Source organism: Rutidosis leptorrhynchoides, chromosome 3 (genome assembly GCF_046630445.1).
Source record: "Rutidosis leptorrhynchoides isolate AG116_Rl617_1_P2 chromosome 3, CSIRO_AGI_Rlap_v1, whole genome shotgun sequence".
Lineage (NCBI taxonomy): Eukaryota > Viridiplantae > Streptophyta > Magnoliopsida > Asterales > Asteraceae > Rutidosis > Rutidosis leptorrhynchoides.
This window is the reverse complement of record NC_092335.1, coordinates 584,010,973-584,083,061: the sequence shown is the minus strand read 5'-3', so window position 1 is coordinate 584,083,061 and position 72,089 is coordinate 584,010,973. Positions and strand designations below refer to the sequence as shown.

Below are 72,089 nucleotides of genomic sequence, written 5' to 3'. Positions count from 1 at the left end.
TTGTGCAACAAATGAACAAAAATCGTCGAAATTTATAGATGTTTGCTGGGATCTGTCACCATGCGATCGCATGGCTCCCATGACCAATTCCCATGCGATTGCATGGATTGGTTTTACAGCTCACAATATTTTATCGTGTACCTCGTCGACATATTTATTAATTATATTTATAATATATTTAATTTATATAATTAATTATATATTATATTAAATTCACGTGCATAGTTGACTTGTAATTTTCGTTCCGATAAGTCGTACGTCGTCACTCGACTTATGTCCCGGTTCCGGTTTTTTGAACGTCCTTTCGTACACTGAGAAAACTAGTACTTTTCGTTACGCGACGTGTACCTTTATCAAAAATTAAACTTAATCATTGATAAACTATGTCACTCGAAGTGTAACTTTAATCAATTAAGTGTTTTGGTTATTTGCTTCTATAAATCATCGTCTCGTAGTATATACATATACATATATACATTTTCATTTTGAAATAGTGTTTTACTGTAGCAAAGTTACTGCAGCAAATAGTGATTTTCGAAAACACTGTAGCTTTTCGGGTACTGTAGCAATTCGAAAATACTGTAGCAATTTAGTGTTTTACTGGTTCATCTTAAACGTTCTAGTTAACTTATCTAATTATATCAAGCAGATAATCAAACCAATAAGTTTAATGCACAATATCATATACACAACACTTTGTTACGTTTTCAAGTTATAGTATATATATATATGTATCTATTTACATATAATTGTTCGCGAATCGTCGAGAACAATCGAAGGGTAATTGAGTAGTTCAAGAATTTTGAGATTCAACTTTACAGACTTTGCTTATTGAAATGTCCCGTTCTTATTGATTAAAAACGTTCCATATTAATTGATTTCGTTGCGAGGTTTTGACCTCTATATGAGACATTTTTCAAAGACTGCATTCATTTTAAAACAAACCATAACCTTTATTTCATCAATAAAGGTTTAAAAAGCTTTACGTAGATTATCAAATAATGATAATCTAAAATATCCTGTTTACACACGACCATTACATAATGGTTTACAATACAAATATGTTACAACAAAATAAGTTTCTTGAATGCAGTTTTTACACAATATCATACAAGCATGGACTCCAAATCTCGTCCTTATTTAAGTATGCGACAGCGGAAGCTCTTAATAATCACCTGAGAATAAACATGCTTAAAACGTCAACAAAAATGTTGGTGAGTTATAGGTTTAACCTATATATATCAAATCATAATAATAGACCACAAGATTTCATATTTCAATACACATCCCATACATAGAGATAAAAATCATTCATATGGTGAACACCTGGTAACCGACATTAACAAGATGCATATATAAGAATATCCCCATCATTCCGGGACACCCTTCGGATATGATATAAATTTTGAAGTACTAAAGCATCCGGTACTTTGGATGGGGTTTGTTAGGCCCAATAGATCTATCTTTAGGATTCGCGTCAATTAGGGTGTCTGTTCCCTAATTCTTAGATTACCAGACTTAATAAAAAGGGGCATATTCGATTTCGATAATTCAACCATAGAATGTAGTTTCACGTACTTGTGTCTATTTTGTAAATCATTTATAAAACCTGCATGTATTCTCATCCCAAAAATATTAGATTTTAAAAGTGGGACTATAACTCACTTTCACAGATTTTTACTTCGTCGAGAAGTAAGACTTGGCCACTGGTTGATTCACGAACCTATAACAATATATACATATATATCAAAGTATGTTCAAAATATATTTACAACACTTTTAATATATTTTGATGTTTTAAGTTTATTAAGTCAGCTGTCCTCGTTAGTAACCTACAACTAGTTGTCCACAGTTAGATGTACAGAAATAAATCGATAAATATTATCTTGAATCAATCCACGACCCAGTGTATACGTATCTCAGTATTGATCACAACTCAAACTATATATATTTTGGAATCAACCTCAACCCTGTATAGCTAACTCCAACATTCACATATAGAGTGTCTATGGTTGTTCCGAAATATATATAGATGTGTCGACATGATAGGTCAAAACATTGTATACGTGTCTATGGTATCTCAAGATTACATAATATACAATACAAGTTGATTAAGTTTTGGTTGGAATAGATTTGTTACCAATTTTCACGTAGCTAAAATGAGAAAAATTATCCAATCTTGTTTTACCCATAACTCCTTCATTTTAAATCCGTTTTGAGTGAATCAAATTGATATGGTTTCATATTTAACTCTATTTTATGAATCTAAATAGAAAAAGTATAGGTTTATAGTCGGAAAAATAAGTTACAAGTCGTTTTTGTAAAGGTAGTCATTTCAGTCGAAAGAACGACGTCTAGATGACCATTTTAGAAAACATACTTCCACTTTGAGTTTAACCATAATTTTTGGATATAGTTTCATGTTCATAATAAAAATCATTTTCTCAGAATAGCAATTTTTAAATCAAAGTTTATCATAGTTTTTAATTAACTAACCCAAAACAGCCCGCGGTGTTACTACGACGGCGTAAATCCGGTTTTACGGTGTTTTTCGTGTTTCCAGGTTTTAAATCATTAAGTTAGCATATCATATAGATATAGAACATGTGTTTAGTTGATTTTAAATGTTAAGTTAGAAGGATTAACTTTAGTTTGCGAACAAGTTTAGAATTAACTAAACTATGTTCTAGTGATTACAAGTTTAAACTTTCGAATAAGATAGCTTTATATGTATGAATCGAATGATGTTATGAACATCATTACTACCTTAAGTTCCTTGGATAAACCTACTGGAAAAGAGAAAAATGGATCTAGCTTCAACGGATCCTTGGATGGCTCGAAGTTCTTGAAGCAGAATCATGACACGAAAACAAGTTCAAGTAAGATCATCACTTGAAATAAGATTGTTATAGTTATAGAAATTGAACCAAAGTTTGAATATGATTATTACCTTGTATTAGAATGATAACCTACTGTAAGAAACAAAGATTTCTTGAGGTTGGATGATCACCTTACAAGATTGGAAGTGAGCTAGCAAACTTGAAAGTATTCTTGATTTTATGAAACTAGAACTTTTGAAATTTATGAAGAACACTTAGAACTTGAAGATAGAACTTGAGAGAGATCAATTAGATGAAGAAAATTGAAGAATGAAAGTGTTTGTAGGTGGTTTTGGTCGTTGGTGTATGGATTAGATATAAAGGATATGTAATTTTGTTTTCATGTAAATAAGTCATGAATGATTACTCATATTTTTGTAATTTTATGAGATATTTCATGCTAGTTGCCAAATGATGGTTCCCACATGTGTTAGGTGACTCAAATGGGCTGCTAAGAGCTGATCATTGGAGTGTATATACCAATAGTACATACATCTAAAAGCTGTGTATTGTACGAGTACGAATACGGGTGCATACGAGTAGAATTGTTGATGAAACTGAACGAGGATGTAATTGTAAGCATTTTTGTTAAGTAGAAGTATTTTGATAAGTGTCTTGAAGTCTTTCAAAAGTGTATGAATACATATTAAAACACTACATGTATATACATTTTAACTGAGTCGTTAAGTCATCGTTAGTCGTTACATGTAAATGTTGTTTTGAAACCTTTAGGTTAACGATCTTGTTGAATGTTGTTAACCCATTGTTTATTATAACAAATGAGATGTTAAATTATTATATTATCATGATATTATGATATATAATATATCTTAGTATGATGTATATACAGTTAAATGTCGTTACAACGATAATCGTTACATATATGTCTCGTTTCGAAATCATTAAGTTAGTAGCCTTATTTTTACATATGTATTTCATTGTTAATACACTTAATAATATATTTACTTATCATTTAACATAATTAACCAAGTGTATCAATATCTTAATATGATTCATATGTACCTAGTAAGACGTTGTTATAACGATAATCGTTATATATATCGTTTTCGAGTTTCTTAAATTAATAGTCTCATTTTTATGTATATAACTCATTGTTAAAATACCTAATGAGATACATACTTATAATAAAAACATGTTAACTATATATATAACCATATATATGTCATCATATAGTTTTTATAAGTTTTAACGTTCGTGAATCACCGGTCAACTTGGGTGGTCAATTGTCTATATGAAACATATTTCAATTAATCAAGTATTAACAAGTTTGATTTCTTAACATGTTGGAAACATTTAATCATGTAAATATCAATCTTAATTAATTTATATAAACATGGAAAAGTTCGGGTCACTACAGTACCTACCCGTTAAATAAATTTCGTCCCGAAATTTTAAGCTGTTGAAGGTGTTGACGAATCTTCTGGAAATAGATGCGGGTATTTCTTCTTCATCTGATCTTCACGCTCCCAGGTGAACTCGGGTCCTCTACGAGCATTCCATCGAACCTTAACAATTGGTATCTTGTTTTGCTTAAGTCTTTTAACCTCACGATCCATTATTTCGACGGGTTCTTCGATGAATTGAAGTTTTTTGTTGATTTGGATTTCATCTAACGGAATAGTGAGATCTTCTTTAGCAAAACATTTCTTCAAATTCGAGACGTGGAAAGTGTTATGTACAGCCGCGAGTTGTTGAGGTAACTCAAGTCGGTAAGCTACTGGTCCGACACGATCAATAATCTTGAATGGTCCAATATACCTTGGATTTAATTTCCCTCGTTTACCAAATCGAACAACGCCTTTCCAAGGTGCAACTTTAAGCATGACCATCTCTCCAATTTCAAATTCTATATCTTTTCTTTTAATGTCAGCGTAGCTCTTTTGTCGACTTTGGGCGGTTTTCAACCGTTGTTGAATTTGGATGATCTTCTCGGTAGTTTCTTGTATAATCTCTGGACCCGTAATCTGTCTATCCCCCACTTCACTCCAACAAATCGGAGACCTGCACTTTCTACCATAAAGTGCTTCAAACGGCGCCATCTCAATGCTTGAATGGTAGCTGTTGTTGTAGGAAAATTCTGCTAACGGTAGATGTCGATCCCAACTGTTTCCGAAATCAATAACACATGCTCGTAGCATGTCTTCAAGCGTTTGTATCGTCCTTTCGCTCTGCCCATCAGTTTGTGGATGATAGGCAGTACTCATGTCTAGACGAGTTCCTAATGCTTGCTGTAATGTCTGCCAGAATCTTGAAATAAATCTGCCATCCCTATCAGAGATAATAGAGATTGGTATTCCATGTCTGGAGACGACTTCCTTCAAATACAGTCTTGCTAACTTCTCCATCTTGTCATCTTCTCTTATTGGTAGGAAGTGTGCTGATTTGGTGAGACGATCAACTATTACCCAAATAGTATCAAAACCACTTGCAGTCCTTGGCAATTTAGTGATGAAATCCATTGTAATGTTTTCCCATTTCCATTCCGGGATTTCGGGTTGTTGAAGTAGACCTGATGGTTTCTGATGCTCAGCTTTGACCTTAGAACACGTCAAACATTCTCCTACGTATTTAGCAACATCGGCTTTCATACCCGGCCACCAAAAATGTTTCTTGAGATCCTTGTACATCTTCCCCGTTCCAGGATGTATTGAGTATCTGGTTTTATGAGCTTCTCTAAGTACCATTTCTCTCATATCTCCAAATTTTGGTACCCAAATCCTTTCAGCCCTATACCGGGTTCCGTCTTCCCGAATATTAAGATGCTTCTCCGATCCTTTGGGTATTTCATCCTTTAAATTTCCCTCTTTTAAAACTCCTTGTTGCGCCTCCTTTATTTGAGTAGTAAGGTTATTATGAATCATTATATTCATAGATTTTACTCGAATGGGTTCTCTGTCCTTCCTGCTCAAGGCATCGGCTACCACATTTGCCTTCCCCGGGTGGTAACGAATCTCAAAGTCGTAATCATTCAACAATTCAATCCACCTACGCTGCCTCATATTCAGTTGTTTCTGATTAAATATGTGTTGAAGACTTTTGTGGTCAGTATATATAATACTTTTGACCCCATATAAGTAGTGCCTCCAAGTCTTTAATGCAAAAACAACCGCGCCTAATTCCAAATCATGCGTCGTATAATTTTGCTCGTGAATCTTCAATTGTCTAGATGCATAAGCAATCACCTTCGTTCGTTGCATTAATACACAACCGAGACCTTGCTTTGATGCGTCACAATAAATCACAAAATCATCATTACCTTCAGGCAATGACAATATAGGTGCCGTAGTTAGCTTTTTCTTCAATAACTGAAACGCTTTCTCTTGTTCATCCTTCCATTCAAATTTCTTCCCTTTTTGCGTTAATGCAGTCAAGGGTTTTGCCATTCTGGAAAAGTCTTGGATGAACCTTCTGTAGTAACCAGCTAGTCCTAAAAACTGGCGTATGTGTTTCGGAGTTTTCGGGGTTTCCCACTTTTCAACAGTTTCTATCTTTGCCGGATCCACCTTAATACCTTCTTTGTTCACTATGTGACCGAGGAATTGAACTTCTTCCAACCAAAATGCACACTTTGAAAACTTAGCGTACAATTCTTCCTTCCTCAATACTTCTAACACCTTTCTCAAATGTTCACCGTGTTCTTGGTCATTCTTTGAGTAAATAAGTATGTCATCAATGAAAACAATGACAAACTTGTCAAGGTATGGTCCACACACTCGGTTCATAAGGTCCATGAACACAGCTGGTGCATTAGTTAAACCAAACGGCATGACCATAAACTCGTAATGACCGTAACGTGTTCTGAAAGCAGTCTTTGGAATATCATCTTCTTTCACCCGCATTTGATGATACCCGGAACGTAAGTCAATCTTTGAATAAACAGACGAGCCTTGTAGTTGATCAAATAAGTCATCGATTCTCGGTAGTGGGTAGCGGTTCTTGATGGTAAGTTTGTTCAACTCTCGGTAGTCGATACACAACCTGAATGTACCATCTTTCTTCTTGACAAACAAAACAGGAGCTCCCCACGGTGATGTGCTTGGTCGAATGAAACCACGCTCTAAAAGTTCTTGTAATTGGCTTTGTAGTTCTTTCATCTCGCTGGGTGCGAGTCTGTAAGGAGCACGAGCTATTGGTGCAGCTCCTGGTACAAGATCTATTTGAAATTCAACGGTTCGATGTGGGGGTAATCCCGGTAATTCTTTCGGAAATACATCGGGAAATTCTTTTGCAATGGGAACATCATTGATGCTCTTTTCTTCAGTTTGTACTTTTTCGACGTGTGCAAGAACAGCATATCAACCTTTTCTTATTAGTTTTTGTGCCTTCAAATTACTAATAAGATGTAGCTTCGTGTTGCCCTTTTCTCCGTACACCATTAAGGGTTTTCCTTTTTCTCGTATAATGCGAATTGCATTTTTGTAACAAACGATCTCTGCTTTCACTTCTTTCAACCAGTCCATACCGATTATCACATCAAAACTCCCTAACTCTACTGGTATCAAATCAATCTTAAATGTTTCGCTAACCAGTTTAATTTCTCGATTCCGACATATATTATCTGCTGAAATTAATTTACCATTTGCTAATTCGAGTAAAAATTTACTATCCAAAGGCGTCAATGGACAACTTAATTTAGCACAAAAATCTCTACTCATATAGCTTCTATCCGCACCCGAATCAAATAAAACGTAAGCAGATTTATTGTCAATAAGAAACGTACCCGTAACAAGCTCCGGGTCTTCCTGTGCCTCTGCCGCGTTAATATTGAAAACTCTTCCGCGGCCTTGTCCATTCGTGTTCTCCTGGTTCGGGCAATTTCTAATAATGTGGCCCGGTTTTCCACATTTATAACAAACTACATTGGCATAACTTGCTCCGACACTACTTGCTCCGCCATTACTCGTTCCGGCACCATTTGTTCCTTTCGTTCTGTTAACCCCTGGTCCGTAGACATCACACTTCGCCGCGCTATGACCATTTCTTTTACACTTGTTGCAAAATTTGGTGCAGAACCCCGAGTGATACTTTTCACACCTTTGGCATAGCTGCTTCTGATTGTTGTTGTTGTTGCGGTTATTATTGTTGTTGGGATGATTGTTGTAGCTGCTGTTGTTGTTGTTGTTGTTGTTGTTGTTGTTGGGCCGTTTGTTGTAGTTGCGATTGATGTTGCGATTGTTGGGATAATTTTTGCGATTATTGTTGTAATTACTGTTGTTGTTGTATTGGTGATTCTTATCACCGTTTTCCTCCCACTTTCTTTTGACTTGCTTCACATTGGCCTCTTCAGCAGTCTGTTCTTTAATTCTATCTTCAATCTGGTTCACTAGTTTGTGAGCCATTCTACATGCCTGTTGTATGGAGGCGGGCTCGTGTGAACTTATATCTTCTTGGATTCTTTCCGGTAATCCTTTCACAAACGCGTCGATCTTCTCTTCCTCATCTTCGAATGCTCCCGGACACAATAGGCACAATTCTGTGAATTGTCTTTCGTACGTGGTAATATCAAATCCTTGGGTTCGTAACCCTCTAAGTTCTGTCTTGAGCTTATTGACCTCGGTTCTGGGACGGTACTTCTCGTTCATCAAGTGCTTGAATGCTGACCACGGTAGTGCGTACGCATCGTCTTGTCCCACTTGCTCTAGATAGGTATTCCACCATGTTAACGCAGAACCTGTGAAGGTATGCGTAGCGTACTTCACTTTGTCTTCTTCAGTACACTTACTTATGGCAAACACCGATTCAACCTTCTCGGTCCACCGTTTCAATCCGATCGGTCCTTCGGTTCCATCAAATTCCAAAGGTTTGCAGGCAGTGAATTCTTTGTAGGTGCATCCTACACGATTTCCTGTACTGCTAGATCCAAGGTTATTGTTGGTATGTAGCGCAGCCTGTACTGCGGCTATGTTTGAAGCTAGAAAAGTACGGAATTCCTCTTCATTCATATTCACGGTGTGTCGAGTAGTCGGTGCCATTTCCTTCAAAATAGTTAAATGGAACAAGTTAATCATACAGAATATTAAGAGTAGTTAATAGTATTTCGTAGCATAATATGAACTCATTTATAAAAGCTTTTTCTTCATATTAGCGTTTTATAAGTTTAAATTCGGGTAGTACCTACCCGTTAAGTTCATACTTAGTAGCTAATATACAATTCAACTACTACAATTCTATATGAAAAACTGATTATAATAATATTTCGCGTTCAAACTTTTATACAATATTTTACAAACTTACAATACCGCTTATTTTACATAAAGCATGAAATATAGCACACAATAACTTTGATACAAGATAGTTGTGAAGATAATTCTAGCTAGTATACAAGTCGTTCAGCAAAGGCAATAAAGACACGTAATTCATACGTCCAGAAACAAGTCATGCATTCTGGTTTTACTAGGACTACTTCCCATCCTTGGTCTTGTGGAACATAACCGTTATGGCCGTTGATAAGACAGCGTGTTGTAACGTCGTCAAAGGGACGAGGGTTACGTAATGTCCAACAGTCCCGTAACAATCTAAAAACCTCATTTCTTACCCCAATTACCGACTCCGTCACTTGTGGAAACGTTTTGTTTAATAGTTGTAGCCCGATGTTCTTGTTCTCACTTTGGTGAGAAGCGAACATTACTAATCCGTAAGCATAACATGCTTCTTTATGTTGCATGTTAGCCGCTTTTTCTAAATCACGAAGTCCAATATTCGGATATATTGAGTCAAAATAATTTCTTAACCCGTTGCGTAAAATAGCATTTGGGTTCTCCGCAATATATGCGTCAAAGTAAACACATCGTAACTTATGGGTTTCCCAATGTGATATCCCCCATCTTTCAAATGAAAGTCTCTTATAAACCAAGACATTCTTGGAACGTTCTTCGAATGTCTTACAAACTGATCTCGCCTTAAATAGTTATGCCGAAGAATTCTGACCGACTTTAGACAAGATTTCATCAATCATGTCTCCGGGTAGGTCTCTTAAAATATTGGGTTGTCTATCCATTTTGTGTTTTTATACTGTAAAATAGACAAGAGTTAGATTCATAAAAAAAAAAATACTTATTAATACAAGCAATTTTTACATATATCATAAAGCATAAGCACACTATATTACATATATTACACCACACGAATACAACTATCTTATTCCGACTTGCTTGTTTCTTCTTCTTCGGTTTTGGTTCGTTTTGCCAAGTTTCTAGGGATATATGATGTTCCCCTAATACGAGCCGTCGTTATCCATATTGGTTTAGAAAAACCTGGTGGTTTAGAGGTTCCCGGGTCATTGTTACAACTTAAGGACTTCGGGGGTTGACGATACATATAAAGTTCATCGGGGTTGGAATTAGATTTCTCTATTTTTATGCCCTTTCCCTTATTATTTTCTTTTGCCTTTTTAAATTCAGTTGGGGTAATTTCTATAACATCATCGGAATTCTCGTCAGAATCCGATTCATCGGAGAATTGGTAATCCTCCCAATATTTTGCTTCCTTGGCGGAAACACCATTGACCATAATTAACCTTGGTCGGTTGGTTGAGTATTTTCTTTTACTTAACCGTTTTATTATTTCCCCCACCGGTTCTACTTCTTCATCCGGTTCCGATTCTTCTTCCGGTTCCGATTCTTCTTCCGGTTCCGACTCTTCTTCCGGTTCCGATTCGGGAACTTGTGAATCAGTCCACGAATCATTCCAATTTACATTTGACTCTTCATTATTATTAGGTGAGTCAATGGGACTTGTTCTAGAGGTAGACATCTATCACATAATATCAAACGCGTTAAGAGATTAATATATCACATAATATTCACATGTTAAAAATATATAGTTTCCAACAAAATTTGTTAAGCAATCATTTTTCAAGTAAACACGGTCGAAGTCCAGACTTACTAATGCATCCTAACAAACTCGATAAGACACACTAATGCAAAATTCTGGTTCTCTAAGACCAACGCTCGGATACCAACTGAAATGTCCCGTTCTTATTGATTAAAAACGTTCCATATTAATTGATTTCGTTGCGAGGTTTTGACCTCTATATGAGACATTTTTCAAAGACTGCATTCATTTTAAAACAAACCATAACCTTTATTTCATCAATAAAGGTTTAAAAAGCTTTACGTAGATTATCAAATAATGATAATCTAAAATATCCTGTTTACACACGACCATTACATAATGGTTTACAATACAAATATGTTACAACAAAATAAGTTTCTTGAATGCAGTTTTTACACAATATCATACAAGCATGGACTCCAAATCTCGTCCTTATTTAAGTATGCGACAGCGGAAGCTCTTAATAATCACCTGAGAATAAACATGCTTAAAACGTCAACAAAAATGTTGGTGAGTTATAGGTTTAACCTATATATATCAAATCATAATAATAGACCACAAGATTTCATATTTCAATACACATCCCATACATAGAGATAAAAATCATTCATATGGTGAACACCTGGTAACCGACATTAACAAGATGCATATATAAGAATATCCCCATCATTCCGGGACACCCTTCGGATATGATATAATTTTCGAAGTACTAAAGCATCCGGTACTTTGGATGGGGTTTGTTAGGCCCAATAGATCTATCTTTAGGATTCGCGTCAATTAGGGTGTCTGTTCCCTAATTCTTAGATTACCAGACTTAATAAAAAGGGGCATATTCGATTTCGATAATTCAACCATAGAATGTAGTTTCACGTACTTGTGTCTATTTTGTAAATCATTTATAAAACCTGCATGTATTCTCATCCCAAAAATATTAGATTTTAAAAGTGGGACTATAACTCACTTTCACAGATTTTTACTTCGTCGAGAAGTAAGACTTGGCCACTGGTTGATTCACGAACCTATAACAATATATACATATATATCAAAGTATGTTCAAAATATATTTACAACACTTTTAATATATTTTGATGTTTTAAGTTTATTAAGTCAGCTGTCCTCGTTAGTAACCTACAACTAGTTGTCCACAGTTAGATGTACAGAAATAAATCGATAAATATTATCTTGAATCAATCCACGACCCAGTGTATACGTATCTCAGTATTGATCACAACTCAAACTATATATATTTTGGAATCAACCTCAACCCTGTATAGCTAACTCCAACATTCACATATAGAGTGTCTATGGTTGTTCCGAAATATATATAGATGTGTCGACATGATAGGTCAAAACATTGTATACGTGTCTATGGTATCTCAAGATTACATAATATACAATACAAGTTGATTAAGTTTTGGTTGGAATAGATTTGTTACCAATTTTCACGTAGCTAAAATGAGAAAAATTATCCAATCTTGTTTTACCCATAACTCCTTCATTTTAAATCCGTTTTGAGTGAATCAAATGGCTATGGTTTCATATTGAACTCTATTTTATGAATCTAAACAGAAAAAGTATAGGTTTATAGTCAGAAAAATAAGTTACAAGTCGTTTTTGTAAAGGTAGTCATTTCAGTCGAAAGAACGACGTCTAGATGACCATTTTAGAAAACATACTTCCACTTTGAGTTTAACCATAATTTTTGGATATAGTTTCATGTTCATAATAAAAATCATTTTCTCAGAATAGCAACTTTTAAATCAAAGTTTATCATAGTTTTTAATTAACTAACCCAAAACAGCCCGCGGTGTTATTACGACGGCGTAAATCCGGTTTTACGGTGTTTTTCGTGTTTCCAGGTTTTAAATCATTAAGTTAGCATATCATATAGATATATAACATGTGTTTAGTTGATTTTAAATGTCAAGTTAGAAGGATTAACTTTTGTTTGCGAACAAGTTTAGAATTAACTAAACTATGTTCTAGTGATTACAAGTTTAAACCTTCGAATAAGATAGCTTTATATGTATGAATCGAATGATGTTATGAACATCATTACTACCTTAAGTTCCTTGGATAAACCTACTGGAAAAGAGAAAAATGGATCTAGCTTCAACGGATCCTTGGATGGCTCGAAGTTCTTGAAGCAGAATCATGACACGAAAACAAGTTCAAGTAAGATCATCACTTGAAATAAGATTGTTATAGTTATAGAAATTGAACCAAAGTTTGAATATGATTATTACCTTGTATTATAATGATAACCTACTATAAGAAACAAAGATTTCTTGAGGTTGGATGATCACCTTACAAGATTGGAAGTGAGCTAGCAAACTTGAAAGTATTCTTGATTTTATGAAACTAGAACTTTTGAAATTTATGAAGAACACTTAGAACTTGAAGATAGAACTTGAGAGAGATCAATTAGATGAAGAAAATTGAAGAATGAAAGTGTTTGTAGGTGGTTTTGGTCATTGGTGTATGGATTAGATATAAAGGATATGTAATTTTGTTTTCATGTAAATAAGTCATGAATGATTACTCATATTTTTGTAATTTTATGAGATATTTCATGCTAGTTGCCAAATGATGGTTCCAACATGTGTTAGGTGACTCACATGGGCTGCTAATAGCTGATCATTGGAGTGTATATACCAATAGTACATACATCTAAAAGCTGTGTATTGTATGAGTACGAATACGTGTGCATACGAGTAGAATTGTTGATGAAACTGAACGAGGATGTAATTGTAAGCATTTTTGTTAAGTAGAAGTATTTTGATAAGTGTCTTGAAGTCTTTCAAAAGTGTATGAATACATATTAAAACACTACATGTATATACATTTTAACTGAGTCGTTAAGTCATCGTTAGTCGTTACATGTAAATGTTGTTTTGAAACCTTTAGGTTAACGATCTTGTTGAATGTTGTTAACCCATTGTTTATTATAACAAATGAGATATTAAATTATTATATTATCATGATATTATGATATATAATATATCTTAGTATGATGTATATACAGTTAAATGTCGTTACAACGATAATCGTTACATATATGTCTTGTTTCGAAATCATTAAGTTAGTAGCCTTATTTTTACATATGTATTTCATTGTTAATACACTTAATAATATATTTACTTATCATTTAACATAATTAACCAAGTGTATCAATATCTTAATATGATTCATATGTACCTAGTAAGACGTTGTTATAACGATAATCGTTATATATATCGTTTTCGAGTTTCTTAAATTAATAGTCTCATTTTTATGTATATAACTCATTGTTAAAATACCTAATGAGATACATACTTATAATAAAAACATGTTAACTATATATATAACCATATATATGTCATCGTATAGTTTTTATAAGTTTTAACGTTCGTGAATCACCGGTCAACTTGGGTGGTCAATTGTCTATATGAAACATATTTCAATTAATCAAGTCTTAACAAGTTTGATTGCTTAACATGTTGGAAACATTTAATCATGTAAATATCAATCTTAATTAATTTATATAAACATGGAAAAGTTCGGGTCACTACACTTATCGTGTCGAAAACGTTAAATCATTTAAAGATAAAGTTTAAATTTGGTCAGAAATTTCCGGGTCATCACACAAGTCCAACATCCCTCCATCACGCCACACAGGGACGCGATGGAGGCACCGTCGAGCTCATCACCTCCTGGTAACGCTGCTTTGCAAATGGTCTTAGAAAGTGATGTAAATCAAGTTTTAGGTTTTAGATTTTTTGGTTAGTAAAGAAGTTGATTTTATGATTCTTGTTATAATTTGTGGAAAAAGTTGGAAAGAAAAGATGAAAATGAAAGAAGGTGAAGAGGGATAAAAGATGAAAGAAGGTGAGGAAAGGTGAAGAAGGATCAACGATTTAAATTTGTCTAGAAAAAACAAATTATGTAATATTTAACAAACATGAGGGACCAATAATGTAATTTTGAAAGTAAGGTGACCTGAAAGTTACCTATTATAATAGGTTAAATGCATACAATAGAACAATTTAAATAGTTGAATACATACAATAGGATATCTGAAAGTTAGATTCATAGAATAGGAATTTGATGAAAATTTAATGCATTTTCAAATAATTTTCCCAGAGAAAAACCCTTATGTACAGTACCATTTACCTACCACGATTTTTGTTTCCATTTTTCTTCCCGCCGCTGCTACTGTTTTGCGATGTGGTGTAAAGAACCGTCGGTGATGCCAAAATTGATCGAAAAATTGAGGTCCCTGTTATCTGCCATTATAATGGATATGACAAGATGCTTAAACAATTAGGGAAAGTATGGACATTTGGTGAGCAGTAAGAATGGATGTGGGATAAGTAACAAAGATAGAAAAGGGTGAAGAAGATGAAGTAAATAAGGTATGTCTAAAATTGTTAGACAAAACCGTAGAAGAAAAAATAGATGACTTAATTATAGTTAGTTTATCTCTCGGTTATGATATGAAAGGCAGTCAAAATGATTTGAAGAGTATGCTTAACAGAATGGTGTTAATAACACTGTCTGATGCATATTCTTACGATTAATATTGGTGGAGGAGCGAGTTTTAAACAAAAGCAATCTTGGATTCGTAATTTGTGTAACGAATATAAAATTAGGGTTCTCGGTATACAAGAAACTAAGTTAACATAGCTGGATCTTTTTATTGTGAGGTCTTTTTGGGGTAACAATCAGTTCGACGTTGCTTACTCTAGTGCTAGAGGACGATCCGGTGGTCTGTTAACAGTGTGGGATCCTTCTTGTTTTCATAAAAATCGTATTATATCATTTGATAATGTCCTTATTGTTGAAGGATATCGGTCCAACATTTCTAATCGTTGTTTTCTCATAAACGTTTATGCTCCCCAAGAGAGACTTAATAAGATCCGGTTATGGTCTCTCTTGACTCGATTTATGTCTAATAATCCTGGCGATTTCATTCTCTTCGGAGACTTTAACGCAGTTCGGGCTGCTCATGAAAGGCAAGGGTCTTCTTTTTGTCCTCTGATATCTAATGATTTTAATAGTTTTATTTCTGCTTCTGGTTTGATTGACCTTCGTTTAGGGGCTAGAGTGTTTACTCGGTCTAGTAAATCGTATGATAGCCGAGCTAAATTCGATCGTTTCCTCCTCTCCACGAGTTTCCTTGACTCTTGCCCGGATCTAATTGGTCGTGTTCTTCCTAATTTGTGGTCCGATCATTGCCCGATTGTTATCTTTATGGAACACTTGAACTATGGTCCCCCTCCATTTAAATTATTTGCTTCTTGGTTTCTAATTAACGGATTTAATGATGTTGTCCGAGGAGCTTGGTTAGATCCCGCTGTCTCTCTGAAATGCGTTGCTTTAAATCCCTTTGTTGCTTTTAAGAATAAAATCAAGTTTGTCAAGTCTCGGCTTAAAGATTGGTATAAGCGGCATTCGACATCATGTAACGAAGAGAAAAAACGTCTTCTAGCTGCCATCGATTTTATTGATGACGATTTATCTAAGGGGGGTAACAACATATGTATTTCTCGGCAACGTACTTCTATTCTTAAAGACCTCTCAGTGATCAACAAATTAGAGAGCATGAACTTGGCGCAAAAACAGAAAAAGCTTTGGTGTTTATATGGAGATGAAAACTCGTCCTATTTTCACTCTTCTATTAATCGTAAAAGGAATATATTGGCGGTTACGGGTGTTATGTCTAACGGGCTGTGGATTTCTTCCCCTGATCAAGTTAAACATTCTTTCCTTGAATTCTTCAAAGATAAATTCAAGAGATTGGGCACCGTTAACATTAAACATCCTAGCCCTCATCTTAAACCCTTGCTTGCTGATGTGGCTTGTTCGATTGAGGATCCCTTTATCGAAAGTGAGATTAAAAATGCGGTATGGGGTTGTGGTGATGACAAAGTCCCTGGTCCTGATGGCTTTTCATTTAGATTCATCAAACACTTTTGGGACTTGATTAAAGAAGATATTTTTGCATTTGTTCACAACTTCCACTCATCCGGTTTCATTCCTACAGGTTGCAACTCTTCGTTCTTTTCCTTGATTCCGAAGATTGATCATCCCATGTTTATAAAAGACTTTCGGCCTATTAGTCTTATTGGGATTCAATATAAAATTATTGCAAAACTTCTTGCTAATCGGCTTTCAAGTGTTATTGATCATGTTATTAGCCGTGAACAATCTGCTTTTATTAAAGGCCGCCAAATCCTAGATGGCCCGTTAATTATTAATGAAACCTTAGCAAGGTGCAAAAGGAAGAAGAAAAAAGCCATGTTGTTGAAGGTAGATTTCGAGAAAGCGTTTGACTCTATTAGTTGGGATTATCTCATATCGATGCTTACTCACCTCGGTTTCGGCCGTAGATGGATTCATTGGATAAAAGGTTGTCTTAATTCCTCTCTTGCTTCGGTAATGGTGAATGGAAGTCCTTCGGAATAATTTAAAATAGGTCGTGATCTTCGACAAGGTGACCCTTTGTCTCCTTTTTTGTTTATTATTTGTATGGAAGGTCTTCACGTTGCTATATTGGATGCAACTGATTGTGGTTTATTTATGGGTCTTTCAGTTGGCGATAATAATCGAGCTGTTCTTTTGTCTCATTGCTTTTTCGCTGACGATGCATTATTCATTAGAGAATGGAATGATGTCAATATTCGAAACCTAATTAATGTTTTGAGTTGCTTTTTCTTAGTGTCGGGGCTTCAGTTGAATGTTCGTAAATCAAACCTCCTTGGAATTGGTATTCCATCAGTTGAGCTTAATAGGGTGGCAAATGTTTTGGGTTGCATTCCGGCATGTTTTCCTTTTACCTACTTAGGCATTCCTATTGGTGCCAATATGAGCCTTGTTAACAACTGGAGACCCATCTTAAGTAAGGTCGAGAAGCATTTAGCTAGTTGAAAGATGAATCTTCTTTCTTTTGGTGGTCGTCTTACATTGATTAAATCTGTTTTGGGATCTCTTGGAACTTACTTTCTCTCAATTTTCAAGGTGCCTAAAGGCGTTAGCAACCTCCTTGAATCCTTTCGATCTAATTTTCTTTGGGGAGATACTAGAGATGATCGTAAAATCCATTGGGTTAAATGGGAAGATTTTCTTAAATCTAAAGATAAAGGTGGTCTCGGTGTTGTTAGCTACGATTCTCTCAATAAAGCCCTCCTCTATAAATGGCGATGGAGATATCTCTCTTGTAACGATTGGATTTTGGTTGCGGTTATTAAAGCTATTCATGGAAACCAACCGGATGGCATTTACCCTCTGGTTCATCGTACATCTTCTGGGTCTTGGGCTGTTATTAACAGTTTGATAGCAGACATTCATGCTCAACAGCCTACTTTTAATGATCTGATGTCCATTAAGGTTGGTGTAACGACCCGGATTTTTCCGCTAATATATATAAGATTAATATTTACATAATTAAATGTTTCCAACATGTTAAGCAATCAAACTCATTAAGACTTGGTTATTTGGAATGAATTTTATACAAACGTTTGGACACCCAGTCTGTCTGACGATTCACGAACGTCATATATCGTAATAATTAATTAAAGGAATATATATTTGGATATATATATTGATGATTTGATTAAATGATATTTAAGTATCTCATTAAGTATAATAAAAATGAGTTATATATAAGATGAGACTACTAACTTAAAGACTTCGAAACAATATACATATATGTAACGATTATCGTTGTAATAGTATTTCACACACACATATATGTATATATATATATATGTATATATATATATATATATATATATATATATATATATATATATATATATATATATATATATGATATTAGATATGATAATACACCATGTTAACATGTTAACATAACAATTTAACATCTCATTTAAGTGTAATAACAATGGGTCAATTATATTTAACAAGATCGTTAACCTAAAGGTTTCAAAACAACACTTACATGTAACGACTAACGATGACTTAACGACTCAGTTAAATATATATACATGTAATGTATTATGATGTATTTATACACTTTTGAAAGACTTCAAGACACATATCAAAGTACTTCTAGTTAACAAAAATGCTTACAATTACATTCTCATTCATTTTCATCAAAAATTCTACTCGTACATGTATGGTATTGTACTCGTATAATACGCAGCTTCTAGATGTATTTACTATTCATCTATACTAATAAAAATATGCTCCTTACCAGCCTTAAATGATTAAGGATCATGTGGGAACCATCATTTGTCAACTTGCATGAATTATTTAGCAAGAAAACAAACTTAAGTATCTTTTTTTCTTTATAAAATGTAAAAAACGTATTCATGAATGCACACCATTTCTTCACTCCATTTTCTCATACTTACACTCCAATTTATCTCTCAAAATACTCCTAACATCATACTTGATCATATCCAAGCATTTTCACCATCTTTTAGCTTCAATTACAAGCTTTAATCATCATAAAAACAACCATCTTTCAAGAACACTTCAAGAATCATATCAAGTCTTCATGACTACTTCCAAGCTTTCTAATCCATTCCAACTCATCATCTAAGATCAAGAAACTTTTGTTATTTACAGTAGGTTATCTTTCTTATTCAAGGTAATATTCATATTCAAACTTTGATTCAATTTCTATAACTATAACAATCTTATTTCAAGTGGAAATCTTACTTGAACTTGTTTTCGTGTCATGATTCTACTTCAAGAACTTTCAAGCCATCCAAGGATCCTTTGAAGCTAGATCTATTTTTCTCATTTCCAGTAGGTTTATCCAGAAAACTTGAGGTAGTAATGATGTTCATAGCATCATTCGATTCATCCATATAAAACTATCTTATTCGAAGAGCTAAACTTGTAATCACTAGAACATAGTTTAGTTAATTCTAAACTTGTTTGCAAACAAAGTTAATCCTTCTAACTTAACTTTTAAAATCAATTAAACACATGTTCTATATCTATATGATATGCTAACTTAATGATTTAAAACCTGTAAACACGAAGAACACCGTAAAACCGGATATACGCCGTCGTAGTACAACAGGGGGCTGTTTTGGTTTGGATAATTAAAAACTATGAAAACTTTGATTTAAAAGCTATACTTCTGGGAAAATGATTTTTCTTATGAATATGAAACTATATCCAAAAATCATGGTTAAACTCAAAGTGAAAGTATGTTTTTCAAAATAGTCATCAAGATGTTGTTCTTTCGACGGAAATGACTACCTCTTTCAAAAATGACTTGTAACTTATATTTCCTACTATAAACCTATACTTTTTCTGTTTAGTTTCATAAATTTACATTCAATATGAAACCTTAGCCGCTTAAATCACTCAAAACGGATTTGAAACGAAGAAATGACGGGTAAAACAAAATTGGTAAAAACTACTCATTTTAGCTACGTGAAAATTTGTAAGAAATCTATTCCAACCATAACTTAATCAACTTATATTGTATATTATGTAATCTTGAGATACCATAGACACGTATACAATGTTTCGACCTATCATGTCGACCCATCTATATATATATTGCGGAACAACCATAGACACTCTATATGCAAATGTTGGAGTTAGCTATACAGGGTTGAGGTTGATTCCAAAATATAAATATAGTTTGAGTAGTGATCAATACTGAGATATGTATACACTGGGTCGTGGATTGATTCAAGATATATATTAAGTTATTCATGTACGACAAATTATGGACTACTAACATTGGACTGCTAACTGGACAACTAAAAATCGTCAACACGTAATAAAGAAAATATTGTGAATATATTTTGATCATATTTTAATATATGTATATATTGTTATAGGTTCATAAATCAACCCGTGGCCAAGTCTAATTCTCGACGAATTAGTAATCTGTGAAAGTGAGTTATAGTCCCATTTTTACTATCTAAATTATTTTGGGATGAGAATACATGCAAATTTATAAATGTTTTACAAAATAAGCACAAGTTCATGAAACTACATTCTACGACTGTTTTGTTATACCGGATATCTGTACTTATTATTATTATGCTTGGTAACCTAAGAATTAGTGAAAAACACTAATTGACGCGAATCCTAAAGGTAGATCTACGGGCACCAACCACCCCCATTTTCGAATAGTGGAAATGCTTTAGTACTTCGAAGGGTTCTTGTCATACATTTAAATAGTGGAATGTATGATGCCAGATATCTTAAGCGCTCTATGTTAAGGTCGGTTACCAGGCGACTCATCGTATAAATGATTTTTACAGTTGTAATGATCCTGCGCATTTGATTAAATGAAATCTTGTGGCTTATTAAATGTTATGATTATTATATAGAAATTAAACCAATGACTCACTAACATTTTTGTTGACGTTTTAAGCATGTTTATTCTCAGGTGAATATTAAAAACGCTTCCGCTGTCGTATGCAAACCCAAGGTCAAGATTTGGAGTCGACATAATTGTTTATATTGTTTAAACTTACATTCGGAGTATTTGTTGTAATATATTTGATCATATTGTAATGGGTTGTGTAAAAACTTATTTATTTCAGGAGATTGTCTTTGATAGACAATCTAAATTATGTCATTAAGACCTTTATTCAATAATAAAGGTTATGGTTGTTTTTAAAAACGAATGCAAGATTTGAAAAACGTCTCATATAGAGGTCAAAACCTCGCAAAGAAACCAATTAATATGAAACGTTTATAATTTATATGAACGGGGCATTTCAGTTGGTATCAGAGCGTTGGTCTTAGAGAATCAGAAATTTTTTTGTTAGTGTGTCTAACTGATTTTTGATGCATTAGTGAGTCTGGACTTCGACCGTAATTATTTTAAAAATGATTGCTTAATATAATTGTTGGAAACATAAGATTATTAACATATAAATATTATAAGATATATCATTCTCTTAACGTGCCTGCTATTATGTGATAGATGACTTCATCCGATCATATAAGCATCTCTAGTGATTCAGATTTCATTTACTTATCAAGTGATTCGGAGGCTGAGTCAAAGCGTACGACTTATGAACCAACGGAAAAGTTAACTTTTGGTGCTACTATTAAAGTGGAAAATTGTTGGGAAAATTGGGAAGATTCACAATTGCCAGTAGAGGTTCCAGAAGAGGATCCAGAAGAAGATCCTGAAGAGGAACCCGAAGAAGAGGATCCTGAAAAAGTTGTGGAAATTATCGAACCACAACGTGATTTGGGAAAATCTTTGGCTGTTATACCCGATCCCAAACCCGATGAACCTATTATGACCCAAAATGTTTGTGATCATCCACCTGAACCACCTAAGAGACCAGTTTATAAAATGACCGCTCGTATAATGACTGTTGGTTTTGCCCCCAAACAATTAGCCGAAAGAACCAATTGGGAGGAATTGGAAAAAGAACTATCCAAATGAAAATCCAAACGTTTGGCCGAGAAAGAAACAACGTCAACATCTAAGAAATCTCGCCGTTCTTGAACCATCGCCAGCTATCCTGTATTCCATGCATTGTATAATATGTATTATATTGTGTGTTTAAGTTTGTAAGAAAATCCGCAATGTAATTTTCCTTATGATTGTATAATAATAAGAATAAGCATGGAAGGTTTATTATTATTATTACAACTAATTATTACGTAGTAACGTAATAATTTACCATAGTTTTTCATATTAGAATTTTAGTAATTAATTTGTGTGTTAGCTGCTAAGTATGAACATTATTATAGTTATAAAACGCTAATATGAAGAAAAAGCTTTTATAATAATAAGTTCATATTAAGCTACAAAATACTTTTTGGCTACTTCTAAAATTCTATATGATTAACTCAGTCGGCTATTTTTGAAGGAAATGGCTCCTCCAGCTACTAGACAACAACAATTGAACACAGAAGAACTTCAAGCTTTCGCTGCAAATATGGCTGCAGTGGTGAATGCAATGAACAACAATAACCAATCGGGTTCCAGCAGTGGAGGAAACAATGGCAACCGGGTAGGATGTTCCTATAAAGCTTTTATGGTCTGCAAACCCAATGAGTTTGAAGGAACTGAAGGACCCGTTGGACTAAAGCAGTGGACAGAGAAGGTTGAAGCCGTGTTCGGAATCAGCAACTGCGCAGAAGAGGATAAAGTTAAATATGCCACACATACTTTCAGGGGTATCGCTTTGACATGGTGGAATACCTACATGGATTACTTAGGACAAAATACCGCCTACGCACTTCCATGGTCCACTTTCAAGCACATGATGACGGAAGAGTACCGTCCCAGAACCGAAATCAACAAGCTCAAGACAGAGCTTAAAGCACTGACAACCCAAGGGTTAGATGTCACTACCTACGAGCGACGTTTCAATGAACTGGCTTTAATGTGTCCTGGAGCATTTGAGGACGAAGAAGCAAAAATTGAAGCATTCATAAAAGGGTTGCCGGAACGAATCCAAGAGCATGCAGGTGCTAACGATCCTGCAACAATGCAGAAAGCGAGTCGTATAGCCCATAAATTGATAGGCCAAATTACAGGAAGGATAAAGAAAGAAGCGGTCGAGGAGGCTATAATGAAACAGGGAAAAAGAAAGTGGGAGGAAACCAGTGATCAGGGTCACCAGTACAACAACAACAATCAAAACAACAACTACAACAACAATCGCAACCACCCCAACAACAACAATAATCGCAACAACAACCGCAATAATAACCGCAACAACCATCCCAATAATAATAACAACAACAACAATCCCAATCACAACAATAACAACAATAAACGACTCAACAACAATAACCCTAACAACAACAACAACAACAACAACGACAACAAAAGGCAAAGAACTATATGCCCCAGGTGTGATACGTTTCATCCGAAATGATTTTGTAGAGAATTATGTACCAAGTGTAATAGGAATGGCCATATTGCAGCAAAGTGTGAAGTCTACAGACCAAATAGAAACAAAGGAGTAAATAATGCCGGAACAAATAATAACGGCGTTGTTTGCTATGGATGTGGAAAACCGGGCCATACCATAAACCAGTGCAGGAATGGAAATAGGCAAGGCCGTGGGAGAGCCTTCAACATTAATGGGGAGAAAGCACAGGAAGACCCGGAGCTTGTTACGGGTACGTTTCTTATCAACAATACACATGCTTATGTTTTATTTGATTCGGGTGCCGATAGAAGTTATATGAGTAGAGAATTTTGTGCCAAATTAAATTGCCCGTTAATGCCTTTGGATAAAAAGTGTATAGTTGAAGTAGCAAATGGTAAACTAATTAAGGTTAATAAAATTTGCCGAAATCAAAAAATTAGTTTAGTTAGCGAAACGTTTGTAATTGATTTGATACCGGTAGAATTGGGAAGCTTCGACGTAATTATTGGAATGGACTGGATGTCCAAGGTGAAAGCCGAAGTTGTTTGTTATGAGAAGGCGATTCGCATTCCGAGAGAAAATGGGTTACCCTTAATGGTGTACGGAGAAAAGGGTAACGCCAAATTAAATCTTATTAGTAGTTTAAAGGTGCGCAAACTAATAAGAAAAGGTTGCTATGCCATACTAGCACACTTCGAGAAGGTTGAAAAAGAAGAAAGGAAAATCGATGACGTTCCTGTTACAAGAGAATTTCCTGAGGTGTTTCCGGACGAACTACCGGGACTACCTCCATGTGACGACCCGGGAATTTCCGACTAAATTTAAACTTGATCTTTATATGTTCCAGACACGATAAGCAAAGTCTGTAATGATGAAGTCTCAAAAATTTTGAACTGTCTCATATATTCAAATACCCTTAGAGTATTCACGACGATTCACGAACCACTATTTGTAAATAGATACATATATATTTAAATATAAATTGAAATATTATATGACGTAATTGTTATAATTAATAATGTAAAATATAATAAAATATAATAACTATTATTTAAAATATATCTATATATGTAAATGAAGTATATTAAATATATATTTCGTGATTTTGAATCTATTTAGTAAACAACTGTAACACTCAATTACCATTCGATTGATATTAAACAAGTAAAATTGAAACTTATGAAATTTTAAAATAAACGTTGATACGAAAATGAGTTCTATAAACTTTAAGCTTACTAAAAATGTATCTAGGACCTAATTATTAAATTTTAAAACTTTTTATATTTTACTTGGGGTTGGGAGTGAATGATTAATGTAATTTTTATTTAATAGTTAATGACTAAATTTTATACCATAATGATCAAAATAAATAAATATAGTTTATTTAAAAATATGGGATTTTTCTGAACACTTTTATCCGCCACTGATTAACAACGGACAACGATATAATATTCAACCTATAAGTGTCGGCAGAGTGAAAAATATCCTATCAATAGGCTGCTATGGAATTTAGACATGTTAATTAATATTAATTATTATTATATTAATTAAATTACCTTATCATTATCATAGTATATATGTAGATAGATAGTAACAGATAACAACCAAAATAATTGGATCACTGTTTGCTTTTTGATCTCATCTGCATATCTTATTTTATATACATATCATATATATAATATATAATATATATACATATAAATAAGAGACACCACTCAAACATCCCACTCTTTGCTTCTTTCCATCGTGTATCAAACCACCACATCCTTCTTTCATTATTTCTTTTTCTTTCTTTTCCTCTGTGAACCATACAACTGCCATCATGATCAAACTTACCATCATTTTTTTTTATTTTCTTTAGACACCTCTAAACCAACCACCACCCTTTTATTATATATCTGAACACATATTTGAACACGTTTGTGTTAAGTACAGACCAATATATTATCACATATTTGAACACGTAATATCACATGTTTGAACACGTTTATCAAAATGCAATGAAAGGCTGCAACAACATGGTTTATGTTAAATACATTAGCCGTAGTTTGGATTATATGCCGGGTGCAAAATAGCTATAATTCGTGACCATCGATGAATGAAGTTTTTGATCGCAGTGACATAATCAAATTACATCCGCCACCATCACTCGCCACTAGGCAATCATCTACATCTTTTTTGTTCCATTTTTGATTGGGTCAATGACCACTAAATAACCACTTACATCACCATTTTGGCCACCACCATCGGATTACAACCATCGATAACCAACCATGAAACCATCGAACCATTTTAAATTTTTTTTGCTTCTTTTGCATCATCACTGAATCACCACCATTCTCCTAACATCGCCACTCTGAACCATCAAACACCACCACCATCGTTTACTACCACTACTACGCTTTTTCTTCTTTCGTTCCTGCTTGATCGAGACATAATCAATGATATTACTTTATTCTCGCTACTGCAGTCCTATTCACGCCACCACCACAACCCTATTACTATACAATCACCATTAGAACCAGGACCGTAAACGGACTACTGCTTTTCCTCCTATTTTCTTTATGTATCTGTTTCGAACGAGCTATATACCCAACACCAAGACTGCTATTGTTGCAGCTGTACCTGCTAATCACTGTTATTCCTTGCTCCTGCTGCTCGCTTCAATCTGTTTCTAATTCTATACAGAGATGATACGTGATGATGATGTATGATAATAGAGCATGATAATGATGGTGATCATGATTTGTTGATCATAAAAAAAAATAGCGATGATATATGATGTTGGTGATGAAGTAATGAAACAACGATATGATGAAGACTTGTCGACTGTAACCTATCCGGATGTTGTCTGCGTCAATTGAATCCTAAACATTCATCGAGCAACTTATTCCAAACATATTAATGGGCTTGGTGGATCCATTTAATCTTACAAATGGACTATTAGTAATTGGGCCCTATTTATTTAACAATGGACTTCCAAACCCAATCTTATTTAATTAAGGTTATGATGCATGATTTTATGATATTAAAGTGATGATGATAATCATGATTTAATGATGATGACGAAGTTAATGATGATGAGAATAGAGAAGAACCGATGATGATGATCCTGCAATACTTCTACTTCTATTTTATATTTTCGTTTGAAACCATCCCTCTCAAGATTTCAACTCTCTTGTTCTTACTCATTGATTGCTATCTTTTTCTGCCCCTGATGTAATAACAAAGAAGAGATTGATACAGTGGTCGAGTTACTTTAGTAAAAAAAGAAAAGGGAAACATATAGTTATGGATTAAATAAAACGATTGTGTGAATATAATCAGAAAAACCGAATGGTTCATCTGGTTGGAGTGTTTGTTGGGTGTACGAGAGGTCGAGGGTTCGAGCCTGGGCTGGGGCATCTATTTTTTTTAAAGCTTGTTACATTAAGGTTCGTGAATCCGAGGCCAACCATATACTTTTTCAATGACGTCATATGTATTTTTACTACAAAATACTGTATGGTATGAAAGAAATCTTCCGCTATGCATTTGCTCATTTTAAAGACAATATTTGGAGTCGATCATCGCAATGGGTCCAGATGTTGGTGACTTCGTCCAGATGGAAATGAACGGGGTATGGCATGTGGTATCATATTTATTACATATAACATAACTATATAAATACTTTTATAATAAATATTAATAAATATAATTAATTAGGTTATTAGTGAAACACCTAATTAAAATAACAATTAAATCACTAATAATATATAAATTTGTTCGACTACTATTATATGTGTTAATATATATAAATGATATAGGTTCGTGAATCCGAGGCCAACCCTACATTTTGTTCAATGTCGTCATATGTATTTTTACTACAAAATACAGTATGGTGAGTTTCATTTGCCCTTTTTACTCATTACGTTTTTGGGCTGAGAATAAATGCAAATGCTTTATTAACTGTTTTACAATATTTATATACGTGAGTTTCATTTGCCCTTTTTACTCATTACGTTTTTGGGCTGAGAATACATGCAAATGCTTTATTAACTGTTTTACAATATTTATATGCGTGAGTTTCATTTGCTCCCTTTTTAAATGCTTTTGCAATATATATTTTTGGGACTGAGAATACATGCGCTGCTTTTATAAATGATTTACAAAATAGACACAAGTACGAGAAACTACATTCTACGGTTGAATTATCGAAATCAAATATGCCCCTTTTTATTAAGTCTGGTAATCTAAGAATTAGGGAACAGACACCCTAATTGACGCGAATCCTAAAGATAGATCTATCGGGCCCAACAAGCCCCATCCAAAGTACCAGATGCTTTAGTACTTCAAAATTTATATCATGTCCGAAGGAGGATCCCGGAATGATGAGGATATTCTAATATACATATTGTTAAGGTCGATTACCAGGTGTTCAATCCATATGAATGATATTTTTGTCTCTATGCATGGGACGTATGTTTATGAGAAATGGAAATATGAAATCTTGTAGTCTATTAAAATTATGAAATGATTATTTATGTTAAACTAATGAACTCACCAACCTTTTGGTTGACACTTGAAAGAATGTTTATTCTCAGGTACGAAAGAAATCTTCCGCTGTGCATTTGCTCATTTTAGAAACATTAGTTGGAGTCATTCATGGCATATTTCAAAAGACGTTGCATTCGAGTCATCGAGTTCATCAAGATTATTATTAAGTCAATTATAGTTGGATATATTCTGAAATGGTATGCATGCCGTCAATTTTCGTTGTAAAGAAAGATTGTCTTTTAAAATTGAATGCAATGTTTGTAAAATGTATCATATAGAGGTCAAATACCTCGCGATGTAATCAACTGTTGTGAATCGTTTATAATCGATATGGATTTCGTCCGGATGGATTAGGACGGGTCTTCACAGTTGGTATCAGAGCTGTGGTCTTAGTGAACCGGGTCTACATTAGTGTGTCTAACTGATAAGTCGTTAGGATGCATTAGTGAGTCTGGACTTCAACCGTGTCTGCATGTCAAAAGTTTTGCTTATCATTCGTGTCAAAAATCATCTACTTATTATCCTTAGGAAATTACCTGTTTATCATTCCTAGTCTAGACACATCTTATTGCATTGACTGCATGAATAGTGTATAGACAAAATTCATATCTTAGCGTATCTGTTATTGTTATCTTTGCCTGACAGCTTCTGTAGATTCCTCCGTAACTTATGAGATCTTTGTATTATAAATGCATATGTAAATTATGTATTGCAGGATACTAATCTACATCCTATAATCTATTTCTTACTGAAAATCCTTCATCTGATTGTACGAGATGAATCCATCAACCAGTTCGAGTCCCTCAGTTTCCGATAGCTATTCCGATAGTTGTTCCGACAGCTATTCCGACATGGATATTCACCTAAGCTCCGAAAGCAGTGTCACCAGAATGAATCAAACAATCATCCATCCTCAATTCATCTGATGGGTTCATGATCGACTTAATTAATGGAGACGCGAAGAAGGCGACCCCTCCATCAACCGAATTTACCTCTTGACGATGAACCTGAAGCACTTACCGGCGAACCAGTCCGAAACACCATTTTCACCATCATTTCCCGAATATATCAACACGATTATATTCTATCCACAATTCTAAACCTTATTCAGCCGCTCGTTCCAACCGACAATCATTCCGGAATAATGGAAGAAGCCAGCAAGCTTCGCGCTCGAGTAATCAATTTGCAGAATATGGTGCAAAACTTACCAGCTTCAGCAACAACATTAATACCATTACCACCAACAACCCAAGTTTCAACGTCACACGCCTCAACGTCTCATTCGGTACCTCGAATATAATCATCGTTCTACGAATCGTTCTACATAAACTATCTTCGTCCTTCATGGCAATTATGTAATCTTTAATGTTTTAGAGATTATGTACTCTAGTTTTAGCCGTAAATCTGATGAGTTTAATATCACATTGACTCATTAAATCCATGATTACGTCTGAAGAAAATATATATGTATATATGTTTTCATAAAGATTGTAATTAAAATTTTTATTTTACAAACTGTTAATGGTGAAAATATTTTAACGGGTAGGTAATACCCGAGGAATATTTAGATTTCGCGTTAATAAGTTACACTGTACATTCTACGAATCTGATTCAACTGTTATTTACTATCCTACTTACAACCACAGCTATACGAATCCGTTCACCACAAAATAACCATTTTCATTCAATTTTATATTTTGATTTTGATCTATCAGAATCCAACAAGTGGCATAATGAAGAAATAATGGACACAATAAAAATTGACTAGAAACAGACTAATTGACAATATGAAATTTTGTTAAGAAACCACGCTAACAAAATCCTAGCTAACTGTTCCTAGCTAACTGTTAATTCCATATTACATTTTATTTATCGCAATTTATTTTATCGCAATTTTAATTCTCGCAATTTTATTTAATGTCATTAAATTTCTGTTATTTACTTTACGCACTTTAATTATCGTCTTTTATTTTTTGTTATTTATTTTACGCACTTTAAATATCGGGACACGTATACAAGATTTTGACATATCATATCGACGCATCTATATATATTATTTGGAATCACCATAGACACTCTATATGCAGTAATGATCGAGTTCTCTATACAGGTTTGAGGTTGATTCTACAATAATATATATAGTTTGAGTTGTGATCGAGTCTGAGACGTATACGGGTCACGACACGTATTAATTAATTCAAATATTATATATTAAACTATATATGAATTATTGGACTGTCAACTGTGGACTATCGACTGTGGACTAATAACATTAGACAATTAAAATGAATTAAAATATTGTTTATAACATATGAAACTAAACAATTCTTCAAGTTTCCACTTGATTTCATCTTAGACATCATTTGTATCTTCACGATTACATTCTATGTTCAAACCTTTCATGATTCTTGAAAACACCTCAATCGAGAGGATGAACCAACCACACTTCATTTACGGGAAAAAAGATTGATGCATATAGTTATGCACCTGAAAACACTCGGAACCTGAGTAAACGTTTAACACGTAGCTGTGCTAATTCCTTTAGTGCTTTTATTACCGAAAATAACTTTACAATCCATTTCCAAAAATTAGTCAATTTTGTCACAGCTCCAGCAAGTCAACTTCAACTTTTCTTTCCAAACAACCGTATTATAACCTTAATATATATGCGTGCTTTTTTATTGTTACCGGGAAACCTTTTATATTCCACCATATTACCATCAGCGTTTAATCATCTAAAAACATAATTCTCTTAAAATCACCTCGGATTGATAACCGATGATTCAGATATGGTAGCATTAAATGCAGAGGAAACAACAAAATCGTAGATGGTCTAAACGGCCAAAAGTTTGATAATAAAGAATGGAATGTTGGGAACGCTCGATAGAAAATTTGGTATTGAAAAACAGATTGAGCTAACCATGAAGGAAACCAAGGACAAATACAAGGACCAAACCCTATATTCAAAGGATCCAGGTAATTCTGAATCCGATGAAATCTTCAACGAATATCTTTCTCTGAGGTCATGTTAAAATCTTACGGAAAATTTCTCTTCATCAACCTTCGAACTTAGAAATTCCAAAATATCATCATAAATATCTTCGATATTTCTGAGGATATTTTCATAAATATTCTCGTCCGAAATTATATACCTCTTCGTGTTATCTGTAATACATTATACTGGAAATTTCTGTAAAATCTAAGCATAAACTATGAATGAATGCTGAAGTAGTGTTGGGAACTGAAGCATGAGTTAGTATAATATAATGACACTTGATCAACGTGATTATATTACAGTAAGTCATGCTGAGTTTCTAATGAAGCGTGATGATTCACAGACCATAACGTCATCATGTGCCATGTTACACGCCTCGTTCAATCTGTTCAACCTTCAAACATATCAAGAAAATATATTCTTGATAGTTCTATTCTCAGTGATTCTGGTAAATTGACAAATCAAATCGTGCTATTATATTCTTTCTTGTTTAGAACATTAAGTTCATTCAAAACTCCATACTTACAAATTCTGGATCATTACTCGCTTTACCAGAGGTCGGGAGGATAATAAAAAGGCAAAGAGCTCAAAAATATAAGAGAAAATATAAAGCCCAATAACAACACGGAGGTTACAAACTGTGGATATTAATACGAATAGCAATATAAAGACACGGTAGAATTAAGAATAGTATCACCCCTAAGGTAATAATAGAAGTAAACAGATTCTTCTGATGGAATATTGAAAAGAAGGATGACAGAAGTGATAATTAAAAAAAAAATTTATCAAGGATTAGAACAAAATTAAGCAGTTTCACAATCTTTTGGATATATGAACTAAGAAAGAAAGTATAGGAATGGTGAATGATGGAACGGAATAGTTTAATTTATAAAGGAAAAATCAGACGTAACAATCGAGAAAGATGACCGCATTTAATTAAAGAGATCCTAATTCCCCGTAAATCCCGAAGAATCAGATCTTATAGATTTCCAATATTTTCTTTTGAATCCCTTGAATTCTGGAATTCAACCATGACTAGTCAAAAAGTTATGATGAAACATGTCTTTCTCATTTCACTATTTTGCGATAGCTTCACTCGTACGCCTCGAATAATTGAATTGTTTTTCCTGTATTATTCATTGATGATAGAACTCTAATTTTCAGCTCGTATGCGTCATGAAAACATTTCTATTGTTAGCCATGACCACCTCACTCAAATTTCGGGACGAAATTTCTTTAACGGGTAGGTACTGTGACGACCCGGGAATTTCCGACTAAATTTAAACTTGATCTTTATATGTTCCAGACACGATAAGCAAAGTCTGTAATGATGAAGTCTCAAAAATTTTGAACTGTCTCATATATTCAAATACCCTTAGAGTATTCGCGACGATTCACGAACCACTATTTGTAAATAGATACATATATATTTAAATATAAATTGAAATATTATATGACGTAATTGTTATAATTAATAATGTAAAATATAATAAAATATAATAACTATTATTTAAAATATATCTATATATGTAAATGAAGTATATTAAATATATATTTCGTGATTTTGAATCTATTTAGTAAACAACTGTAACACTCAATTACCATTCAATTGATATTAAACAAGTAAAATTGAAACTTATGAAATTTTAAAATAAACGTTGATACGAAAATGAGTTCTATAAACTTTAAGCTTACTAAAAATGTATCTAGGACATAATTATTAAATTTTAAAACTTTTTATATTTTACTTGGGGTTGGGAGTGAATGATTAATGTAATTTTTATTTAATAGTTAATGACTAAATTTTATACCATAATGATCAAAATAAATAAATATAGTTTATTTAAAAATATGGGATTTTTCTGAACACTTTTATCCGCCACTGATTAACAACGGATCACGATATAATATTCAACCTATAAGTGTCGGCAGAGTGAAAAATATCCTATCAATAGTCTGCTATGGAATTTAGACATGTTAATTAATATTAATTATTATTATATTAATTAAATTACCTTATCATTATCATAGTATATATGTAGATAGATAGTAACAGATAACAACCAAAATAATTGGATCACTGTTTGCTTTTTGATCTCATCTGCATATCTTATTTTATATACATATCATATATATAATATATAATATATATACATATAAATAAGAGACACCACTCAAACATCCCACTCTTTTCTTCTTTCCATCGTGTATCAAACCACCACATCCTTCTTTCATTATTTCTTTTTCTTTCTTTTCCTCTGTGAACCATACAACTGCCATCATGATCAAACTTACCATCATTTTTTTTTTCTTTTCTTTAGACACCTCTAAACCAACCACCACCCTTTTATTATATATCTGAACACATATTTGAACACGTTTGTGTGAAGTACAGACCAATATATTATCACATATTTGAACACGTAATATCACATGTTTGAACACGTTTATCAAAACGCAATGAAAGGCTGCAACAACATGGTTTATGTTAAATACATTAGCCGTAGTTTGGATTATATGCCGGGTGCAAAATAGCTATAATTCGTGACCATCGATGAATGAAGTTTTTAATCGCAGTGACATAATCAAATCACATCCGCCACCATCAACCGCCACTAGGCAATCATCTACATCTTTTTCGTTCCATTTTTGATTGGGTCCATGACCACTAAATAACCACTTACATCACCATTCTGGCCACCACCATCGGATTACAACCATCGATAACCAACCATGAAACCATCGAACCATTTTAAATTTTTTTTGCTTCGTTTGCATCATCACTGAATCACCACCATTCTCCTAACATCGCCACTCTGAACCATCAAACACCACCACCATCGTTTACTACCACTACTACGCTTTTTCTTCTTTCGTTCCTGCTTGATCGAGACATAATCAATGATATTACTTTATTCTCGCTACTGCAGCTGCATTACTGCAGTCCTATTCACGCCACCACCACAACCCTATTACTATACAATCACCATTAGAACCAGGACCGTAAACGGACTACTGCTTTTCCTCCTATTTTCTTTATGTATCTGTTTCGAACGAGCTATATACCCAACACCAAGACTGCTATTGTTGCAGCTGTACCTGCTAATCACTTTTATTCCTTGCTCCTGCTGCTCACTTCAATCTGTTTCTAATTCTATACAGAGATGATACGTGATGATGATGTATGATAATAGAGCATGATAATGATGGTGATCATGATTTGTTGATCATAAAATAAAAAATAGCGATGATATATGATGTTGGAGATGAAGTAATGAAACAACGATATGCTGAAGACTTGTCGACTGTAACCTATCCGGATGTTGTCTGCGTCAATTGAATCCCAAACATTCATCGAGCAACTTATTCCAAACATATTAATGGGCTTGGTGGATCCATTTAATCTTACAAATGGACTATTAGTAATTGGGCCCTATTTATTTAACAATGGACTTCCAAACCCAATCTTATTTAATTAAGGTTATGATGCATGATTTTATGATATTAAAGTGATGATGATAATCATGATTTAATGATGATGACAAAGGTAATGATGATGAGAATAGAGAAGAACCGATGATGACGATCCTGCAATACTTCTACTTCTACTTCTATTTTATATTTTCGTTTGAAACCATCCCTCTCAAGATTTCAACTCTCTTGTTCTTACTCATTGATTGCTATCTTTTTCTGCCCCTGATGTAATAACGAAGAAGAGATTGATACAGTGGTCGAGTTACTTTAGTAAAAAAAGAAAAGGGAAACATATAGTTATGGATTAAATAAAACGATTGTATGAATATAATCAGAAAAACCGAATGGTTCATCTGGTTGGAGTGTTTGTTGGGTGTACGAGAGGTCGAGGGTTCGAGCCCGGGCTGGGGCATCTATTTTTTTTAAAGCTTGTTACATTAAGGTTCGTGAATCCGAGGCCAACCATATACTTTTTCAATGACGTCATATGTATTTTTACTACAAAATACTGTATGGTATGAAAGAAATCTTTCGCTATGCATTTGCTCATTTTAAAGACAATATTTGGAGTCGATCATCGCAATGGGACCAGATGTTGGTGACTTCGTGCAGATGGAAATGAACGGGGTATGGCATGTGGTATCATATTTATTACATATAACATAACTATATAAATACTTTTATAATAAATATTAATAAATATAATTAATTAGGTTATTAGTGAAACACCTAATTAAAATAACAATTAAATCACTAATAATATATAAATTTGTTCGACTACTATTATATGTGTTAATATATATAAATGATATAGGTTTGTGAATCTGAGGCCAACCCTACATTTTGTTCAATGTCGTCATATGTATTTTTACTACAAAATACAGTATGGTGAGTTTCATTTGCCCTTTTTACTCATTATGTTTTTGGGCTGAGAATACATGCAAATGCTTTATTAACTGTTTTACAATATTTATATGCGTGAGTTTCATTTGCCCTTTTTACACATTACGTTTTTGGGCTGAGAATACATGCAAATGCTTTATTAACTGTTTTACAATATTTATATGCGTGAGTTTCATTTGCTCCCTTTTTAAATGCTTTTGCAATATATATTTTTGGGACTGAGAATACATGCGCTGCTTTTATAAATGATTTACAAAATAGACACAAGTACGAGAAACTACATTCTACGGTTGAATTATCGAAATCGAATAAGCCCCTTTTTATTAAGTCTGGTAATCTAAGAATTAGGGAACAGACACCCTAATTGACGCGAATCCTAAAGATAGATCTATCAGGCACAACAAGCCCCATCCAAAGTACCGGATGCTTTAGTACTTCGAAATTTATATCATGTCCGAAGGAGGATCCCGGAATGATGAGGATATTCTAATATACATATTGTTAAGGTCGATTACCAGGTGTTCAATCCATATGAATGATATTTTTGTCTCTATGCATGGGACGTATGTTTATGAGAAATGGAAATATGAAATCTTGTGGTCTATTAAAATTATGAAATGATTATTTATGTTAAACTAATGAACTCACCAACCTTTTGGTTGACACTTGAAAGCATGTTTATTCTCAGGTACGAAAGAAATCTTCCGCTGTGCATTTGCTCATTTTAGAAACATTACTTAGAGTCATTCATGGCATATTTCAAAAGACGTTGCAATCGAGTCATCGAGTTCATCAAGATTATTATTAAGTCAATTATAGTTGGATATATTCTGAAATGGTATGCATGCCGTCAATTTTCGCTGTAAAGAAAGATTGTCTTTTAAAATTGAATGCAATGTTTGTAAAATGTATCATATAGAGGTCAAATACCTCGCGATGTAATCAACTGTTGTGAATCGTTTATAATCGATATGGATTTCGTCCGGATGGATTAGGATGGGTCTTCACACTCCACACCGATCCGTTGAATTTCAAATAGATCTTGTACAAGGAGCCGCACCAATAGCTCGTGCTCCATATAGACTTGCGCCCACCTAAATGAAAGAATTACAAAGTCAGCTATAAGAATTATTAGAACGTGGTTTTATCCGACCGAGTACGTCACCATGGGGAGCTCCAATTTTGTTCGTTAAAAAGAAAGATGGGTCTTTTCGCATGTGTATCGATTACCGTGAGCTGAACAAAGTAACCATCAAAAACCGATACCCTTTACCTCGAATCGACGACCTATTTGATCAACTCCAAGGTTCGAGCGTATACTCCAAAATTGACTTAAGGTCGGGTTATCATCAACTGAGGGTTAAAGAAGCCGATATACCAAAAACAGCCTTCAGAACTCGTTATGGCCATTACGAATTCATGGTTATGCCATTCGGTCTAACCAATGCACCCGCAGTTTCCATGGACCTCATGCACCGAGTATGTAGTCCATATTTAGATAAGTTTGTTATTGTATTTATTGATGACATCCTTATCTATTCGAAGAATAACCAAGAACACGAACAACACTTGAGACTTGTGTTAGAGTTGTTAAGAAAAGAGCAACTTTATGCTAAGCTCTCTAAATGTGCTTTTTAGTTAAATGAAGTACAATTTCTTGGCCACATAGTCAGTAGTAATGGAATCAAAGTTGATCCGGCCAAGATCGAAGCCATCAAAAATTGGGAAACCCCGAAAACTCCAACGCAATTACGTCAATTTTTGGGTTTAGCTAGTTATTATAGGAGATTTATTCAAGATTTCTCCCGAATAGCCAAACCTTTAACTGCCTTGACACATAAGGGGAAGAAATATGAATGGTCTTCCGAACAAGAGGGTGCCTTCCAATTGTTGAAAAAGAAGTTGACTACGGCACCTATTTTATCGTTACCTGACGGAATGGAAGATTTCGTTATCTACTGCGACGCATAAAGAATGGGTTTTGGGTGTGTTCTTATGCAACGGAAGAAGGTGATTTCATATGCTTCTCGACAACTCAAAATTCATGAACAGAACTACACCACACACGATCTGGAATTGGGTGTCGTTGTTTTTGCATTATAGATGTGGAGGCATTATCTATATGGGGTCAAGTTTATCGTATACACTGACCACAAGAGTCTCCAACATATTTTAAATCAAAAGCAACTAAACATGAGGCAGCGTAGATGGGTTGAGCTGCTAAATGATTATGATTGTGAAATCCGTTACCACCCGGGGAAAGCAAATGTGGTAGTCGATGCCTTGAGTCGAAAGGAAAGAGAACCTATTAAAGTAAAAGCTATGAACATGATTATTCATACTAATCTTACTACTCGAATAAAAGAGGCACAACATGAGGTTTTGAAGGAAGGAATTTTTGGAAGGGAAATACCCAAAGGATTAGAAAAACAGCTTAATATTCGGAAAAACGGAACCAGGTATTTAGCTGAAAGAATTTGGGTACCAAAGAATGGGGATTTGAGGAAAGTGGTACTAGATGAAGCACATAAAACCAGATATTCAATACATCTCGGAGCGGGGAAAATGTACCAAGACCTCAAGAGAAACTTTTGGTGGCCAGGAATTAAGGCCGATATAGCCACATATGTAGGAGCATGTTTGACTTGTTCTAAAGTCAAAGCTGAGCATCAGAAACCATCGGGTCTACTCCAATAACCCGAAATCCCAGAATGGAAATGGGAAAACATTACCATGGATTTCATTGCTAAGTTACCAAGAACCGCAGGTGGTTATGATATGATTTGGGTAATAGTCGATCGTCTTACTAAGTCAGCACACTTTCTGCCAATAAAAGAAGAGGATGGTATAGAGAAATTAGCACAATTATACCTGAAAGAAGTTGTTTCTAGACATGGTATACCAATCTCTATTATCTCTGATCCTGATAGCAGATTTACTTTCAGATTCTGGCAGGCATTACACGAAGCGTTGGAAACTCGTCTAGATTTAAGTACTGCCTATCATCCAAAAACTGATGGGCAGAGTGAAAGGACGATTCAGACACTCAAAGACATGCTACGAGCATGTGTTATTGATTTTGGAAGCAGTTGGGATCGACATCTACCGTTAGCTGAGTTTTCCTACAACAACAGCTACCATTCTAGTATTGAGGTGGCACCATTCGAGGCACTTTATGGGAGGATGTCATAACCCGTCCTTAACCATAAGAACGCGTTAGATAACGTATGATTTCATTGCGAGGTATTGACCTCTATATGAGACATTTTTGAAAGAAAACTGCATATATTATACATTACAAACCATAACCATTATTTTTGTTACAAGCTTAAGACAATAAAAAGAAGATTAACGTTTAGCGATAATCTTCGACTTACAAACTTTACAAATGATGACAACAACACGGTTTCTAGCATATTTTACAATACAACATCTCGGATATGCAGTTTTATTTTTGACACAAACATGCGTACGCAAGATCCTGGTTAGATCCAACATGATGCAGCGGAAGCTTTAGAAATCACCTGAGAATAGACATGTTTTTAAAAGGTCAACATAAAGTTGGTGAGATATAGGTTTAATGCCGGCAGCAATATATATATAGACCACAAGATTTCGTATATAATCAGTTTAATAAAAGTATTCTAAGTGGTTGAGCACTCGGTAACCATACTTAACATTTTCACGTCGCATATTCCCTTTAATATGAAATCTTACTACACCGTACCAAGTGTAGTCACAAAAACGAAGTACTGTGCAACCGTTGAATACTGGTCGTCCAGTCCGGTTGGGGTTGTCAGGCCCGATAGATCTATCAACAGGATTCGCGTTTACAATACCGCTGTAAATATTAGTTACCAAGCTACAGGGAAGTATGCCAGTGGTACAACTCAACGTAGAATATATTTTTCAGTTACTTGTGTCCATATCGTAAAACATAAAATACATGTATTCTCATCCCGAAATATTTAGAGTTTAAAAATGGGACTATATACTCACACTTGTCTTGATGATATAAATAATTTGACTCGGTCTTCCGGTTGATATCACGAACCTATCCATATATAATATATCAATATGTTTTCATTTTTAAACAAACGTTATAAATATATACTTGTTATACTTTTAATACTTTGAATAATTCCTTAGTCCGTAGTTAGCAGTCCGATGTTAGTAATTCAATTTTAATGGTTCATTTTTAGATGTTTAATATACCCGCAATGAAATAAATAAAACCCCCAACGAAATATATAAAATCCCATCGTATATGTATTGGTCGAGATTAATCTTGACCCATGGTACCGGTGTTGTCAAATGACGTGTTGCGTACAATCATGGGATCTTATGATTAATCTTCTCGTGTTGTTTACGGGTGATCCTGAACCATATGAAATTGAATTATGAGTACATATATATAAAATATCATGTTATCTTAGAAGTATGTGATTTATATCATTTTTTTCCAATTGATCCCGTAGTTGAAATGATCTAGGATAACCAATTTTGTTTCGGTCATAGTTTCTTCGTTACAAGTCCGTTTTCGTTGATTCAAATTGCCATCTTCTTGGATCGAGTTCTTCTTTAAGACTATGAACTGTAAATACCTTGGTTTGTATTCAAAATCATACGGCATAAGTGAAAGTTTAGTGAAACATATGAAGTTAAACATTTTGTTACAACAAAATCATTTAATGACCATTTTTCCAAAAATACTTATACTTTGAAAAACCAAGTTTTACCTTGTTAAATTAACATATAAATAAGTTATGTTACATGTCTTGAAGTATTTTAAAAGTTAAGTTAGAAGGATCTATTTAGTTTGCAAACAAGTTTGAAAACATTCAAACTATGTTCTTGTTGTTAACTTTTGTACCACAAAATAAGATAGCTATATATATATATGAATCGAATAAGGTTATGAACATAGTTACTACCTCAAATTCCTTGGATGAAGTTGCTGTAAGAGAGAAGTAAGAAGCTAGAATCAAAAGGGTGATGTAAGTGGATGAAAGATTGGAAGTAAGTTGGTGTTCTTGGAAGGTTTTCTTGAAGTGTTTTTGTATGGTTTTCTTATGATGTTTAACTAGTGTTTTTGAAGCTAGATCTTCTTGATAAGTTGCTGAAGTGTTATGGAGTTTAGAGTTCTTGAAAGAGTGTGTGTTTTTGCTAAGAGATTTGAAGTAAAAATGAAACAAAATGGTGATACATATAGGCCTTTCAAAAACGTGGCCATTAGGTGTCATGGACAAAATTTTAGTTTGTAATCTTGCTAATTAGTCTTGCAATCATACAAAAGTAATTACCTAGCTCTAAGGGCATGAATAATGGCTGGTTAGGTGGTGATTTTGATGTGTATTTACTATTAGTAAATACGTATAGGAGCTAGGTATGATACGAGTACAAATACTCTAGGTATACGTATAGAAATTTTGTGAAAAATGAAATGAGGATTCAAATATAGCTATCTTTTGTGAATACACTTATATGGTTTTATGTATTTAAGTCTTTAAAAGTAATTAAATACATTACTTATACGATATATGTATAAACATTATAAGTCTTAAGTATTTATGTCAAATAACGTTACGTATGGTTATCGTTTTGAAAACTTAAGTTAGTAGTTTCAAAATATACATATAACTTGTTGTTATTAATATAAAATGAGATATTAAAACATTCTTTAATCATGTTAAATATGTATATATATACATATATATACACAAACGTATAATTATCATATATTGTATAGTTCGGGATATCATCGGTCAAACTAGACGGTCAAACATTGTGTAAAACTCTTTTCGGATATATAAATCTCGACGATTTGGATTGCTTATCATGTTGGTAAGGTTTAATTTATGTAAATATTAATCTTATAAGTATAGTATGATCGAAAAAGTGCGGGTCGTTACATTACCTCCCCGTTAAATAAATTTCGTCCCGAAATTTTAAAATTGTACCTATTTTGCGTCATCGAGAAACAAGTGCGGATACTTTCTTTTCATCTGATCCTCGCGTTCCCAAGTAAACTCGGGACCTCTTCTAGCATTCCAACGAACCTTAACAATCGGTATATTGCTCTGTTTGAGCTGTTTAACTTCACGGTCCATGATTTCAATTGGTTCTTCGACGAATTGTAGTTTCTCGTCGACATGGATTTCTTCGAGAGGAATGGTGAGGTCTTCCTTTGCAAGACACTTCTTAAGGTTTGAGACGTGAAAGGTATTATGTACTCCGGCGAGTTGTTGCGGTAACTCGAGTCGATAAGCTACCGGTCCAATGCGTTCGATGATCTTGAACGGGCCTACGTACCTTGGGTTCAGTTTACCCCTTTTGCCGAAACGTATTACACCTTTCCAAGGTGACACCTTTAGCATAACCATGTTCCCGACCTGAAACTCTAATGGTTTCCTTCGGACATCGGCGTAGCTCTTTTGGCGACTACGGGCTGTTTTCAATCTCTCCTTGATTTGCACTATCTTCTCAGTCGTTTCATGTATGATCTCGGGACCAGTTAATTGTCGATCTCCTACTTCATTCCAACAGATAGGAGATCTACACTTCCTTCCATACAATGCTTCGAATGGCGCAGCTCCAATGCTCGCATGATAACTATTATTATACGAGAATTCTGCTAACGGTAGATATTTATCCCATCCGTTTCCAAAATCGATCACACATGCCCTGAGCATGTCTTCAAGAGTCTGAATTGTTCTCTCACTCTGCCCATCGGTCTGCGGATGATATGCGGTACTCATATCCAAACGAGTTCCTAGTGCCTCCTGTAGTGATTGCCAGAACTTTGAGGTAAATCTACTATCACGATCGGATATAATGGAAATAGGTATTCCATGCCTTGAAACAACTTCTTTTATATACAATCGTAATAGTTTCTCCATTCTATCCGTTTCCTTTATAGGCAAGAAATGTGCAGATTTGGTAAGACGATCAACAATTACCCAAATAGTGTCGTATCCCCAGGCAGTCTTTGGTAACTTCGTGATGAAATCCATGGTAATACCGTCCCATTTCCATTCTGGGATTTCTGGTTGTTGAAGTAACCCTGACGGCTTTTGGTGTTCTGCCTTGACTTTGGAACAAGTTAAACATTTGCCAACATATGTTGCAACGTCTGTCTTCAAATTAGGCCACCAATAATGCGTCTTAAGATCTTGGTACATCTTTCCAACTCCAGGATGTATCGAATATCTTGTCTTATGTGCCTCGTTCAATATCAACTTCCTTAATCCACCCAACTTCGGTACCCAAATACGATTTGCAAAATATCGAATTCCATCTTCCCGCATAACGAGTTGCTTCTCATACTTCTTCATTATTTCATTTCCTTTATTTTCTTTAGTAAGTGCTTCTCGTTGAACTTCTTTGATTTGTGAGTTGAGATTCATGCGAATTTTTATATTCATTGCTCGCACTCGAATTGGTTCTCGTTCCTTTCTGCTTAAAGCATCGGCCACCACGTTCGCCTTTCCGGGATGATAACGAATTTCACAATCATAGTCGTTTATTAACTCGACCCACCTACGTTGCCTCATGTTCAATTGTTTCTGATCAAAAATATGTTGAAGGCTTTTATGATCAGTAAACACAGTGAATTTAACCCCATACAAGTAGTGTCTCCACATCTTCAATGCAAACACGACTGCTCCCAATTCTAGATCATGCGTCGTATAATTTCGCTCGTGAATCTTCAATTGTCGGGATGCAAATGCAATAACTTTCTTCCGTTGCATAAGAACACAACCAAAACCTTGTCGCGAAGCGTCACAATATATTTCAAAATCATTGTTCCCTTCTGGTAACGATAAAATAGGCGCCGTAGTTAACTTCTTCTTCAGTAATTGAAATGCGTTCTCCTGCTCCGAGGTCCATTCGTATTTCTTCCCTTTTTGTGTTAATGCTGTCAACGGCTTAGCTATTCGGGAAAAATCTTGAATAAACCTTCTATAATAACCGGCTAAACCCAAAAATTGGCGTATCTGTGTTGGTGTCTTAGGAGTCTCCCATTTTTCAATAGCTTCAGTTTTTGCTGGATCAACCTGAATTCCTTCGCTATTAACAACGTGACCAAGAAATTGCACTTCTTTCAACCAGAAAGCACACTTAGAAAATTTAGCATAAAGTTGTTCTTTTCTCAATAACTCCAGTATCAACCTTAAATGCTCTTCATGCTCTTGCTCACTCTTGGAATAGATAAGAATATCATCAATGAAAACGATAACAAACTTATCCAAATACGGACTACAAACTCGATTCATGAGGTCCATGAATACAGCTGGCGCATTCGTCAATCCAAACGGCATAACCAAAAATTCGTAATGACCATAACGTGTTCGAAAAGCAGTTTTCGGAATGTCCTCTTCTTTGACGCGTAGTTGATGATAGCCCGATCTTAAGTCGATTTTTGAATAAACACATGATCCTTGCAATTGATCAAATAAGTCATCAATTCTCGGTAGTGGATACCGATTCTTGATAGTTAACTTATTTAATTCACGATAGTCTATACACATCCTAAAAGATCCATCTTTCTTCTTAACAAATAGAATCGGAGCTCCCCACGGTGAAGTACTTGGTCGTATGAATCCACGGTCCAGTAATTCTTTTAACTGACTTTGAAGTTCTTTTAACTCGGACGGTGCAAGTCTATATGGAGCACGAGCCACTGGTGCAGCTCCTGGTACTAAATCTATTTGAAATTCTACCGATCTAAATGGAGGTAATCCCGGCAATTCTTCCGGAAAAACTTCAGGAAAATCTCTTGCCACAGGCACGTCGTTGATGCACTTTTCTTTCTTTTCGACTTTATTAACATGTGCTAAAATAGCGTAACATCCCTTTTCTAAACACTTCTTGGCTTTCAAACAGCTAATGAGTTTTAGCTTTGAATTACCCTTCTCTCCATAAATCATCACCGGTATTTTATCCTTACCAGGAATACGAATTGCCTTCTTGGCACAAACAACTTCCGCTCCTATTTTGGACATCCAGTCCATGCCGACTATTACATCAAAACCTCCTAATTCTACGGGTATTAAGTCGATTTTAAACGTTTCTCCGGCTAGATTTATTTCACAATCACGACAAATTTTATCGGCTTTAATTAGCTTACCATTAGCTAACTCAATCAAGTACTTAGCATCTAGAGGTAATGATGAACAATTCAATTTAGTGTAAAAATTTATACACACGTAACTTCTATCGGCGCCAGTATCAAATAAAATAGATGCTGATAAGTTATTAATGGTAAACGTACCCGTAACAAGTTCCGGGTCTTCTCGTGCCTCTCTAGCATCAATAACAAACGCTCTTCCACGTGCAGGTCCGCCATTCTTTTCTGGATTCGGGCACTGACTCTTATAGTGACCTTGTTTTCCACACCCAAAACAAGTAATGTTAGCCAAAGCAGTTCTATTTGCGTTGGTGGCAGGAGTCTTGTTACCATTTGCATTTGTAACGAGAGCCTTACAATCTTCAGCAAGATGTCCCTGTCTATTGCATTTGGTGCACAACACACTGCAGTAACCAAAATGATGTTTGTGACAACGGTTGCATAAAGGACTTTGTCCTTTGTAACCAAAGCCTGAACCGCTACCCGCACCTTTCGTGGTTTCTTGTTTCTTATAAGGTTGTTGTTGGTTACCTCGATCATAACCTCCATTCCACTTTTTCTTGTTCCCCAATACCTTCACCTCAGTATTGAATGCTTTCTTGTCCAAAATGACCTGATCCATTAGCTCGTTCGCCATGGTTATAGCTTCATGAATTGTTTTAGGTTTCGATGCTGTAACGTTTGCCTTGACCTTTTTGGGCAAACCACCTTTGTACATTTCAATCTTCCGTGCTTCGGTTGGAACCAATTCAGGACATAGTAAAACTAATTCCATGAATCGCTGGTTGTAGTTGGTGATTTCAGTACCAACCACCTTCAAACTTCGTAACTCATCTTCTAACTTAATAACCTCATTCCTTGGACAATACTCGGTGATTATCATTGCTTTGAATTCTTCCCATGGAGTATCATAAGCTACATCTCCTCCTACCGCCTTCACATAATTCTTCCACCATGTGAGTGCACTATCTTGTAAAGTGCACGATGCATACTTGGTCATGTCTTTTTCATCACAGCCGCTGATTTTGAACACCGTCTCCATCTTTTCTATCCATCGGGTTAAACCGATAGGTCCTTCCGTTCCACTGAATGATGAAGGTTTGCAAGCTTGAAACGTCTTGTAGGAGCATCCTACACGAGGATTTGGATTAACTGCAGTAGCTCTTGCAGCTTCGACCCATAGCATTCTATCGTTGACTCGCTGGTTGATGAAGTTCTCGACTTCTTGTTCCGTCATTCGGTTCAATCGCGCCATTTCCTAATGAAAGAAAATAATTATTCGCATGGATTATTATAGATGTAGTGTGTATTTATAGTACATTTATAGCTTGTTAATAATATGAACCAGGTATTATTATAAAAGCCTTTTCTTCTTATTAGCGTTTTATAATTATATCTTGGGTAGTACCTACCCGTTAATGTTCATACTTAATAGCTTAGTACAGAATCAATTACTACAATCTAAATAATACTTAACCATGGAAAATTATTGCATTTCATACCTCGCTATTTTACATATGCTTACATCAAACTTTAAACAAACCACACTAATAATATTATACAAAACATTATGTGATTCCATGGTTTAATACGGTAGCGCATCATTTGGTCTATTTTCTAGGGCGTTTAGTTCCAATGAATGGCCTAACGCTTATCCTAGCTGTCTGCCTACGTTTTGGCTGAGGAGCCGAAGAACTAGATGCGGGGATAGCACTAATAGGAATAGCGGGAATAGGGGTGGTAGTGTTGAGTGGAATTGGTGCTACGTCATTCTCACTAAGTTCGGGATTTGAATTTTCTAATTCATTCGCTTTTCGTTTCTTTCCTTGATCGAATTTTTCTTTCGTAATTTCTAGTATTTCTTCCTCGGGTTCACTTTCTTCTTCGGGTTCACTTTCCTCTTCGGGTTCACTTTCCTCCTCGGGTTCACTTTCCGATATTTCTATAGTTGGTTCATCTGGAAATTGTGAGTCTTCCCCAAAAATACCATTTTCGTCATCTGATATGTTAATGACTGAAACACAATCTGAAGATTCTGATTCGGAGTCGCTGAATGTGATAATAAGTTTCGAGCCCGACATCTATCACATAACAACTAACCCATTAGTACTTACATAATATTTACATATAAATTTTTAACCAACAGTGATAAGCAATGGTTTTTAAAATCAGACCCGGTCAAAGTCCAGACTTTACTAATGTATCCTAACGACTTCTTGGTTAGACACACTAATGCAAACCTGGTTCGCTAAGACCAACGCTCTGATACCACATGTCATAACCCGTCCTTAACCATAAGAACGCGTTAGATAACGTATGATTTCATTGCGAGGTATTGACCTCTATATGAGACATTTTTGAAAGAAAACTGCATATATTATACATTACAAACCATAACCATTATTTTTGTTACAAGCTTAAGACAATAAAAAGAAGATTAACGTTTAGCGATAATCTTCGACTTACAAACTTTACAAATGATGACAACAACACGGTTTCTAGCATATTTTACAATACAACATCTCGGATATGCAGTTTTATTTTTGACACAAACATGCGTACGCAAGATCCTGGTTAGATCCAACATGATGCAGCGGAAGCTTTAGAAATCACCTGAGAATAGACATGTTTTTAAAAGGTCAACATAAAGTTGGTGAGATATAGGTTTAATGCCGGCAGCAATATATATATAGACCACAAGATTTCGTATATAATCAGTTTAATAAAAGTATTCTAAGTGGTTGAGCACTCGGTAACCATACTTAACATTTTCACGTCGCATATTCCCTTTAATATGAAATCTTACTACACCGTACCAAGTGTAGTCACAAAAACGAAGTACTGTGCAACCGTTGAATACTAGTCGTCCAGTCCGGTTGGGGTTGTCAGGCCCGATAGATCTATCAACAGGATTCGCGTTTACAATACCGCTGTAAATATTAGTTACCAAGCTACAGGGAAGTATGCCAGTGGTACAACTCAACGTAGAATATATTTTTCAGTTACTTGTGTCCATATCGTAAAACATAAAATACATGTATTCTCATCCCGAAATATTTAGAGTTTAAAAATGGGACTATATACTCACACTTGTCTTGATGATATAAATAATTTGACTCGGTCTTCCGGTTGATATCACGAACCTATCCATATATAATATATCAATATGTTTTCATTTTTAAACAAACGTTATAAATATATACTTGTTATACTTTTAATACTTTGAATAATTCCTTAGTCCGTAGTTAGCAGTCCGATGTTAGTAATTCAATTTTAATGGTTCATTTTTAGATGTTTAATATACCCGCAATGAAATAAATAAAACCCCCAACGAAATATATAAAATCCCATCGTATATGTATTGGTCGAGATTAATCTTGACCCATGGTACCGGTGTTGTCAAATGACGTGTTGCGTACAATCATGGGATCTTATGATTAATCTTCTCGTGTTGTTTACGGGTGATCCTGAACCATATGAAATTGAATTATGAGTACATATATATAAAATATCATGTTATCTTAGAAGTATGTGATTTATATCATTTTTTTCCAATTGATCCCGTAGTTGAAATGATCTAGGATAACCAATTTTGTTTCGGTCATAGTTTCTTCGTTACAAGTCCGTTTTCGTTGATTCAAATTGCCATCTTCTTGGATCGAGTTCTTCTTTAAGACTATGAACTGTAAATACCTTGGTTTGTATTCAAAATCATACGGCATAAGTGAAAGTTTAGTGAAACATATGAAGTTAAACATTTTGTTACAACAAAATCATTTAATGACCATTTTTCCAAAAATACTTATACTTTGAAAAACCAAGTTTTACCTTGTTAAATTAACATATAAATAAGTTATGTTACATGTCTTGAAGTATTTTAAAAGTTAAGTTAGAAGGATCTATTTAGTTTGCAAACAAGTTTGAAAACATTCAAACTATGTTCTTGTTGTTAACTTTTGTACCACAAAATAAGATAGCTATATATATATGAATCGAATAAGGTTATGAACATAGTTACTACCTCAAATTCCTTGGATGAAGTTGCTGTAAGAGAGAAGTAAGAAGCTAGAATCAAAAGGGTGATGTAAGTGGATGAAAGATTGGAAGTAAGTTGGTGTTCTTGGAAGGTTTTCTTGAAGTGTTTTTGTATGGTTTTCTTATGATGTTTAACTAGTGTTTTTGAAGCTAGATCTTCTTGATAAGTTGCTGAAGTGTTATGGAGTTTAGAGTTCTTGAAAGAGTGTGTGTTTTTGCTAAGAGATTTGAAGTAAAAATGAAACAAAATGGTGATACATATAGGCCTTTCAAAAACGTGGCCATTAGGTGTCATGGACAAAATTTTAGTTTGTAATCTTGCTAATTAGTCTTGCAATCATACAAAAGTAATTACCTAGCTCTAAGGGCATGAATAATGGCTGGTTAGGTGGTGATTTTGATGTGTATTTACTATTAGTAAATACGTATAGGAGCTAGGTATGATACGAGTACAAATACTCTAGGTATACGTATAGAAATTTTGTGAAAAATGAAATGAGGATTCAAATATAGCTATCTTTTGTGAATACACTTATATGGTTTTATGTATTTAAGTCTTTAAAAGTAATTAAATACATTACTTATACGATATATGTATAAACATTATAAGTCTTAAGTATTTATGTCAAATAACGTTACGTATGGTTATCGTTTTGAAAACTTAATTTAGTAGTTTCAAAATATACATATAACTTGTTGTTATTAATATAAAATGAGATATTAAAACATTCTTTAATCATGTTAAATATGTATATATATACATATATATACACAAACGTATAATTATCATATATTGTATAGTTCGGGATATCATCGGTCAAACTAGACGGTCAAACATTGTGTAAAACTCTTTTCGGATATATAAATCTCGACGATTTGGATTGCTTATCATGTTGGTAAGGTTTAATTTATGTAAATATTAATCTTATAAGTATAGTATGATCGAAAAAGTGCGGGTCGTTACAGAGGAAGTGCAGGTCTCCAATTTGTTGGAGTGATGTGGGGGAAAAACAGATTACAGGTCCGAAAATTATCCAGGAAACTACCGACAAGGTCATTCAGATTCAGCAACGATTGAAAACAGCCCGGAGTCGGCAAAAGAGCTACGCGGATGTTAGAAGGAAACCTTTAGAGTTTGAGGAGGGTGATATGGTTATGCTTAAGGTATCACCTTGGAAAGGAGTTATTCGTTTTGGAAAGCGAGGGAAATTGAGCCCAAGATACATTGGGCCATTCAAGATTAAAATACGACCTATTGGGCCAGTGGCCTATCGACTTGAGCTACCTCCACAATTAGAAAAGATTCATAACACCTTTCATGTTTCAAACCTAAAGAAATGCCTAGCTACAGAAGATCTCATTATTCCTTTAGACGAGATTAAAATTGATGAGAAACTAAATTTCGTCGAAGAACCCGTCGAAATTATGGATCGTGAGGTCAAACGACTCAAACAAAGTAAGATACCAATCGTTAAGGTTCGGTGGAATGCTCGTAGAGGACCTGAATTCACTTGGGAATGAGAAGTCCAAATGAAGCAGACGTATCCACATCTGTTTACCGATATCGCACGTTAACTAGGTGCTATTCCAAATTTCGGGACGAAATTTAATTTAACGGGTGTATAATGTAACGACCCAGATTTTTTCGCTAATATATATAAGATTAATATTTACATAATTAAATGTTTCCAACATGTTAAGCAATCAAACTCATTAATACTTGGTTATTTGGAATGAATTTTATACAAACGTTTGGACACCCAGTTTGTCTGACGATTCACGAACGTCATATATCGTAATAATTAATTAAAGGAATATATATTTGGATATATATATTTATGATTTGATTAAATGATATTTAAGTATCTCATTAAGTATAATAACAATGAGTTATATATATAAGATGAGACTACTAACTTAAAGACTACGAAACAATATACATATGTGTAACGATTATCGTTGTAATAGTATTTCACACACACACATATATATATATATATACATATATATATATACATATACATATATATATATACATATACATATACATATATATACATATACATATATATATATATATATATATATATATATATATATATATATATATATATATATATATATATATATATATATATATATGATATTAGATATGATAATACACCATGTTAATATGTTAACATAACAATTTAACATCTCATTTAAGTTTAATAACAATGGGTCAATTATATTTAACAAGATCGTTAACCTAAAGGTTTCGAAACAACACTTACATGTAACGACTAACGATGACTTAACGACTCAGTTAAATATATATACATGTAATGTATTATGATGTATTTATACACTTTTGAAAGACTTCAAGACACATATCAAAGTACTTCTAGTTAACAAAAATGCTTACAATTACATTCTCATTCATTTTCATCAAAAATTCTACTCGTACATGTATGGTATTGTACTCGTATAATACGCAGCTTCTAGATGTATTTACTATTCATCTATACTAATAAAAATCTGCTCCTTAGCAGCCTTAAATGATTAAGGATCATGTGGGAACCATCATTTGTCAACTTGCATGAATTATTTAGCAAGAAAACAAACTTAAGTATCTTTTTTTCTTTATAAAATGTAAAAAACGTATTCATGAATGCACACCATTTCTTCACTCCATTTTCTCATACTTACACTCCAATTTCTCTCTCAAAATACTCCTAACATCATACTTGATCATCTCCAAGCATTTTCACCATCTTTTAGCTTCAATTACAAGCTTTAATCATCATAAAAACAACCATCTTTCAAGAACACTTCAAAAATCATATCAAGTCTTCATGACTACTTCCAAGCTTTCTAATCCATTCCAACTCATCATCTAAGATCAAGAAACTTTTGTTATTTACAGTAGGTTATCTTTCTTATTCAAGGTAATATTCATATTTAAACTTTGATTCAATTTCTATAACTATAACAATCTTATTTCAAGTGGAAATCTTACTTGAACTTGTTTTCGTGTCATGATTCTACTTCAAGAACTTTCAAGCCATTCAAGGATCCTTTGAAGCTAGATCTATTTTTCTCATTTCCAGTAGGTTTATCCAGAAAACTTGAGGTAGTAATGATGTTAATAACATCATTCGATTCATCCATATAAAACTATCTTATTCGAAGAGCTAAACTTGTAATCACTAGAACATAGTTTAGTTAATTCTAAACTTGTTCGCAAACAAAGTTAATCCTTCTAACTTAACTTTTAAAATCAATTAAACACATGTTCTATATCTATATAATATGCTAACTTAATGATTTAAAACCTGTAAACACGAAGAACACCGTAAAACTGGATATACGCCGTCGTAGTACAATCGGGGGGCTGTTTTGGTTTGGATAATTAAAAACTATGAAACACTTTGATTTAAAAGCTATACTTCTGGGAAAATGATTTTTCTTATGAATATGAAACTATATTCAAAAATCATGGTTAAACTCAAAGCGAAAGTGTGTTTTTCAAAATAGCCATCAAGATGTCGTTCTTTCGACGGAAATGACTACCTCTTTCAAAAACGACTTGTAACTTATATTTCCGACTATAAAGTTAAGTTCAATATGAAACCGTAGATGCGTAAATCACTCAAAATGGTTTTGAAACGAAGAAATGACGGGTAAAACAAAATTGGTAAAAACTACTCATTTTAGCTACGTGAAAATTTGTAAGAAATCTATTTCAACCATAACTTAATCAACTTATATTGTATATTATGTAATCTTGAGATACCATAGACACGTATACAATGTTTCGACCTATCATGTCGACCCATCTATATATATATTGCGGAACAACCATAGACACTCTATATGCAAATGTTGGAGTTAGCTATACATGGTTGAGGTTGATTCCAAAATATATATATATATATATATATATATATATATATATATATATATATATATATATATATATATATATATATATATGTATATATATATATATATGTATATATATATATATATGTATATATATATGTATATATGTATATATATGTATATATATATATATATATATGTATATATATATATATGTATATATATATATATATATATATATATATATATATATATATATATAGTTTGAGTTGTGATCAATACTGAGATATATATACACTGGGTCGTGGATTGATTCAAAATATATATTAAGTTATTCATGTACGACAAATTATGGACTACTAACATTGGACTGCTATCTGGACAACTAAAAATCATCAACACGTAATAAAGAAAATATTGTGAATATATTTTGATCATATTTTAATATATGTATATATTGTTATAGGTTCATAAATCAACCCGTGGCCAAGTCTAATTCCCGACGAATTAGTAATCTGTGAAAGTGAGTTATAGTCCCATTTTTACTATCTAAATTATTTTGGGATGAGAATGCATGCAAATTTATAAATGTTTTACAAAATAAGCACAAGTTCATGAAACTACATTCTACGACTGTTTTGTTATACCAGATATCTGTACTTATTATTATTATGCTTGGTAATCTAAGAATTAGTGAAAAACACTAATTGACGCAAATCCTAAAGGTAGATCTACGGGCACCAACCACCCCCATTTTCGAATAGTGGAAATGCTTTAGTACTTCGAAGGGTTCTTGTCATACATTTGAATAGTGGAATGTATGATGCTAGATATCTTAAGCGCTCTATGTTAAGGTCGATTACCAGGCGACTCATCGTATGAATGATTTTTGCAGTTGTAATGATCCTGCGCATTTGATTAAATAAAATCTTGTGGCTTATTAAATGTTATGATTATTATATAGAAATTAAACCTAGGACTCACTAACATTTTTGTTGACGTTTTAAGCATGTTTATTCTCAGGTGAATATTAAAAATGCTTTCGCTGTCGTATGCCAACCCAAGGTCAAGATTTGGAGTCGGCATAATTGTTTATATTGTTTAAACTTGCATTCGGAGTATTTGTTGTAATATATTTGATCATATTGTAATGAGTTGTGTAAAAACTTATTTATTTGAGGAGATTGTCTTTGATAGACAATATAAATTATGTCATTAAGACCTTTATTCAATAATAAAGGTTATGGTTGTTTTTAAAAACGAATGCAAGATTTGAAAAACGTCTCATATAGAGGTCAAAACCTCGCAAAAAACCAATTAATATGAAACGTTTATAATTTATATGAACGGGGCATTTCAGTTGGTAATGGTCTTGATACATTTTTTTGGCTCGATAAGTGGTTAAGTAATGCTCTTCGGGATAGGTTCCCTCGCCTCTTTGCCCTCGAATTGGATAAACAATGTAAAGTGTCTGATCGGCACTCTAACTCAGGTTGGATGTGGCTTTGGTGTCAAGTCATTTGATCTGGGGCTTAAGAGCAACAGCTGCGTGATCTTGGATCTGCTCTAGATCAGGTTATATTCACTGACTCAAGTGATAAATGGGTTTGTTCTTCTCTGCCTTCAGAAACATTTTCTGTTTGTGGTTTCCGAAAATTATTGGACCATGACACAATGGGTAGATGGCCGACACATTGGTGTAAGGTGGTTCCTCCTAATATTAACTTCTTTATGTGGCGTGTTCATCTTAATAAATTACCTGATAAGTGCAGTTTATTTGAGAAAGGAACTATTAAAGACATCACTTGTTCTTCATGTAACAAGTTTGGCGAAGACATTCAACATGTCTTTTTTGAATGTAGCGTTGCTTCTCAAGTTTGGAGTTATATCAGTACATGGATAGATATGGTTCTCCCCGTTTGGCATTCCGTCGATGTTCTTTGGCAATGGATTATGACTGCTCTTCATCAACCTACGAAAGTTATCATTCTTGAAACAGTATGTTATGCCACCTTATGGGCGATCTGGAAGTTCAGAAACGGAATTATTTTTGACCTCTCGAAGTTCAAGAAATGTCACATTATTGATTCGATTGTTTTATCCTCTTTCGATTGACTTTCTTCTCGTTATAAGAAAGCTAATCGTAATTGGAATTCTTGGTTACAAAACCCCTTATCTTGTTTGTAATATTCTAGCTACTTGCTAGCTTTTTTAATAAATTTTCTTTGCTGTTAAAAAAAAAAATAAGAGAGAAAGAAAAAGCTCCATACTATATAATTAAATGGTTCCTTCATCCTTTCTCATTACATACTGAGATATAAATAGTACAAGGATTACAATGCAATCCCACAAGTTACGAGAGAAGTGTGATGACCCAGAAAATTCCGATCAAATTTAAACTTTAATCTTTATATGGTTCCGACACGATAAGCAAAGTCTGTAAGGTTGAGTCTCGAAAACGTTGGAACAGTTTATATGAATACATTTGCCCTTTTGACCATTCCCGGTGATTCACGAACCATTGTGTGTAAATAAATATGTAAAATTGGATAAAATAATTAGAATGAATCTAATTATATATATATATATATATATATATATATATATATATATATATATATATATATATATATATATATATAAATGTTATACATAAGTAGTATTAAATATAATGTAAGATATAAGAAATTTATAAAGATTAAGTATACAACATAGGTTATTTTATAATATATATAATTAGTAAACATGATATAATTAATAAAGTATAACATTAATATATTAAATGTTATTACAAGTTAAAATTATATTTGTATAATATTATTATTACTTTTATTATTATTATTAAATACTAATATCAATAACAGTATTATTAATTATATTATTCTAACATGAAAAATAAAATATGTATAACTTGTTATACCTTTATATCACTTGTATTATTAGATATAAAATTTTTGATATATTTAAATTGTTAATAATACTATTGTTATCTTTAATAATATCATCATTATTATTATTATGTATTATTATCATTAATATAACTACTAGTATTATTAATAAGGTTATTAATATTATTAATACTAAAATTATTAAAATTATTATAATTTTTACTATAATACAACTTATATGATTATTAGTATTATTAATAGTGGTAATATATTTGTAATTATTAATTATCAAAATTTATGAATTTTATATTTAAACAGATATAAACCAACATACAAATAAAAATGGGTATATATATAATACAGTTTAATATATATCAAATTTTATATATATATATATATATATATATATATATATATATATATATATATATATATATATATATATATATATATATATATATATATATATATATATATATATATATATATATATATAATTATAAATACAATTATAATACTGATTTATATATACAAAATACATATAAATATATATACGTATTCATACTGATATATATGTATAAATTATATTGATATGGATAAACACATATCTATATAAATACGTATTCTGTTGTAAATCTTCCAAGGTGTAGCTAATTTGATTCTGTCTCTAATCCAAGTAAAAATCACGACTAAAAACGAATTGCAGTACAAATCAATAATTAAATCGTGGCATTTTTTTCTTCTTCAGCTTTTTCTCCTGTCAATTTAGTGTCAGAAATCGTTTTACGTCCACAGCTCAACTCATTACACAACAAATTAGGATCGATGATATGTAGTATAATCCACTCAATGACTCGGACAAATTCAATTATCACCACTACTCAGAAATTAAACAGATAAACACAGTGTCGGTATCTGTTCTTCATCTTTACAGCTAATTCTCGAATTCGTATTTAATTTAAAAATCCCTAAATGCAGATACGTTTAGAATCTCTATTTCAAACTAACTACAAAGTTTTAAATCACAATTTTTCATAACGAGTTCGAATTTTGAAGTCAAAGATCAAATTTTCAAAAGTCAAAAGAGGTGTTCATAGTAAAATCCGAAATTCTGTTAATGTTTTGAATTAAATTGTTGATACCGAAAGATTACATAAACATTTTGGCACATGTTTTATGTTATAAATTTTGTCTAAAACACCCTAGAATTCAAAAGTGGATTTTGTGTTCTTCGTGTTCTTTAAACAACAGATATATATATATTTTTTCTCTCATTTTAAATCCTTGTGATAAATATTAACAACCACTATATTACTTATGTTTCGTTTAATAATTAAAACCTGTTTTATGGGTTTGCTGTAATGAACCTTGATTACTAAATTGGTTATCTGGATATGGGAAGAAGAAGAGGGATACAAAAATATGGGTTAAATAAAATCGGTTATATAGTAAATCGGAAAAAGTAATGGCAGCGTATTGGTTGGGTGATGATTCAGTTTAGCGAGTGGTCACGGGTTCAAGCCCCATCTGTGACAAATTTTTTTTAGAAAGGCTTACACTTGAGGTAGTTATCAAATTTTTATTATTACTTCTTTATTATTATTATTGTTATGTTATGTTATTATTATTATTAATTATGAGTTATTATTATTATTATTATCAATTATTGTTATTATTACAAGTATTATAATTAATTATTAATACTACAATTATTAATAATATATGTATTATTAATGTTATTAGAATTATTATTCGTGTTATGATGAAAGTAATAAAAGTTACCATTAGTTATATTAATATTAGTACTAATATCATTTTTGAATTATTATTATTATTAATAGAAGTATTATTATTAAGATTACCATTGGTAATAAGATTGTTACAATTATTATTATTAAGAATTAAATATTAATATTAAAAAGTATTATTTCCATTATCATTATTGTTAAATTAGTTAATTTATTAAAAACTACTGTTATTATCATTATTTTAAGATTTTTCATTAAAACTGTCATTAATATTATTATTAATAAAATCATTAATATCATTATCCTTATTATTAACACTAGTATTATTATTATCATTATTTTAATCACTATTAATATTATTTTAGTATTGATATAATTACAATTTTAACAAACAAATGAAATATATACATATAAAATAATTGATACATATAATCTAACAAAAGTTATATTTTTACATAATGATAAGAAAATACACAAATTAATAATATAAAAATTATATCACTAATAATAATATAATTATTTGCTCGATTGCGATTATATGTATTAATGAAAATACAAATGATATAGGTTCGTGAATCCGAGGCCAACCCTACATTGTTCAATATAGTCATATGTATTTTTACTATAAAATACATTAGGTGAGTTTCATTTGCTCCCTTTTACTCATTACATTTTTTGGGCTGAGAATACATGCACTGTTTTAATAATTGTTTTACAATATTTATATGCGTGAGTTCATTTACTCCCTTTTACTCTTTATATTTTTGGGACTGAGAATACATGCGCTGTTTTTACAACTGCTTTATTAAATGCTTTTGAAATATATTTTGAACTGCGAATACATGAAATGCTTTTATAAATGTTTGACGAGATAGACACAAGCAAAACATTCCTCGAATGAATTATTATGCATACAGAAGTTCTGCGGATTATTATTGAATTATGTGGACATGATAATTGCCACCATTGAATTATGTGGACATGATAATTACCACCATTGAATTATGTGGACATGATAATTGCCACCAGTTGATGTGAATGTTATATATCGAGAGAATGATTTTATACACAGGTTATGTGTATGTTATTTTTGTGCACAAGATATGTGTACGGTTACTATGATTTATGAAAATGGTTTCGTACACAAGAAAGATGTACTGTATTTAAAATATATAGCATGTACATTACAGGTGGGTATAGGATTCGGGCCCATTTGTACCATGCAGCATTTAAATTTTGTGGTCTATCAAAATGATGAATTTTTACCGTTTACAATAAACTTATGAACTCACCAACCTTTTGGTTGACACTTGAAAGCATGTTTATTCTCAGGTTGAAAGAAATCTTCCGCTGTGCATTAGCTCATTTTAAGGATATTACTTGGAGTCATTCATGACATATTTCAAAAGACGCTGCATTCGAGTCGTCGAGTTTATCAAGATTATTATTAAGTCATTTATAGTTAGATATATTATGAAATGGTATGCATACTATCAACTTTCATTGTAATGAAAGTTTGTCTTTTAAAAACGAATGCAATGTTTGTAAAATGTATCATTTAGAGGTCAAGTACCTCGCGATGTAACCAACTATTGTGAATCATTTATAATCGAGAAGGACTTCGTGCGGATGGATTAGTAGCGGTCGTTTCAGTTGGTATCAGAGCGGTGGTCTTAGTGAACCAGGTCTGTATTAGTGTGTCTAACTGATACGTCGTTAGGATGCATTAGTAAGTCTGGACTTCGACCGTGTCTGCATGTCAAAAGTTTTGCTTATCATTTTTGTCGAAAATCATCTGATTATCATCCTTAGGAAATTACCTGCTTATCATTCTTAGTCTAGACACGTTTACTGCCTCTAGTGCATAGACAATGTATAGATAAATTCATATCTTAGCGTATCTGTTATTGTTACCGTTGTCTGACAGCTTCAGTAGATTACTCCGTAACTTATGGGATTTTAGTATTATATATGCATATGTAAATTATGTATTGCAGGGTACTAATCTACATCCTATAATCTATTTCTTATCGAAAATCCTTTACTCTATCGTACGAGATGGAACTCGCAACCAGTTCGAATCCCTCGGATTCCGATAACTATTCCGATATGGAGTTTCACCTAAGCTCCGAAAGCATTGTCCTAGAATGAATCAACCAATTCATTTGATGGGTTCGTAGCCTACTAAATCAATGGAGACAAAAAGAAGGTGATCCTTTCCATCAACCAAATTCACATTTTGACGAAGAACCTGAAACACTTACCGGCAAACTAGTCCGAAACACCATTTTCACCCTCATTTCCCGAATATCTTGTCATAATTACATACTATCTCAGATTCTAAACCTTATTCATTCGCTCGTTCTTATCGACAATCATCTCGGAGTAATCGAAGAAGTCAACGAACTTCGGGCTCGAGTAATCAATTTGGAGAATATGGTGCAAAATTTACCAGCTTCAGCAACATCATCGGCACCAACAGTACCATCAGTAACAATACCAGTACCATCAACAATCCATGCCTCAACATCTCATTCCGTACCTCGAGTATAATCATCGTTCTACATGACATTCTATATCATTTATCTTCGTTCGATATGGCGATTATGTAATCTCTAATGTTTTAGAGATTATATATTCTTATTTTAACGGTAAATCAAATGAGTTTAATATCATATTGACTCATTAAATCTATGATTACATCTGAAGAAAATATAGTATATTTTCATAAAGATTGTAATTAAAAATTCTTTTGTACAAACTTTTAATGATGAAAATATTTTAACGGGTAGGTAATACCCGAGGAATATTTAGATTTTTCATTAATAAGTTACACTGTACATTCCTTCAAATCTGATTCAACACTCATTTACTATTCTATTTACAACCACCGATATACGTATCCGTTCACCGCAAAATAACCATTTTCATTCAATTTCATATTTGAATTTTGATCTATCAGAATCCAACAAGTGGCTTAATGAAGAAAATATTGGACAAAATAAAATTTGTTGGAAACAAACAAATTAACTATGAGAAATTTTGTTAAGAATCCGCGCTAACAAAATCCTAGCTAACTGTTCCTAGCTAACTGTTAATTCCTTATTGTACATTTAATTATCGCAATTTATTTTATCGCAATTTAATTCTCGCAATTTTATTTATTGTCATTTACATTCTGTTATCTATTTTACGCACTTTATTTATCGTCATTTAAATACTGTTATTTACGCATTTTAAATATTGGGACACGTATACAAGGTTTTGACATATCATATCGACGCATCTATATATATTATTTGGAATAACCATAGACACTCTATATGCAGTAATGCTGGAGTTAGCTATACAGGGTTGAGGTTGATTCTACAATAATATATATAGTTTGAGTTGTGATCGAGTCTGAGACGTATACGGGTCACGACACGTATTAATTAATTCAAATATTATATATTAAACTATATATGAATTATTGGACTGTTACTGTGGACTACCGACTGTGGACTATCAAGATTGGACAATTAAAAATGAATTAAAATATTGATTATAACATATGAAACTAAACATTTCTTCAAGTTTGCCACTTGATTTCATCTTAAACCTCATTTGTATCCTGACGATTTCAATCTGCATTCAAACCTTTCATGATTCTTGAAAACACCTCAATCGAGAGGATGAACCAATCGCACTTCATCTACGGAAGGAAAGATTTATGCATATAGTTATGTACCTGAAAACACTCGGAACCTGAGTAAACGTTTAACACATATCAGTGCTAGCTCCTCTGGCCTTGTTATTACCGAAAATAACATTTCAATTCTTTTCAAATTAGTCAATTTTGTCACAGCTCCAACAAGTCAACTTCGACTTTTCGTTATAAACAACCTTATTATAACCTTGATATATATACGTACTCTTTTATTGTTATCGGGAAATCTTTTATATTCCACCATATTACCAGCAGATATACCAGCAACTTTGTCGCTCCTTGGTTTAAATCTATTTGACAAATCACTATATTTATCTATTGAAGTCTCATCATGTACTTATCCGCATCTTGTAACAAGAATAGCCATACCAATTACCAGAAATCAGCAAATCTGTATTGTGAGTCTCGCAACGTTTCCACAACAACAGTTATATGTATCCATATAACATGTATCTCTTAGAACTATGATTTTCCATTCTGAAATTCTGAAAAGCACCCAGTCGGTGAATCAATACTCGGAATGTTGAAAAAGCTGAATGAAGCAGCAAAATGTAAACGACCTTAACAGTCAAAAGTATGATGATAAAGAATGGATTGTTGGAAACGATCGATAGAAAATCTAGTACCGAAAAGCGGATTATGCGAAACTATGAAGGAGGCCGTAGACAATCACATAGAATAAACCTACCTTCAAAGAATCCTGATGATTCTGTTTCTGATGAAATTCTTATCGAATACCTTACTCCTTAACTGTGATAACCCGAACTAATCCTCCCGGACGAATTCTTCAACAGTTGGTCCCATTGCGATGATCGACTCCAAGTAAGGTCCTTAATATGAGCTATTGCACAGCATAAGACTTAATTCGTACCTGAGAATAACATGCTTTAAAATGTCAACATAAAGTTGGTGAGATATAGGTTTTGTTGCTAGCAGCGTTATAACTATGGACCACAAGATTTCATATATATATATATATACATAATACACTCGCAAATGTATGGAAAAGTCGTTGAGCACTTGGTAACCATACTTAACATTTAAATCACAGCAGCATATTCTTAAATAAACCCTACACCGTACCAAGTGTAGTAACGAAACGAAGTACTGTGCAACCGTTTAAAACTGGTCGTCCAGCCCGGTTGGGGTTGTCAGGCCCGATAGATCTATCAACAGGATTCGCGTTTACGCTCCTCACGTAAATATTAGCTACCAAGTATAAAGAGATATGTCATGGTACAACTCAACGTAGAATTTATATTTTTGATCACTTGTGTCCATAACGTAAATCATTTATAAAACAGCGCATGTATTCTCAGCCCAAAAATATTTAGAGTTTAAAAGGGACTATATACTCACCTAATGTATTTTGTAGTAAAAATACATATAACATCATTGAACAAATGTAGGGTTGGCCTTGGATTCACGAACCTATATCATTTATATATATACATTAACACACATACTCGTAATCAAATAATTACATCTATTATTTACATAATATTTATGGATTTAGGGTTGTAGTTTATATAAAATTTGTACTACAATTTGTCTATATTATATCTTAAATTATATACCATATATATGTTTATTTTGTACAAGAATATGTTAATATGTTTAATACATAATTATAGATAATATAAATATATTTTATGTACAAAATCTTTATTTGTTATAATATAATGAAAATGATAATTTTAGTAAAATGGTAGTTTTAATAGTTATTAGAATTTTCACAATAATGATACTTTTAATAGATAGGATGGTAAAAAAAATAATTTTACTAATAATAATAATGATAATAGAAACGATAATTTTTATATAAAAAGATAGTTTTAATGAAAGTGTTAATTTTTAAAATAATAGTACTACTGATAACATTACTAATACCCATAATCTTAATCATAATACTAATATAATACTTATTTTAATATTAGTTATGATATTAATAATAATTAGGATGATAATAATAATAATGATAATAATAAAACAGTTAACTACCTTAAGGAAATAGGCCTTAAAAAAATTAATGCTTTTGCCAGGGCTCGAACCCTAGACCCCTCGCTCACCCACACCAACACTCAACCATCTCGCTACTGAGTGTTTTTCTGATTATAATACGATTTGTTTGTTTATAGCCCGTTCTAAACAGCCCTCATCTTCATCATTCTTGTTAATATGTCCCAACCTATTTCGGCCCAACAGTTACTATCAGTCCAAAAACAAATGCAAATGTCCATGTTTACGACGTTTGAAAAAAATATGGCAGGGATTAGATAAACTGTCGCTATCCAAAACAACTTTACAGCTTGATTTCCTTTCTAATTGATAATCAAGTAGGGTGCGTGATTTAATGGGTGTCGGCCACAAAGTAAAAAAATAATCGTGCAATCCTCCCAAAGTCATCGTTATCCAGTATTTATCACCATTATCATAATCGGTATTATCTTAATCATCATCATTACCCTTCACTGTATTCATCATCTTCACGCCATCATCATTATCTTTTAAATATATCGAAAATAGGAACAACTATTGCAACTGCAGTAGCAGGTCATCAAACGAACAGGAAGAAAGGAACAGAGATGGTGGTTTTTGTTTTACTGTGACGAACAAGGAAGGGTTAACGGTCCATATAACAGTCGACTATAAATATAAGTGGGTTTTGTGGGTTTTTGAAACCGAATAATAGTGAGAAGGTAAATATATTAAAGATGGTTTAAGGGAAACATCCTGAGTGGTCTTAGTGATCGAATAGCTGAACAGAAGATGGAACACTTGCAGGTGGGTATTCGGTTGGTCACAGAAAAATAGAATTAATCGATACATAGCAACAGTAGTTCGAATAGAAATAGTAGCAGCTTAAACAAGTGGGTTTGAGGTGGTTTGATGGTGTTGTCGATTTGCAGCTGAACCAAAATAGCAGCAGTCCAAGAAACAATAATGATGATGGCTTATGTTTTGCATACGAACAAGAACAAAACACAACGATAATGGTTTGATGATGATTCTTGGTGTGTTCTAACTCGTAACAGGAACCATACGCAGGTTTGGGATATATGACACGAGAACAGGGAACGTCGGTTCTTAATAAGGTTTCTGTTTTTCCTAAATTTCTAATCTGGTAGCTGTATATAAAGTGGTAAAATCGACCCTCTACTGCAGTATCCTGAAGTGATCGCTATTTGGTTGTATTAGAGAAATGGTTTTGGCAGTTAACAAAAATTGGGACAAGAATCGAATAAAAATCAATTAAAATCTGAAATTGATAGCTGGCTTCCCTTTTATTTTGTACGATCCAATAGCCCTTGTACAGCTCAATCAAACAATAAAATATAAATCACTAGAGTTGATGGTGAAAGGAAAACAGATTACGTGATTAAACATTAATCTGAATTTATATACCGTATTTATTTATATATATAATATATCGGTTATATATCTGTATCTTACATATAAGTATTTATATATAATTAATCTTATTATTTATCATTTATATAATTTTTTTTTAAATGGTAAAACACTCAATATTATAAATAATAATACAAATAATAATATATCATAATAATATTATTATTAATGAATATTGACTATAAAATTTATGACAATAATATTATTATAACTAGAATAATTTATAATTAAACTTATTATATTAACTATTTATATTACATATTATTAATTCTATAATATATACACTTAATATTTAATATTCAAACATGAAGCTTGTATATATATATATTTGATAACAACTTAATGATTCTATATATTATTTTATATTTTTAATTCTAAGTAATTAAGATATACTTTATTAATTCAAAATATTATATATATACTTTTATTTAATATCTATACATATCATACATAGATTTATAATATCATATATTTATATATTTTCATATTTATTTAAACACAAAATTTGTTCGTGAATCGTTGGGCACAGTTAAAGGGGTAACTGATTAACTAAATATAGATTTCAAACTTTCTAGACTCAAAATTACAGGTTTTTGCTTATCGTGTCGGAAACATATAGAGATTAGGGTTTAAATTTGGTCGGAAATTTCCGGGTCGTTACAGTACCCACCCGTTAAAGAAATTTCGTCCCCGAAATTTGGTAGAGGTTGTCATAAATAATAATTGGAATGTTTTCATGACGATTATGAGGTGATAATGATGTTTTATCATTATTGAGAGATATAGATAAAACGATTCGATCATGTGAAGCGTACAAGTGAAGTTATCACAAAAGAGCGAAATGTGTAAATAAATATATTCGTTTCAACCGATGACGTAGTTACTGTTGATTTCCGGGATTTAAGGGATTTAAAGAAAATCTTACGTAATAAGATTTGGTTCTTCGGCGATTTAGAAAATCAAAATCTTCTTTAATTAATGCAATAATCTGTTCCTGATTTCTCTGTCAGATATATTGCTATAAATCCACCCCCTTCGTTTTCCTTATTCTCCACACCTTTTATTCTTTCTTCCTCTACTCATTCTTAATATGTTCCATCCAATCCTGATTCTTATTATACTTCTAACCTTCATATCTTTCATTCTTCTTTTTCATTTGCCGCCAGAAGAATCTATTCACTTTTATGATTTTCTTGGAATTATAATGTTTCTTATTCTCCCGTGTCTTTACGTCGCAATACGTATTGATATACACGGTTTGTAGTTTATGGGTGATAATTGGGTTTTATATCTTCCCTTATACTTCGATGTCCTTGCTTTTGTTTTCTATAATCATTATCATCCACAGTTAATACTCTCTTCCATTTACTGCGATTTATACTCCAATTTCTATTTCGAAGCTTCATTCTTTTTCTTTTCCTCCTTTTCAACTAAGCATCTTTTGTAATGGTCCGGAATTCGTAGGTATGAAATTCGAAATGAATATAGTTAATGTCCTAAGAGAGAATTGGTAATGGCACGATTTTTGATTTGTCAAATTACCAGAATATCCTGGAAAAGACCAAATCATCAAGAGAATATTTTCTTGATATGTTTAGAGATTGGATAGATTGTAAGAGCCGTGTAACATGGCACATGATGATGGTACTGTGAATCATCACATTCCATTAGAAACGCAACATGACTTACTGTAATATAATGAAGTTGATCAAGTTTCATTATATTATACTAATTCACGCATCAGTTCCCAACACTGCTTCAAAACATTCATATTTTAAACTTGAAGATTTCAGAATTTAGAAACTAACACAGTTTATTTTATGTTGTAACGCAGATATTACGGGGAGATAGATGATTGCAGATAGGAATAGTTGTGAAAATATCTTTAGAAATATGGAGAATATGTATAGCGGAAAATATGAAGATATCTTATAATATCTAAGATAAGATGATGATGAATAATATCATCTGAAAAAGTTTAGAATAAGGAGTAGGGTTCATACTGACGGTTTCAACAGACACTGAATCATTTGCATTATTTGACGGCAGGTTCATTCCTTGTATTTGTTCTTTGTTTCCTTCACGGTTAGCTCAATCCATTTTTCAGCACTAAATTTTCTATCGAGCGTTCCTAACATTCCCTTCTTTATCATCAAACTTTTGGCCATTTAGGCCATCTAAAATTTTACTGTTTCCTCTGCATTTAATGCAGTCATATCTGAATTGTCGATTATCAATCCGAGGTGTTTTTGGGCGAATTGTGTTTTTAGATGATTAAATGCTGATGATAACATGGCGGAGTATGAAAGGTTCCCCGGTAACGATGAGGAAAACCAATCGTATATATCAAAGTTATAATAAGACTTATTTGAATGAAAGGTCGAAGTTGTTCTGCTGAAGCTGTGACAAAATTGGCTACTTTGAAAAGGAATCGTAAGATTGTTTTTGCTAATAAATGCTAAAGAATTCGTCGCGGTACGTGTTAAACTATGACTTTGGGTTCAAGAGTTTTTCATGTGTATAGATCTTTTCTTCTGTAGATGAAGTGCGGTCGGTTCAACTTCTCGATTGAGGTATTTTCAAGAATCCTGATAGGTTTGTACGCGGATTGTAAACGTCGAGATACAAATGAGGTTTAGGATGAAATCAAGTGGCATACTTGAAGAATTGTTTAGTTTCATATGTTATAATCAATATTTTAATTCATTTTAATTGTCCAAAGTTAGCAGTCCAATAGTCCAGTTGTCCACTAGTCCAATATATTCATATATAATTTAATATATAATATTCGAATTAATTAATACGTATCGTGACCCGTGTACCGGTCTCAGTATTGATCGCAACTCAAACCATATATATATTTTGAAATCAACCTCAACCCTGTATAGCCAACTCCAACATTCACATATAGAGTGTCTATGGTTGTTCCAAAATATATATATAGATGGGTCGATATGATAGGTCGAAACCGTGTATACGTGTCCCGTTATTTAAAGTGCGTAAAATAAATAACAGAACTTAAATGACAATAAATTAAATTGCGATAAAATGTGATACGGAATTAACAGTTAGCTGGGAACAGTTAACTAGGAACAGTTAGCGTGGATTCCTAACAGAATTTCTCATAATTAATTTGTTTGTTTCTAACACTTTTTATTTTGTCCAATGTTTTCTTCATTATGCCACTTGTTGGATTCTGATAGATAAAAATCCAAATATGAAATTTGAATAAAAATGGTTATTCGGTGGTGAACAGATACGAATATCGGTGGTTGTAAGTAGAATAGCAAATGACCGTTGAATCAGATTCGAAGAATATACACTGTAACTTATTAATGTGAGATCTAAATATTCCTCGGGTACTACCTACCCGTTAAAATATTTTCATCATTAACAGTTTGTACGAAAGAATTTTTAATTACAATCTTTATGAAAATATACTTGTATATATATTTTCTTCAGATGTAATCATGGATCTAATGAGTCAATAAGATATTAAATTTTTTTGATTTATCGTTAATACTTGATTACATGATCTCTAAAACATTAAAGATTACATAATTACCATGTCGAACGAAGATAAATGAGATAGAACGATAAGTAAAGCGAAGATAATCGATATAGAATGATATGTAAAATGAAGATCATACTCGAAGTACAGATAGTGATATTGAGGTGTGTGATGTTGATATCCGAGGTACAAATTGTGATGTTGAGGTTTACGACGCGGTTGTGGTTGAGGGTGATATGGGTACTGTCGGTGTTGATGATGGTGGTACGGATTATGCTGCTGGTGCTGCTGCTGGTGTTTGTAACCTTTGCACCATATTCTCCAAAGCCGTCACGCGAGCGCGAAGTTCGTTAACTTCTGCTAGTACACCGGGGTGATTGGTGGTTGGAGTGAGCGAATGAACAAGATCTGAAATATGGGATAGTATATAATCGTGACGAGATACTCTAGAAATGAGAGAGAAAATGGTTTCTCGAACAGGTTCGCCGGTAAGTGCTTCAGGTTCATCGCCAAGAGGGCAATTTGGTGGATGGAAGGGATCACCCTCTTCATGTCTCCAGTGACTTAGTATATTACGAACCCACCCCCAATTCATCCAGAATAGATGATGGGAGATTGGTTGATCCATTCCGGTGACGCTGCCTTCGGAGCTTGAATGAAAATCCATATCGGCATAGCTGTCATAATCTGAGGAATTCGAACTAGATGCGGAATCCATCTTGTATAATCGGAAAAATGAATTTTTGGTATGAAATAGATTATAGAAGTTAGATTTGGTATTCTTCAATACATACTTTACATGTGTATATATAATACCAAAATCTCATAAATTACGGAGAATCTTTGAAAAGATGTCAACTAAAGTCCAAAGTAACAGATATGCTAAAATATGAATTTTGTCTATACATTATCGATGCACTAAATGCAGTAAGACGTGTCTAGACTTATGAATGATAAGCAGGCAATTCCCTAAGGATGATAAGCAAATAATTTACGACTAGAAATGATAAGCAAAACTTTTGACATGCAGGCACGGTCGAAGTCCAGACTCATTAATGTATCCTAACAGCTACTAGTTAGACACACTAATGCAAGACCTGGTTCACTAAGACCACCGCTCTGATACCAACTGTGATAACCCGAACTAATCCTCCCGGACGAATTCTTCAACAGTTGGTCCCATTGCGATGATCGACTCCAAGTAAGGTCCTTAATATGAGCTATTGCACAGCGGAAGACTTAATTCGTACCTGAGAATAACATGCTTTAAAATGTCAACATAAAGTTGGTGAGATATAGGTTTTGTTGCTAGCAGCGTTATAACTATGGACCACAAGATTTCATATATATATATACATAATACACTCGCAAATGTATGGAAAAGTCGTTGAGCACTTGGTAACCATACTTAACATTTAAATCACAGCAGCATATTCTTAAATAAACCCTACACCGTACCAAGTGTAGTAACGAAACGAAGTACTGTGCAACCGTTTAAAACTGGTCGTCCAGCCCGGTTGGGGTTGTCAGGCCCGATAGATCTATCAACAGGATTCGCGTTTACGCTCCTCACGTAAATATTAGCTACCAAGTATAAAGAGATATGTCATGGTACAACTCAACGTAGAATTTATATTTTTGATCACTTGTGTCCATAACGTAAATCATTTATAAAACAGCGCATGTATTCTCAGCCCAAAAATATTTAGAGTTTAAAAGGGACTATATACTCACCTAATGTATTTTGTAGTAAAAATACATATAACATCATTGAACAAATGTAGGGTTGGCCTCGGATTCACGAACCTATATCATTTATATATATACATTAACACACATACTCGTAATCAAATAATTACATCTATTATTTACATAATATTTATGGATTTAGGGTTGTAGTTTATATAAAATTTGTACTACAATTTGTCTATATTATATCTTAAATTATATACCATATATATGTTTATTTTGTACAAGAATATGTTAATATGTTTAATACATAATTATAGATAATATAAATATATTTTATGTACAAAATCTTTATTTGTTATAATATAATGAAAATGATAATTTTAGTAAAATGGTAGTTTTAATAGTTATTAGAATTTTCACAATAATGATACTTTTAATAGATAGGATGGTAAAAAAAATAATTTTACTAATAATAATAATGATAATAGAAACGATAATTTTTATATAAAAAGATAGTTTTAATGAAAGTGTTAATTTTTAAAATAATAGTACTACTGATAACATTACTAATACCCATAATCTTAATCATAATACTAATATAATACTTATTTTAATATTAGTTATGATATTAATAATAATTAGGATGATAATAATAATAATGATAATAATAAAACAGTTAACTACCTTAAGGAAATAGGCCTTAAAAAAATTAATGCTTTTGCCAGGGCTCGAACCCTAGACCCCTCGCTCACCCACACCAACACTCAACCATCTCGCTACTGAGTGTTTTTCTGATTATAATACGATTTGTTTGTTTATAGCCCGTTCTAAACAGCCCTCATCTTCATCATTCTTGTTAATATGGCCCAACCTATTTCGGCCCAACAGTTACTATCAGTCCAAAAACAAAAGCAAATGTCCATGTTTACGACGTTTGAAAAAAATATGGCAGGGATTAGATAAACTGTCGCTATCCAAAACAACTTTACAGCTTGATTTCCTTTCTAATTGATAATCAAGTAGGGTGCGTGATTTAATGGGTGTCGGCCACAAAGTAAAAAAATAATCGTGCAATCCTCCCAAAGTCATCGTTATCCAGTATTTATCACCATTATCATAATCGGTATTATCTTAATCATCATCATTACCCTTCACTGTATTCATCATCTTCACGCCATCATCATTATCTTTTAAATATATCGAAAACAGGAACAACTATTGCAACTGCAGTAGCAGGTCATCAAACGAACAGGAAGAAAGGAACAGAGATGGTGGTTTTTGTTTTACTGTGACGAACAAAGAAGGGTTAACGGTCCATATAACAGTCGACTATAAATATAAGTGGGTTTTATGGGTTTTTGAAACCGAATAATAGTGAGAAGGTAAATATATTAAAGATGGTTTAAGGGAAACATCCTGAGTGGTCTTAGTGATCGAATAGCTGAACAGAAGATGGAACACTTGCAGGTGGGTATTCGGTTGGTCACAGAAAAACAGAATTAATCGATACATAGCAACAGTAGTTCGAATAGAAATAGTAGCAGCTTAAACAAGTGGGTTTGAGGTGGTTTGATGGTGTTGTCGATTTGCAGCTGAACCAAAATAGCAGCAGTCCAAGAAACAATAATGATGATGGCTTATGTTTTGCATACGAACAAGAACAAAACACAACGATAATGGTTTGATGATGATTCTTTGTGTGTTCTAACTCGTAACAGGAACCATACGCAGGTTTGGGATATATGACACGAGAACAGGGAACGTCGGTTCTTAATAAGGTTTCTGTTTTTCCTAAATTTCTAATCTGGTAGCTGTATATAAAGTGGTAAAATCGACCCTCTACTGCAGTATCCTGAAGTGATCGCTATTTGGTTGTATTAGAGAAATGGTTTTGGCAGTTAACAAAAATTGGGACAAGAATCGAATAAAAATCAATTAAAATCTGAAATTGATAGCTGGCTTCCCTTTTATTTTGTACGATCCAATAGCCCTTGTACAGCTCAATCAAACAATAAAATATAAATCACTAGAGTTGATGGTGAAAGGAAAACAGATTACGTGATTAAACATTAATCTGAATTTATATACCGTATTTATTTATATATATAATATATCGGTTATATATCTGTATCTTACATATAAGTATTTATATATAATTAATCTTATTATTTATCATTTATATAATTTTTTTTAAATGGTAAAACACTCAATATTATAAATAATAATACAAATAATAATATATCATAATAATATTATTATTAATGAATATTGACTATAAATTTTATGACAATAATATTATTATAACTAGAATAATTTATAATTAAACTTATTATATTAACTATTTATATTACATATTATTAATTCTATAATATATACACTTAATATTTAATATTCAAACATGAAGCTTGTATATATATATATTTGATAACAACTTAATGATTCTATATATTATTTTATATTTTTAATTCTAAGTAATTAAGATATACTTTATTAATTCAAAATATTATATATATACTTTTATTTAATATCTATACATATCATACATAGATTTATAATATCATATATTTATATATTTTCATATTTATTTAAACACAAAATTTGTTCGTGAATCATTGGGCACAGTTAAAGGG

At 33.0% G+C, this 72,089-nt stretch overlaps 1 protein-coding gene across 1 annotated transcript; it reads left to right on the top strand.

Moving 5' to 3' along the window:
- Window positions 1-17,645: 17,645 nt before the first annotated feature.
- LOC139902150 (uncharacterized) lies at window positions 17,646-54,615 on the top strand. The gene is made up of 2 exons (XM_071884802.1): window positions 17,646-18,101; window positions 54,046-54,615. Exons 1-2 carry the CDS (start codon window positions 17,646-17,648, stop codon window positions 54,613-54,615), a joined length of 1,026 nt encoding a protein of 341 aa, XP_071740903.1.
- The last annotated feature ends 17,474 nt before the right edge of the window (window positions 54,616-72,089 follow it).

Coding starts and splice junctions, on each gene's coding strand:
- LOC139902150 (XM_071884802.1), top strand. CDS start 17,646: ATGAATCTTCTTTCTTTTGGTGGTCGTCTTACATTGATTAAATCTGTT. Junction 18,102..54,045: donor ATGATCTGATGTCCATTAAG/GTTGGTGTAACG, acceptor TAAGAGCAACAG/CTGCGTGATCTTGGATCTGC.